The 67,295-nt window shown below is 41.0% G+C and overlaps 2 protein-coding genes and 1 long non-coding RNA gene across 3 annotated transcripts; all 3 read right to left on the minus strand.

The window, feature by feature from the left end:
• Positions 1–19,912: 19,912 nt before the first annotated feature.
• Positions 19,913–28,116, minus strand: LOC311001693 (uncharacterized protein). The gene is made up of 10 exons (XM_083992809.1): positions 27,930–28,116; positions 26,881–26,946; positions 26,044–26,231; positions 24,552–24,699; positions 23,339–23,380; positions 21,596–21,675; positions 21,396–21,492; positions 21,186–21,296; positions 20,779–20,952; positions 19,913–20,519 (listed from the first exon to the last, which is right to left on the minus strand). The coding sequence occupies exons 1-10, from the start codon at positions 27,958–27,960 to the stop codon at positions 20,380–20,382; spliced, it is 1,077 nt and encodes a 358-aa protein (XP_083848935.1). The 5' UTR covers positions 27,961–28,116; the 3' UTR covers positions 19,913–20,379.
• Positions 28,117–33,066: 4,950 nt separating this feature from the next.
• On the minus strand, positions 33,067–34,304 carry LOC311001425. Its single transcript, XR_014596181.1, has 3 exons — positions 34,147–34,304; positions 33,500–33,613; positions 33,067–33,296 (listed from the first exon to the last, which is right to left on the minus strand). It is a non-coding gene; the product is annotated as an uncharacterized lncRNA (long non-coding RNA).
• Positions 34,305–40,308: 6,004 nt separating this feature from the next.
• Positions 40,309–59,483, minus strand: LOC311002102 (FHF complex subunit HOOK-interacting protein 1A-like; the record flags this gene model as incomplete). Its single annotated transcript, XM_083993333.1, has 16 exons — positions 40,309–40,541; positions 41,442–41,562; positions 41,971–42,155; positions 43,212–44,605; positions 45,722–45,833; positions 47,142–47,323; positions 48,296–48,375; positions 48,487–48,654; positions 49,503–49,589; positions 49,696–49,752; positions 49,940–50,041; positions 54,014–54,125; positions 55,299–55,461; positions 56,609–56,830; positions 57,848–58,085; positions 59,379–59,483. 16 exons carry the CDS (start codon positions 59,481–59,483, stop codon positions 40,309–40,311), a joined length of 3,561 nt encoding a protein of 1,186 aa, XP_083849459.1.
• Between the last annotated feature and the right edge of the window lie 7,812 nt (positions 59,484–67,295).

The raw sequence follows: 67,295 nt of genomic DNA on the forward strand, positions 1-67,295 counted from the left end.
TATTTTTTGCTCCGGGGAAGAAGTTTGCATTGGCCTCGAGTCCAGACCCTTGTGTGAAGCTGAGCGTAGCGCCTCTGGTGGAGCTTTGCGGAACTACAAGGGTCTGGCGAGAGCCAGGCTAGGGTAAAGTGAGACACGAGACCACTTTTTTTAAAACAATCATATTTTCACTGTCCTTCGTCCTAAATACATTCTGATAATATCCATTGCTAGGAAACATCCTGAATTAATGGGAAATGTGTAAATTGTACTGATAAATCATTTTAGCTCGCTTAGAGGGGAGCAAATGTAAAAAGTGTCTCACTTTACCCCACTCTCCCCTACCTTTCTAATATGAGCACAGCTGGTTTCTTTGTGGACAAACACACGTTAAAGCTGTTAGACAAAAAAAGAAAGTCTTTATCAATAGGCAAAAACATATATTATTATTGATTGTGTTCATCAAGTTTATAAAGTTTCTCCTGAAAAGTTTAATTCTAAGAGAAGTAAGTAAGTAAGTACTTTATTTATATAGCACCCTTCTCAGTACAGATAGGAGTGCTTCACAGCGTAGATAAAAAACCATAATACAGTACATAACAATACGCAATAAAGAAGAAGAATGTGAGAAATCTGACATTAGTTCTATTAAACTCGTTGTGTTATTAATATATTCTACAGTATATAATATTGTACCAGATGTATCACATTGATCCACTGAGCTTCAGTCTGTTATTTACCAGTTTTGATCATTTTAGTGGCGCCACCTTGTGACATAAATATATTACTGGACCAAAACTCCTGAAGAGGAAGAAGTGAGTGCAGATGTTTTCATCTTTTCTTTACATAAATCCACACTTAGAGATATTCTCCATCTTCTCCAACAACCAAACATAACACATCTGCTCCACATGTTGGTCTCTGATGTTCTGGATCATTTCTGAACTGATGGTTTATAAAGTTTCTCCTGAAAAGTTTCAATCTAAGAGAGAATGTGATAAATATCTGTGTTATTAATATTATACAGTATAATATTGTACCAGATGTATCACATTGATCCACTGAGCTTCAGTCTGTTATTTCCCAGTCTGTGATCATTTTAGTGGCGCCACCTTGTGACATAAATATTTTACTGCACCAAAACTCCTGAAGAGGAAGAAGTGAGTGTAGATGTAGTTGTTGATGTGTTGTTGTCTCCTGTGACAGGGAGAAGATGATGTGCTGCTTCCTGCTGCTCCTCACACTGACCTCCTGTGTCTGTGGTGAGTTTACTCCTTCACTTTATTCTCTACAAACTGATACAAGTCCTCAGTTAGTCTGCTCCTCACTTTCCCTCTGTCTCCTCAGAACCAACATTTGTAGTGAAGGTGACACAGAGCTCCTATCAGGCAGAGGAGAACCACAACATCACACTGGAGTGGACCTTCACCACCACTCAGGGTTCAGCAGACTCACTCATCGTCTACTGTCAAATGTTCACTGATCTCAGAGTCTCAGTCCTGTATCATCTATATGATGGTGATGAACAGTCTCATGATAACCAGTTTTCAGGACGAGTCCAGTGTGACAGAGACGTCCTCAGAGAAGGACGAGTCAGACTTCATGTGTCCAGACTCAGGACTGAAGACTCAGGATGGTACCAGTGTAAAGTTCTCACTGGACTTGGGATGAGCTCTGATCAATGTCACCTGAACGTCACTGGTGAGTTAATTTGGTAAACACAAACAGTCCACATCTGAACTTTGGACCTGAAGGACCAACACGTGTTTTTATGTCTTTTACAGAAGCTGTTGCTGAACCAGAACCAGAGAGACCAGAGAGACCAGGACCAGAACCAGAACCAGGACCAGAGAGACCAGAACCAAGGAGTCGGGGAAGGATCGGTCTCTACCTTGGACTTGTTGTCACAGCAGCAGTCCTGGTCCTCATTCTGCACTACTCTGCTCGCCGCCCTCATTGTATCAAAGATGATGAAGAAATTGTCTATACAGCTATGGAGACTCAGTCAGAAGATCTAAGAGTCTGTCTGAACCAACATCTTCTACCAGAGAGTCCAGAAGGGATCGACCTTGCTGTTGCAGTGGCAGTAGTTTCACTGTTTTTCTGTGTGCTCTTCTTTTCTCTCAGACTCAGACCTTTATGCCAGAGGCTTTGGGGAGAAAATGTCAATGTTCAGCTGTAGAGGGCCGTATAGCTCAGTGGGTTGAGCAGGCATCCCATATCAAATGACTGTGGGTTTGTGTTTACATGAAGCGTTACAAAGTCCAGAACTGGACTAGAGGACAACTGCAATAGTTGCAGTGCCTCAACATCACACTGAACAAACCTCATCACTTTGGTTTTGAGTCCCGTTCCTGTTCAGTGTTTGGAATGTATTTGTTATTTTTCCTCAGTGTTTTCAATGTAGCATGATGGTTTCTAATTCTAATGTCATACAGCAACATAATACTTCATATTGATCATATGCCGATGACACACAGTTATACATTTCTGTTTCTACCAATACCAATGCATCACAGACATCAGACGCTGGATGGTCAAAATTATTTTACAACTTAAAGAGACAACGAGGAGTTTATATTTGGTTATAAAAAAGTCTTGCGTTAATGTGGATGAATCTCCGCTACCCGCACTTGTTAATGGGCCCATTTTAGATAGATATATCGTTTTGTCTCGTTATTTTGTTATTATTAGTGGTGGCGGAGATGCGATTCCTTACTTTCGGTTTCGTGGCGAGTCATGAGAATAACGCCGCCGAATCTCCGTTTATGGTCGGAACTATGACGGTATGTGATCGTCTTTGAACCTCTGACTTTAAAGCAGAACTATGCAGGATTTCGGCTGTAATTATTGTGGCTCAGAGTCACTGTGATGGTTGAGTGACCTATTATGAGGTGAATGGGGTCTTCACTTCACCCCCCCCCCCCCCCCCCCCCCCCACTGGCTGAAAACCGCACTTGCAAGATCAGTCGTCCGTCTCGGTGTTACAAATCTCGTCAATGGATAGAACTATCGCGAGAAACTGCCTTACGGCAGTACGAGATAAGAACGCAGATGACGTCATGCATGTCATGAATCGTGATTGGTTTGAGTTCGGAAAGTCGGAGGAAACCATGGAAACATGAAATGTTTAGAAGTTCGGCTTGTGGCTAACACGGAGCTAATGCTAACACAGACACACACACACCATGGATCTTTTATAAGATAATGTAATACATCATGACACACACACACCTTTGCGTTTTGGAACCTTTATTCATGTGTGTGTATATGTCTGTGTCTGTGTCTTTGTCTGTGTGTGGCCGTATTAGCGTTAGCTCCGTGTTAGCATTAGCTCCGTGTTAGCGTTAGCTCCGTGTTAGCATTAGCTCCGTGTTAGCAGGGCTTAGCAAACACCGCTCTCTACCTTCAGCAGTAAACACAAGCACGTGTAGGGAGGGGGTGGAGGAGGTGGTGGCGGCGAGTTTTTTTTTTTACGACAGTGACATGTGCCTCCTAGAACTGTGGGGGAGCCCCGGAGAGGGAAAAAAAGAGAAACCAACGAAGGAGCGAGCTATTTCCGGCCGAGTTGCATAGTTCTGCTTTAATTCTTGATGAATGAAAACATGAGTCTGTCTTGCGCCGGTCAAAGAATTTCACGGTGCGTGCAGAGGCTCATAAATGTAGTGTGAAAACGCTTCGCTTTTTCAAAACTCCTCGTTGTCCCTTTAATGAGGACAAAACAGAGATTCTTTTGGTAGGTCCTAAGGCTCTGAGGCAAAATATTCAATCCTTTATAACTCCTCTGTCTGTAAAACCATGTGAGCATGTCAAAAACTTGGGTGTGATTTTAGATGCTGATCTTACTTTCCAACGGCATATTTCTAATATTTCTAAAACTGCTTTTTATCATGTGAGAAACATATCAAAAGTTAGATGTTTCCTGTCTCAGTCAGACTCTGAAAAGCTGGTCCATGCTTTTATTTCCAGTAGACTGGACTACTGCAATGCCCTTTTTGCTGGACTGCATAAGCAGACATTAAATAAACTCCAGCTTATTCAAAATGCTGCAGCAGAGTACTAACAAAAACCAAAAGGTTTGAGCACATATTTTATCATCTCTTCATTGGCTCCCAGTAAAGCAAATAATTGATTTTAAAATACTTCTTATTGTTTTTGCTTTAAGAATGATGATGATGATGATTATTATTATTATTATTATTAATATTACTATCTCCATTTTTAAATGATGATAATAATACATTCTTGTGTAATTTTATAATGTCCTAAATGTTTTTTATATATGTAATATTTCTTATCCTATATGCTATTTTAGTTTACGTTGGCTGTATGAAATGTGCTATATAAATCAATTTGACTTGACTTGACTAATGTAAAACCATGTTCTGTCATTTAAAAGCTGTAAACTGTTTTCTTGTCTGTAACAACATCTATGCACGTCTGTCCGTCCTGGGTGAGGGATCGCTCCTCTGTTGCTCACCCTGAGGTTTCTCAGATTTTTCCCTGTTAAAAGGGTTTTCCATGGAGTTTTTCCTCAGTCGATGTGAGGGTCTAAGGACAGAGGATGTTGTTGTGATGCCATGTAAAGCCCTTTGAGACAAACTGTTGGTAAAAACGGGCTATACTGTATAAATAAAATTGCCTTGCCCTGCCTTGCCTTGCCTAAAGGTAGTGAATCTGACCTCATGAAGATTTTCATTTTCTACTCGTGTATTTATTGACAGAATTTTTTGTTTGTTTTTTTATTTCCATTGTGAAACAGCGTATAAGTAGAAGTCTTCTTCATGGTCCGTGGTTCTGTCAGGAATATGATCATTTAGAATTAACCCCAATACTTATTGATGCAGTACTGATCATTGAGTCTGGAATTAAGATACGGTATGTGTATATTTGTATTTATCAATTTATCTTGTTTAAATATGCACTGATGTTCTTCATAAATGCAGTTAATGGAAAAATAAAGTTATTTGAATTGAATTAAATTGAATATCTGTAAATAAATCTGTATTTGAGTGAAGTTTTTCTGTCTCTTCTGTGTGAGAGTCTGAAGTAGTGACAGAGACTAAAACAACAATAAACTTTATTGACACAACTTCAGCACCAGAGAATGAGAGAAGATGGAGCTCATGTTAGAAGACACCAACCAGAATAAAACCTGAAGCATCAACAGCTCAGTCAGACATGAACCAACAGTCACTGACATCAGAGTCACTGACGCTGGTTGATACTGATCTGTAGCTTCACCTACAGTCTGTGTAGAAATAGCTGAAGGGTCATTATCAAAATACGGTGAAAAACATGTCCCTGCACTTTCCAGACACACAAATTCTTGAAAATTAAAAAAAATAAATAATCCACATTAAACCAAAATTATGTAATTTAAAACCATTTTAAATGATGATGATAATTTCAGTTTATATATTTACTGTTTTATTTTTTTTTTTTCAGTTTCAATTTCCTTTGTATCTAAAAAAAAAAAACACTTGTCCCAGTGCCATGGTTCAACGCTATTGGACAGTGTAAAAATATTTCCTCTTTTTTCTTTAAAAAAAAAAAAAGTGGTCAATAATGGGCAAACACTGGGCTTAAAGCAGAAGTAAGCGATCCGGTCGTTTTGGCTAATGCTGCGTTCCAGGCAGGCTTTTGAAACCGTAAATTACAGCTTCAAGTCACAACTTACGACTTTGTAGCGTTCCAGGCAACCCACTCGTGTTTTTCCGACCTGTTTTACCGGTGAAAGTCACTATAACGGCCACTCGTAACTTCCGACCCGTGAACTCGTACCAGATCGAACTGGTGCAACTTCACAGGTCGGAAACATGAGTTACGAGTTTCCTTGAACGCACCATAACGTCTTGTCAGCCGATGGAGTTAGCAGCCCCCGCCCTCGTCATGGATCTATTGGTCCTTGTCCCTACGTCACCACATTCAGGCGCATCCCTTGGCTGCACACACAGAGAGGACCGCCCCTTTATGCCGTTCTCTCTCCTCATTGGATAAAACTTGTAGGATACAAGAAAAGTTTTCTCTTCGGCTCAGAGCAGAGCAGAGTGACTGACAGACCCGTGTTTCAGACCAAACACTCTATGTAAGTGATTGCGGTCGGAAGATATAACTATTTAAGACTTAGATTAACACAAAAATATTGCTTACTTCTGCTTTAATATATGAATAAAATTAAATCTAAATTGGCTATTTAATAATAAAAAAAATTTTTAAAGAATACCTGTCCTTTGATTTGGTGTCATGGGTGTTACTGGTATCACATACCATTATTTTGAAAGGTTAAGAATATGTAAGAGAACTCCCAAGGTCAGAAAGAAGAAGAAGAAAAAGAGCCATTTAAGACAATACATTGTGAGTGTCTCTTTCATGAGTAAAAAGTAAGATATTTCCAATTAAAATGTCATTTTTCAATGTGGTTCTTTTTTTGTGTCATTGGTGTTACTTTGATTTGCGCTATAATGAAAGATTTTTATGGGGGAAAAAAACAGTTTAATAAGTATAATTTATAGATTTTAAGGTGCTGACTCATGCCGACTTTGAGCTAGCTTGGACACTATTTTGTATAATTAGCCTTTTATAGATATTTGTCATTGGTGTTACTGTCATTGGTGTTACCATGTGGTAACACCAAGGGTTTAAGGGTTTAAGTCTATGTATGGTAAAACCTTGAAATGCATGTCTAGTGTTTTGACACTTTACGACCCCCCGTGGTTGGTTTTGTTACACTCGGCACGGTGCCAGACCATCTAGGGGGGCAGCTGTCAGGAAGTGACGTATACTGACAGGTGTTGAAGTGATGTGATGTGTATAAGTTCTGTGTCAGAGACAGTGCGCATCTTTCCAACTGGTGACTTAACTGTTGCTGTTCGGGAACGCCCACTTGCAAGTGAATAAACTGGCAAGACGTTCATCTTGTTTGCGATTACTCAGTTTTAGAAAGTTCCCACTACACCTTCATGAAACAGCTTCGGACTAATTGTGATGTTAGATAAATGACTTGTAACTTGTTACAGAGAGAGTGGAGCCTCCTTCCACATCGTGGCTGAAAGCCAAACCTGCATGATCAGGGCCTTGGACACGGTGTCACAGTGTTCGTCTAAAATCTCTTGTTGATGATAGATAAATAAATATTCCCATTGTGATGTATATGACAATCCATCAATCCCAGGGCTGTCCCTGACCAAAATGGGGCCCTAAGCGAAAAAATTTCGTCGGGCCCTCCTATAATCGATTGTAATGCAAACTACAACCACTAATACTGGCAGTTTAGCAGTTCTATACTTATACTAATATTAATTTAAAAAAAAAACATTTGCTATTGCTATCTATTAGTACTATTATTGTCATTATTATTATTATATAGGCTACAACTACAATCCTAATAAAACATACTAATTCAGTACCAAAGAGACTGATATTTCAAAATGTAGCTACATTCAAATTTAGTTCCTTCTGTCAACTGAAGTATCAAATACACTAATTTCTATCAATATTTATCTCTAATAGCCTACTCCTCCAAAGCTGGCTGTCATAGATTAAATTCATCAACAGATCCTTGTGTGGAGATAAAATAGATTATAAACTTTAGCCGAAAATACGACCAACAACTGATACATTTACCACTGCCTTTCAACAGAGGTGAATGCATATAGACATAAATGGTAAGGGCCGCTGGAAAATGACTTTCATCTCCAGACCACAGTCCACATCTACTGGAGGCTAGCAGCATCTCTCCTCCTACCTGCAGCAGCAGCTGAGCATGGAGGTTTAGTGCGTATGCCACAAAGTTTTACATTTTTACTAGTGCTGCCATTAGCACCGTTAACGGACATTAACAGCGGTAACGGCCCCGTTAATACGGCCCAGCAACTAACTTCAACAAATGCCCACCTTCGAGAGAAGCACGAGTTTCCTCCAAGGGGGCAGTTGTCGGTCTGAGAAGTGAAGCTCACTTCCGCGTTCAAAAAGCTGCAATCCCCTCGGCTGTCGCTGGGGGCTGGCTCCAGAAGGGAGCAACTCCAATTGAGCCCCATGTTAAAATAGCCGATTTTACAGCTTTAAAAAACATATTTACAGCCTGGTACATTTCATTTTTTTGGTCTCAACTGATAGTTTCTACCCCCGCACACACTCTGAGGGGGGTGAATTTTTTTTAAACTCTACCGTTTTACTGTTATTAGGTTTAAAGTTCTGGCCAATTAGGGCGCGGAAACGTTGAGTGACAGGTCCGGCGACCGCTGTTACGAGGCCAGTGGGCGGGTTCTCGGCCGGCCAACGGCCGCACCGCTCCAAATATGGCAAGTAGAATCCAACATGGCGCGGTTCAAACCCCCGTAGTAGCGGCACAAAACAGACTCCCCCAAACCAATGGGTGACGTCACGGACGCTACGTCCATTCTTTTTACAGTCTATGGTTTCCTCTTGTTTTGCTTTTTACCCTCTTGCTCGCGCTTGACTCGTTCTTTTCGAAGCCGTGATCACGTCTTGCCTGCAGCTGCTTGAGTGCCTGCAGCGCATCTGACCAGTGATTGGTCAGATCGACGCGTGACGGCGCGTGCGGTGTCAGATTACAAAAAAAAGGTCTCTTCTCTCTCTTCTCCTGCCTCGCGCTAACAGCTGATCTAGTAGCCCGCACCACGGCTGTGTATATGCGCATCCTTTGTGCAAAACGGGGCCCCTATTGGATCGCGGGGCCCTACGCACTGTGCGTGATCTGCGTGTAGGCAGGGGCGGCCCTGATCAATCCACTGATTGATTATCACAGGCTTCATCGAAAACAAATGCACGCGACAGGGAGGAGGGTGGGCAAAACAGCGAGAAGTGAGTCCCAATGCTAACGGCTGGTATGAGGTTCATGAAGTCGAACCCGCCAAAACTTCTTAAATTAGTTAATTCAGACTAAATAAAACTTTTTATGGAAAAGCAATACTTGTATTTTAAAGTATATTTTTTGGCTTTTTGACTTTATTTGATAGTCGTACACAGTAGAGATAGAGAGGAAAGGGGGAGGCAGAGAGAGGGGGAACGACATGCAGGAAAGGGCTGCTCGACGCGGGATTCGAACCGGGGCCGCCTGCGGTGAGGACTGTAGCCTCTACATGGGGCGGCTGCTCTACCCACTGCGCCACGCACCGCTCCAATACTTGTATTTCGAATCCATCTAAACACCTGGTGGTTGTATTATTTTTGAAAAAAATATAGCTTTTAATAAGCATTCTCCACAGCCAACCTTTAATTTGCTGGTTTACTAACGCTAACGCGTCGCAAGCTAAGAAAAGTTGTTGAAGTGGGTACGTTAAGTAGCTACGCTCTTTCCACACATCTGTGCATGTGCTAGAATGTGTGTGCAATATGTTAACTGATCTGAGAACATTGAGAGTTGAGCCATGGTATGTCCACAGGCAGTTACCCATCAGAAATCGCAGGGCTTTTTGGAAGGCGCATGCGCAAACCTCCAAAATACATTGCCCCAGTCAATGGCGACCATGTAAATGACAAATGCCTTGAGTAGCATGCGCTGCTGTTTGTCTGTGGTAATCCATGTTCATAAAGTTTCAGATTTTGATCTTTAAATCATTAACACTGTTTAATTAACACAGAGGTAAGTCTTGTTTTTATGATCCTGTCTGCAGTGTTATCACCCTCTGAAGAGCCCTCCTCTCTGCCTGGGTGGTATTACTGTAGCAGACAGTGATGCCGGTTCTGAGGATGCTCTCCACCAAACCCTTGGGATGGGGGGCTTAATACAGTACTACTATACTAATATATGTTTTTCAACATTCTCGTGTCATTTGTGTTTTGTCTACAATAACCTCTGGCATTGTGTATTTGCACTGTATATTTGTTTTTTGTGTTATTTCCCTTTCTAATGTCAGAGACTTACCAGAAGCAATGTCAGATCCTCATGAGATAGACGGCTGTACTGTCAGGAGTGATATCGCTTCCAGTAGCGCACTGCGGCCAGCAGAGGGCAGAGATTTACAAGAACCAAAAGATCCTTAATGAGATGAAACGGCTGTAAAGTAAGGAGTAAGGAGAGATACCTCTTCCTCCTAGATACATTTTGGTTCTTTCAACAAGAAATGCACTGACTTGTGCTTACCATGATCGCACACCACTGGTTTGTGACAAAACTGATTTGTAATATAAAATGTATATTCGTCTGTGTTAATCCATGTTCATAAAGTTTCAGATTTTTGTGTTTAAACTATTAACACTAAAGTAAATAAAATGTCAATTTGATGTAAAATTAAACTTGTACTAAAACCTCATTGGATTTGTAGCTGAGACGACCTCACACTGTTCAGTCTCTGAGTCTCTGTTTCTTTGTTGAAACTGTAACACAGCTTCTCTAAACTCTAGGGTGTAAACTGTATCAGAGCTATAACATTATGGCTTAATTACGTATTGTTATGTTGATATGTACAAACTTCTTGAAGACTGTGACCAATTTAGTCTTGGTTTGAGTTGTTTAAACCGCAGCTGTTAGTGTGTGTCAGTCAAAGTGAAAGTATAAAGTGTTTCCAAAACATCTTTGACTAAAGCTACCAAAGAGACAGGAAGAGAGCAGCTACAGCACTGACTCCTCCTACTCTCTACATCTGGTTGTTTGTTTCCTGTTAAGTTGGACAGACAACTTAAGTCAGACTGAGTTGTTCTCTCCACTGTGGGTCTTCAGGACATTGGACATCTATAATCCTCTCCTTCCTCCTCCTGGACAGGTGAGGAACCTGTCCAGTGATATTAACAGGTAAATTAATGTATTATTTCTCTATCTCTCTCTGCTTGTGTTCACTCCTGATACCTGAACTGGATACATGTAATTTAAATGGTTTTTATTTGATCTTATCTTTTAACAACAACAATTTTAAGATGTTGGCCGCTTTCTCTTCAGTCACTCTGTTTCTGTTGGATTTTCTTTTTCTAAATATTTGAATCAACAGTTTTTCTCATTAAGAGGTGGTAAACTGTTAAAAAAAAAAGTAAAGTAGCTACAAGTGCTGATATCAGAGATGTAAATAAACAAATTAGTTTAAAAGAAAATGATTTAAAAAAAGAGAATGGAGACTGGAGGTCAAAGTGAAGTGTAAAATGTGAACAATCTAACACTTCTTTTATTGTTCTTTGCTCACCACTTCTGCAATACTTCAAGTTTACAGCAAGCTGAAAGTATGTGGTTTGGGTTTGTTGCTTCACATCACGTAGTCTATAAGCTGACACTTAGACAATGCATTACCCGTACAAATGTCTGAAAGTCGCAGTACAGACCTTGTAGAAGCTACAGCCCATAAAGAAAGGATCAATCACTGAACTTTGATGAAAAGTCTCAGACTTGACTGGAAGAAGTGAGTGTAGATGTAGTTGTTGATGTGTTGTTGTCTCCTGTGACAGGGAGAAGATGATGTGCTGCTTCCTGCTGCTCCTCACACTGACCTCCTGTGTCTGTGGTGAGTTTACTCCTTCACTTTATTCTCTACAAACTGATACAAGTCCTCAGTTAGTCTGCTCCTCACTTTCCCTCTGTCTCCTCAGAACCAACATTTGTAGTGAAGGTGACACAGAGCTCCTATCAGGCAGAGGAGAACCACAACATCACACTGGAGTGGACCTTCACCAACACTCAGGGTTCAGCAGACTCACTCATCGTGACCTGTGAACTCTACACCGATGACCACAGTGACCCCAAAGTCCTGTATCATCTACGTGAAGGAGTTGAGGACACAAATGTTCAGGATAACCAGTTTTCAGGACGAGTCCAGTGTGACAGAGACGTCCTCAGAGAAGGACGAGTCAGACTTCATGTGCCCAGACTCAGGACTGAAGACTCAGGACTTTACTGGTGTCAGGTCCTCACTGAGTATGAGAGGAGCTCTGATGAATGTCGACTGAAGGTCACTGGTGAGTTACTTCAGTAGAGTCAGTAGAAGTCAGGTTAAGTTCGTAAAAGTCAGTAGAGCCAGTAGATCTCTGGTGATGGAGGTTACCACCAGTGTTGTTCAGACTCTGCTGCTGAACTAGACCTGATGGAGTTTGTCTGCTCAGCTCTAGATTATTTACTAAGACTGTCATTAATGAACACAACATAGAATAAACTGCACATGGAAACAAACATCAGGAGCTTCAAACACAAACAGTCCACATATGAACTTTGGACCTGAAGGACCAACAAGTGTTTTATGTCTTTTACAGAAGCTGTTGCTGAACCAGAACCAGGGAGACCAGAAGCAGAACCAGAACCAGGGAGATCGGGACCAGAGAGTTGGAGAGAAACTATTTTTATTGTAGGACTGACACTACTAATACTACACTGGCTATCATTTATTGCTATTGTCCTTTCCAGTATAAAAATGGCGTTGCGTTCTCACTTACGCAGTTAGAAAAGCGCTTTTTGGGGAAAATCTGTGTGCATACAGAACTTTGTGGAATTCGATGTTGTTATGCACGCCAGGCAAAGAACACCACAAAGAACCTTCCGTCTCTCCCTAATTAATGCTCCTTCTGCTAGGGCAACTCCATGTCTGTGATGTAAATACGTACACGACGCGAGCAGATCAGGGCAGGTTTTTGCATTTTTACAATTTAGATGGGAACGCAACGTTTCAGCGTTTTTAAGATTTCCTATCTAGAGGCTGGTTTCAATTCATTCATTTCAAGGCATAAATGCCGTCGCCACCTAAAAAAGGCATATCTGATCAAATATTTTGTCGTTTTCATCCGTGAGCATTGTCAAACGGGGCCTGAGAGAGAAGATGTAGCCTACAGCTGTAGACATTTTGAGTCTCTTTAAGATACAGTCCATCAGATCCAACTGGACTCAGGAATCTAAACTTGTAATAAAACCTCATTATATTTGTAGCAGAGACGTCCACACACTGTTCAGTCTCTGACGCCTTGTCCACACGAGCCCGGGTATTTTTGAAACCGTGAACATATGTTCCCGGTTGTATGTCCTGTCAGGGCCGGCCCGTGGCATAGGCCGTATAGGCAAATGCTAAGGGCGCCGTCCATCCAGGGGGCGCCAGCGCCACAAATGGGAAAGAAAAAAAAGTGTAACTTTCACTATTTTTAGGTACTATTATTTCTTAATACAAAAAATAACCCCACGTTAATTTAAATGCAAAGCAATACCTATTAAAAAGTAATAATATAATATGTTACAACATTACTTACTAAGTCGCCCCCCCCCCCCCCCCCCCCCTCTCTCCCCCACATGCCCATTGGTACTGCCCTCCGCTCTCCCCGCAGTCACACACACAGCAGAGGTACCTGTCTGCAGTGGGAATGCTTTCAAGCCGTTTTCTTGTTAGAAACGCCACATTTTTAATTAGATGTGTGGATACTTGGTTGCATTAATCCTCAAAGTCGGCACAAATGCTGGCTCGTTTGCGCGACCGTCTCGATATGTTTTTGTTTATATTTCGGTCATTTTACGCCGCCCTTGACGACCTGTCAATCAAAACAACAGCTGTGAAGCGCTTCGAACCCGCAGAATCGATAGGAGAGAGAGAGAAGCAGTGAGGAGGATGAAGGTGCTTCAGAGGCTGAAAGTTCTGACTCATTTGATGAGGAAGATATTGAAAAAAGAAGAGAGAGTTGAGACTTCAGCCTGCTCAGACAGCAGGGCCACAGCTCCAGCTCCAGACCTGCTGAGCTCTCAAACCATTTGTTTTTTTTTTTACCTCTTAAACAGCACCACAGTGACATATAGGGTACATTATATAGGTTAAATATTGTAAATGTTGTGTTTTTTGTCTGTTTAGTTGATATTTTGTTTGGAGAAAAAAAGCTAATTTCTATTTAGGGCTACACACATCTCATGAAGTTTGAAATGTAATGTTAAGTCAATATTTAGCTTCTTTTATTTTACATTTGAGACATTTGGTGAAAATAGAATGACAGATAACATTTATGCTCAAAAAGCAATTTCACAAAATTTCATTTTAACGTGTTTTCCACACGTATCTATTAGCTTTTATTCATACAGTATATTCCACTGTGAAGCTAAGACTTTCGTATACTCATTTCAAGCATCACAACAGGTTATTCTCATGACTGTAGACTAATTTTTTTCATGTCTTCACCCAGGATTTACTTAATGACATTTTACTGATTGTTGTGCAAGTTGTGTATCTCGGGGTCAGAGGGGACATACAGATACACTGCTACGTTATCATTATAATCATTATTGGGGGGGGCGCCTGGGAGTAATCTCGCCTAGGGCACCAAAATGGCTAGAGCCGGGCCTGTGTCCTGTCCACATGCAACCGCGCTTTTGGAACCCTGAAACCGTGGTTTTTTGAAACCGGAGTCCAGGGTGGGGTTTTCGGCCGGGGTTGGTTTCACCGGGTGCGTGTGGACACTGCAACCGTGATTGTTTTTCTCGTTTACGTCATAGCTGCACACGTGCTGATGTAAACACTGCCAGCCCGCAGAGGTTGTTTGCAGCGGTTTGCAGAAGTTGACGTGAGCTCGCAAAAATGGAGGTGACAAAGTGGATTTTATTATTTCACTTTTTTTTTCTTTTTTTTTTTTACATCATCTAAATGTACGGAGTGTTTTTATTACACCACTCGTGTGGACGCGGAGCAAAACTCCGGTTTCAAAAATACCCGGGCTCGTGTGGACAAGGCCTGAGCCTCTGTCTCTTTGGTCTCATCCAGTAGCTTTGTACATTACAGTATTGTTTTTGTTATTATTAAAGGTGTACAGAAAAGAAAATTGAATTTGAGCCCACTCTGGATCATAAAATGAATGTGATAACTCATCTTTCAGACAATGTAGGCCAAACTTTGTGCAAAATTCTATTTTTGAGTAAATCCGGGATGAAAGTGTGTATTTTTTTTCCGCATTGGATAATGCAGGCGCACGGATTATACGTCAGCCTGTACACGATTCACCAGCCACTGATATTGGATCCGTCATCCGTCATTCAAACGTCTGAGACACGCACACACACACGCACACACACACACACACACGCACACACACACACACACACGCACACACACACACACACACACACACACACACACACACACACACACACACACACACACACACACACACACACACACACACACGGAGCTCGGTCTCGCCCCAAACTTTGAATATCCCGCCCGCTCAATAACGACCAATCAAATTCGTTTTCCTTACTCGGGTAAACTCGTGTTGCAGCTCGTGACAACTCGGCGCGACAAACAGGACAAACGGCCATTTCTGTGCACCTTTAAATCCTTATCACATTATTTATAATTTGAATGCTGTAAAATTTAAATAAAAGCCTGTTTCTATCAGAGTGAAGTTGTTGTGACTCTTCTGTGTGTCAGAGTCTTAAGCCTCGTTTCCACTATGTGGTACCAGTTCGACTCGACTTGGTACTATTCTAGGAGAGTGTTTACAGGATAGTAGGCTACCACCTTCAGAGTAGCCAGTCATCATAGCGACGACGCTTAATAAAGCAAAGTGAAATTTAGACTTCTGTTCATTTTAAAACATTTATTTATTGAGCGTCCTTCACCTCTTCGCACCTAGGTGTGAAACCTCCACTACTGACCCCCATTGGTCAGGTATGGCCCCAGGACCTGTGAGGTCACAGGCCATATAAAAAGGAGAAGTTCGCTTCTCCTCTCTCTCTCTCTCTTCTCTTCTCAGTGGTTCTCAGAAGGAGCTGCCGCTCCTCTGAGTTCCCGCTCTCTTCGCCCTCTTCTCTTCTTCACCTCAGCAGGAGCTGCTGCTACCGCTCTCCATCCTCCATGAGGCCTGCACAAGGCAGGTGCCTACACTGGAGCAACCCTTGGCAGCGACGCGAGTGCCTACCAACGGATTAAAGAACAAAAATCCTCACTAGCACTGGGATCTTCTCACCCTCACGTGACTTGGTAACGTAACTGGGCCTAGTTAGTGAAGAGTTCTAAAACTTGAACTCGCGTGTTCGTTTGATGAAGTACGCAGGAGACGTTCAATTACAAAATTTTCCAAAATTTATTTATAAAAGAATCACCTAGGAAAAGAGATTGTGTACAGAGCTCCGGACCAGACTAAGTTTCCCTGACCAACATGCCGCAGCAGCATCAGTTCACGAAGTCTGATACTGTCTCCTGTCCCTGTCCGGTTTTATAGTTACTGATTACACAAATGCAAGATATGATGTAATTGATGTAATGTGCATTCTCATTGGCTGGAGTCCAACACGCCATCCTGCAGTGTTTAATTCCACTTTCACGCCTTGTCCCGGTCAACTGCTGATAGCTCCTATCAAGCAAAGAAACAGACAGAGAAAAGGACAGAGACACACAACCCCCCGCATTCGTCAGCTTTCCCCTGCGTCAGCTGACTATCACAGTTAGGTAGGAAGACCAGATATCCCAATTGTTTATCAAACAACCAGAACACTCAGTCCCTGTGTGTATCTGCTACTTCCCCTGTCATGTGTATGTCATTCTCTGGGCTGTAAGAGCAAAACACAGTAATTACACCAATTATAGAAAAGTTGATTACATGCTTCATTATTAATCTGATTGTCACGAGCTTATCGTATGTCTAAGGCAAATGTCAATATCCCAAACATTATAGCAATATACGATTATGGAGTAAATATCACAACATTAGCTTACCTTGCACCTTGACTAAGCATAGAGTACTTCAACCATGCCAATGTATTGATTGAAATCAGTTTAAATACTTGAGCTTTGTTTTTGTTGTTGTTGTCAGTTAGAGCCTAATCTTCACTTAACCTGTATGTTTAGTTTGTGACCTGATCGTTGAACAAAGGGACACCTTTGCTCACCTCCCCCACATCACATGCGGTTGGCCTTAGAAGTCTCAGGACAAAAGGCCACCCTCCATCTTTTCCATTGTCTGAGGTCACACTTCACACCTCACAGACACATGGTCACCGACACATAGCCATACACTCTCACTAACACACACACACACACACGTGTACATAGTGTATGTAGCTTGTCATAAGCCGGTGCATATTCTCATTTGTCCAGGTCATAGTATTTCAAAGGAGGTTAAATCGAAAGCAACTGGACTTAGTTATTTGTCTAGGAAGACGTTTCACCTCTCATCCAAGAGGCTTCATCAGTTCATGTAGCATCTGACCAGGCTGGGACTGGTCCAACTATCTGGTGTGGAGACTCACTATTTAACCTCTTGTGTGGGCGTTTCACAAGGGTGATGATGTCACTGGTTCCCTTTTGTGCTCCACGTGCCTTGTCATAGTTTCATGTTTTGTTATCCCATTTTCTAGATGTGTCCAATAAACTTCCTTGAAACTTTACTCGTCTGTTAATGTTGTACAATAGTGAGTATGCCAACCTCTACGCAGTAGAACTTCTAAATCCTTCAACTTTGCAGCTATTGATAATGTTATTTTGTTTATAATTATTAACTTAATCATTAGACAAGGTTCTATATTAATAGTTAGCACACCCTTATGAGACTGACTTTGGTACATTGGCTGTCTGGTGCCCCGAGGTGGATTTAATAAAATTAAATCCCATTAATAATTTTTATAGTAATTATTAATATTTTGGTATTGATATTTTACTAATTTGATAGCCAATAACCCTCTTAATAATAACTTACTTATAGTTGGGATAACCCTAACATAAATGGTGCTTCCGTTGTGAGGCATCATAATAAATCTTAATAACTTAAATTATAATTATGGTAATCACAACAAAACTAATGTGGCTTGTAGAAAACTAACATTTAGAAGGAATTATATGACACTCTTTGTATTTCAAGTATTAACCTTATCGGTGTAAATAAAGTTTCAATTTGATGTAACAGGCCCCCAGACAAAAATTTTTTTTTACTAGGAGCACTGTGAACCCTAATTTTAAAACTTTAGCACAAGCAGAACATTTAGGGGCGCACACTGTAAATCAACTTGAATTTCCTTCTCATTCATGATCCTCACACACATTGGCCTGCCACCTGTAATGACAGATTCCAGATTCCTATAGTCACCCATTTTATATTTCACCAGTGTTAAAAAAAAGGGGGGGGGGGGGAGTAAATTTGCTGGTTGCACATGCGCATGTAGATGAAAAATTTACTTGCACCGTCTCAAACTTAAGGGGCAAAATACGCCCATTTACAGCCCTGTGCTGTGTAAAAAATCTGAACGTCTACTATGATATAATTTGACATCTATGCTACTGAGACACTCACACTGTTCAGTCGCTGAGCCTCTGTTTCTTTGGTCTTGTCCTTTAAAAGAGACTTGGAGCGCCCCCTACTGACGATTGAAATAAGTGTTTAAAAAGTAGTTGGCCATTTTGAGATAAAGCAGTTATCAAGAGCCATTCATACATTTGTCATGCTAATTTCCCCTCAGGCTTATGTCACTTGTGAAATAAAAGTAAATAAACTGACTCAACATAACATTTTATTTTAAGATTTAAGTTAAAGCAGAAGTGAGTGATCCGGTCGTTTTAGCTAATGCTGCGTTCCAGGCAGGCTTTTGAAATCGTAAATTACAGCTTCAAGTCACAACTTACGACTTTGTAGCGTTCCAGGCAACCCACTCGTGTTTTTCCGACCTGTTTTACCGGTGAAAGTCACTATAACGGCCACTCGTAACTTCCGACCGGTGAACTCGTACCAGATCGAACTGGTACCACTTCACGGTCGGAAAAATACGAGTTTCCTTGAACGCACCATAACAGTCCTCGTCGCTACGTCACCACATTCACGGCGTTCCTTGGCTGCACACACAGCCCTGCATGCCGTTCTCTCTCCTCATTGGATAAAAACTGTAGGATACGATAAATGTTTTCTCTTCGGCTCAGAGCAGAGCAGAGGGACTGAGAGACCCGTGTTTCAGTCCAAACACTCTATGTAAGTGATTGCTGTCGGAAGATATAACTATTTAAGACTTATATTAACACAAATATATCACTCACTTCTGCTTTAAATGCTTGTAGAAGATAACTGAGGGCAGGGTGACAGGCCATTAGCCTCTTGCTGTCTTGCTAGCTAAGTGCTTGCTAGGCCTCACCTAGCTCCACCTGCTACTTAATTGAAATCATTGTAGCGTATTGGTAAAAGTTACATATAATTGAGGGATTGCCTGTTTAGACTGCTTACCGTAAACCGATATCCACTGAGTCTCAGCTGGACACTCAACCCTTTGCTCTGGGCCGTGTAGCCTACACCATACGCGCTTTTGGAGCGCTCTCTCTCTCTCTCATGCTGCCGTAATCAGGTTACAAAATGAGCCGTCTCACTTTCGAGCAGCTTGACGAGCGGCACACTGTTCCAAAAGTTGAACGTTACCCTTGTTGTTTGAACTGGGAGTTTCAGGTACGGACAAGATGGCAACACAGTGATAACCATAGGGTCATAACGGTCACTCGGAGCTCCAAAATTGTTTGTCAAAAATCTAAAGATTACATCACGGAGTGGAGGCTTCGTCCAACTTCAGGAATATGGCTTATGTGATTGGAGAGGACAATACTCCTGTTGTTTAAGAGGCGAATGACGCTCTGATATTGTTTTGTTTACGTGTTAGCAGCCGTGCAGAGCAGATTAGCATTGGTGTGTTAGCATTTGCATGTTAGCCAGTAGCTAGATGAATTGACATGATGAATGCACACTGTCTGGGAGGAAAGATAAATAAAAAAGATAAAACTAGCTTGCAGGGGAGACAATTAAGATGTGCCTTTTTCATTTATTAAACACTGAACAGTCAAGAACCCATTTCATGTACAAAACAATAAAGAAACATGTTTTTTGTCAGTTTGATAAAAAAAAACAGAGTGACAAACTTTCTTTTAAATCGGTCCTCTGTTAGAGAATACAAAAATAATAGAAATTAGAACAAAAGGTTCTAGTTATGTACAGTGAAATTAAAAACAAAAAATAACTAATTAACAAAAAAGAATATGTATTTTACAGCATTACTGACAAAAATATAATGTAGAAAACATATTTACAGTGGTACTTTAGTCAGGGTCACACCACAGAATATGATTAGCTTGCTAACAAGATATGCCTGTTTTTATAGTTTGAGAAACAGAGTTTAGACCTGTGTTAAGTTATGTATTGTGATAACTATGGATGTATAGTCATAAAGGTCAGTTAAAAGATGTACAATTAACACATACTATTTCAGTCTAGTACCTTTACCTGTGTCCTGTCCATTTGCTTAAAATCCATATCATAATTCTGGCTAGCTGATTTAGTTAGCTAACAGGACAAGATGGCTACTATGAAGTACCTCCCATTTAAAGGACAACTCAACTAGACAGCTGAGTTTGACATGGATAAGTCTTAATAAACACTACAGACTGCATACGAGAGAAAAATGCTGTTGATGTCTCGATGGCGTCTCAAAGACAAAGTCTCTGTCTCCATGTCGATCTTAGAGTCGTGGAGGGGCTAAGAAGAGGTGGACGAGGAGAAGGAGAAAGGAGAGAAGGGGAGGACAGAGGAGGTTGCTAGAGGAGGGGTGAGGAGCTGATCACTCCACGCTGGCTCGTCCAGGTTTATTTCAACAAATGGGTCCGTGGAGAAAATGGCTAACGAAAGGGGACAAATAAAGAGACACACAACGATCAGATTGGAGATCCAAAGACGAAAATCAATACACTTTCCTTTCTATTATTCCTTATTGATAATTGACTTCAAAGCTTCTTTGGCTTTTTTGGAAGCAACAGAGCTCCATCAAACAACTCAAGTTTCTTGATTGGCACTTATATATGTTTTACCTACAGTGTTGTCCAGGTTTTGCACATTCTCCTAAAAGACATGGTGATTGAGTTATAATTTGTGTCTTACATGGGTTGTTGTTGTTTTCGTTCTGCTGCGTCTCCCCAGTAGCGTCAAAGATCAAGTCAGCACTGCTCGGCGGCTCGGGCGTCTTGTCAGCTGGCTCGTCGTCGCCTGATGACGGGCTGGTGTTGCTGGGGGGTGAAGTCTCAACGCCGTTTGCTTCCGGCTGTGGATCTGGAGCTGAAGACCAAGTAAGGGAAGAGGTCAAGATCAAGAGGTTCAAGGACAGGAACGAAAGCTGAGGTGTTCCAAGTTCTCAGGATGGTAGAAATGATTGGAGAAGTCCCAGATTGAGAAGTCTTGCCAGGACTTTTTTGTTACTTCTTTCAGGAATGAGCAAATTTTACAATTTAATATCAAGTAATATACTTATTGTGGTCCTTTAGCACCAAAAGAAGTATTTAAATGTTTACCGTTTTCTCCATCAGAGTCTTTGTCCTCCAGCTGTGGACTCGTACCGTTGCTTACTGGTGGAGTTGAAAGATCACTGATGATCACGTCATCATCTTTAGGAGCTGGTCGATCTGAGATTCAATGCACACAAAAAGTCAGGATAGTCTTATAGTCTTACAGAGGCTTGTTAATTTGAATACAACTGCACGCACACAAACACAAACACACACCTAGGTCATCTAGGTAGACTTGTTCAAAGCCGGTGCCGGTGGGTTCATTGAAATGTCTCATGATGGGTTCTGGTCGCTGAAGATCAAACGAGTATGTCTGGACACACAGATGAGACAAGAGAGAAATAAAATATGGCACAAAGGAAAACTCAAATAACCAAAAATGATGTGTCCATCTCTACAACAACTTGTCCCCTTACCCTGGAGACTCTCCTGAGGAAGTAGAGGATGACACACAGGATGATGATCACCAGGATGATCAATACCAGAAGCACGTAACCTAGACGGAGATCGACACAGAGACAGAGATAATTGAAACAATCATAGTTCGTAAATAATGATAAAATAATAGAAAGTAACCCTGTGTTTACTGTCACAACACAATCAACTGTGGTTAATTCCCTTCAGACACAGTCTGCAGCCATGGAAAATGCGTATGAAGGTTTAGAAACATCTGCAGATAAACACTGAGGTCCTCCATGGTTTGGACTGTAGGTGTTAACCAGCCAATCAAGAAACACTGACCATATTTATAATGATAATGACGGCACAACCAGATTTAAAACATAGCATATAAAAATGCAGCTTTAGCACCCTCTGCTGGCTCACACTGATTACTGCAGCTGTTTTACCTTAACCACTGGTGCATTCTGGGACATCAAACTTACTGTAAATTCACACTGAGAGCCTGAGTGGTTCATTTGGATTTCCTTCTAGATCTGATCATGAAGATACATTATCTTTTAAAATGTGTTTTTTAATCAAAATGTAATTTCAATTTTCAAGTTAGAAAAAAGAACGAGTGAATAATACCAAGGCACAGGGTGTGTACATATAGACAATAAATAATACTCAAAGGGACACTGAAAGACAAGACACACACAGAAAAGAAAATAACTTTAAAGTTAATTAAAAAATGGTTAAAGTGTATGTATAAAAAAAATACTAGTACGGGCAAAGGCATTGGGTGGCAACTTGCCAACATTAAAGCCACCCAAAATACAAGAGGAGAAGAGGAAGAAAGAAAGAAAGAAAGAAAGAAAGAAAGAAAGAAAGAAAGAAAGAAAGAATGGAGTCAACTCATTCCAATTTTCATGCCGGTACCACCACAGCAATTTCATACAACCGTCAAAACGGTGGAATAATGTATGCAAATTTGCTCATGTTAACAAAGAATTTAAAAAAACTTGTAATACATTTTTTGTTTGTCTTAAAGGGACAACGAGGAGTTTTGGAAAAGCGAAGCGTTTTCACGCTACATTTATGAGCCTCCGCGCGCACCGTACATTTCTTTGACCGGGCGCAAGACGGACTCATGTTTTCATTCATCAATAATTAAAGTCAGAGGTTCAAAGAGGTTCACATACCACCGTAGTTCCGACCATAAACGGCGATGCGGCTGCGTTATTCTCATGATTCGCAACGAAGGAAACGCTGGTCGGCTCGACCAGCACTTCCGCCACCACTAATAATAACAAAATAACGATAGAGACAGAACGATATATTTATCGAAAATGGGCCCATTAACAAGTGTGGGTAGCGGAGATTCATCCACATTAACGTGAGACTTTTTTATAACCGAATAGAAACTCCTCGTTGTCCCTTTAATGTAAGTACAACTCAGTAATTTTCATGGAGATAACTAAAGGTTAAAAATGTTACCCTATCCACATGAAAAAAATCTTTTATATGCGTATAAATGGGATATGTTTGGGTCTGTTTCTAAACTTTCCCCTAATGGGATTCTTCGGGGCTTTTTTTCCCTCACTCAGGACATGTTGAGGATACAAAATCAGTTGAGTTTGCTTCTGTTGCAATTTGTTTAACATTGACCCATTTTTTGGCCTAAAATTACTGGACTAATTAGCACTACTGCACATAAGTTAAAAAAAAACAAAAAAAAACAAATGATGATAATAATAATAATAGAAAAACGTCCTTACCCCAGGATGAACCACCACCAGTATCACCGTCTTGAATTGTTCCTAAAACAGACAGTTCATACAGTATACGTCAACATTTCTCTGTTCACGCCCCCTGGTGGACATCAGGAGCAAAACATATTTACAAACAAAGGTGTTTTCATGTTTCTCAGAGTCTATCAAATCTCCCAAACCCTCTTCAGGTTATAGACTAAAGCTCTGACATGAAAACAGAGCAGACTGGATATTATTGATTAGGCTTGTCAGTGGGAAGGAACGAGGAAGTAACCGTTCCAGATTTGATTCCTGCAGAACAACATAATACAAATACACCTCCCTCTCCTTCCCTGGGTTTTTGTCAGGATTTACATTATTTCTTCACAGGGGTTTTATTCATCTGACCAGACAGTCAGTATGGAATAGGGCTGAAACTAACGATTATTTTCATGATTAATTAATCCGTTGATTAATTGATTAGTTGTTTGGTCAATAAAATATAAAAAAATGTTGAAAAATGTCAATCAGTGTTTCTCAAACCACAAGATGACGTCCTCAAATCCCTTGTTTTGTCCACAAACCAAAGAGATACTTAGTTTATCGTCATATAGGTACAAAGAAACCAGAAATATTCATATTTAAGAAGCTGAAATCAGAGAATTTTGACTTTTTTACTTTAAAAAAACTACTCAAACCGATTATTTGATTATCAAAATAATTGACGATTAATTTAATAATCGATTATTGTTCAATTAATCAATCAACTCTTGCAGCTCTAGTTTGGATAGCAATATCAATCAATATCCTAATCAGCTCAATATTAACACAACAGCTATTTACTTCATACAGAAACAATATTTATTTTCCTATGCGAGCACTGCAGTGTCCGTCTTTATGCAGACGATACCGTCATCTATGTCTCCAAGTTACAGTCGACTTTTGACAAACTTCCCTCCTATTTTGGGGGGTTCTTCATTTTAAATGTCATTGTTTGCTCTTGAAAAACTTTTTTTCCAACCACCTGGGTGTATACGTATGTGCAAAAGTGACCCCTCCGGCCGTTGGGCGTGCGTGTGTGTGAGAATGTGTTTGTTTGATGGTTTGTCAGTGCATGCGTTTGTGTATCCACCGGTACAATACGAGCACGTGGTGGTTGTGGTCTGACACACAGGAAGACGAGCTGAGGCACAAAGCTCCTCCAACTGCCTTCTGCATCTGTGACTGATCTGTCGGATACCTGGCGATGCTGCGCTGCCCGTTGTCGCCGTAGAAACCGCCTCACCGTCACCCCCGGTGGTCGTTCTGGCCGAGGTCGTAGCAGGAGTCTCTGCGCCGCTGCCACCTCCCACTGTTGTGTTGGACAAACTCTCATTGTCAACGCCCGTCTTGGTGTTTTCAACAGAGAGAGAGAGAGAGGTTACAGTTACTATACAGAAATATGTTGATTTTCTTTTTCTCTAACTAAATAAAACTCACTGACCTGTTGTTTCTTATTCATATAAACCTGACTGGAGTGGTGTTATTCAGTCAGGTCCAGCTGTAGTGCTCTAATTGTTTCAGATTAATTCTGTTTTTAACTTGGACTGCAACTAACGATTATTTTCATTATCAATTACTGATTGATTGATTGATTGATTGATTGATTGATTGATTGATTGATTGATTGATTGATTGATTGATTGATTGATTGATTGATTGATTGATTGATTGATTGATTGATTCAATTCATTGTCATTACACATGTTAAAAAACAAGGCAACGAAATGCAGTGCATGTGCAGTATAATAAAAACAAAAACATACATACAAAGTGCATGGGGATTATCAATATAATATTTTTTTTTTCCTATACAGATGTGCTATATGAATACAGTAGTGCATTGAGTATGAATACAGTAGTGCAGTGATTAATCTGACGATTATTTAAACGATTAATTAGTGTTTACCAAACCACAAGACTAAGCCCTCAAATGTCTTGTTTTGTCCACAAACCAAAGAGAAAGTCAGTTTATTGTTGTACCAGAACAAAGAAACCAGAAATATTCACATTTAAGAAGCTGAAATCGGAAAATTTTAACTTTTTTTTTCTAAAAGGTGTACAGAAATGGCCGTTCGTCCTGTTTGTCGCGCCGAGTTGTCACGAGCTGCAACACGAGTTTACCCGAGTAAGGAAAACAAATTTGATTGGTCGTTATCGAGCGGGCGGGATATTCAAAGCTTGGGGTGAGCCCGAGCTCCGTGTGTGTGTGCGTGTCTCAGACGTTTGAATGACGGATTAAGGATCCAATATCAGTGGCTGGTGAATCGTGTACAGGCTGACGTATAATCCGTGCGCCTGCATTATCCAATGCGGGAAAAAAAATACACACTTTCATCCCGGATTTACTCAAAAATAGAATTTTGCACAAAGTTTGGCCTACATCGTCTGAAAGATGAGTTATCACATTAATTTTGTGATCCAGAGTGGGCTCAAATTCAGTTTTCTTTTCCGTACACCTTTAAAAAACTACTCCAACTGATTATTCGATTAATTTATCAATTAATTATTGCAGCTCTATTTTTGACATTTTGTAATAATCTATGCAATAACTCATTTTATTTGCGGTTCCTGTTGATCCACGATGCTCAGCTTCATGTAAAGTTAAGATATTATTGTTACTGATGTGAGGTTTCAGGTTTCAGGTGCAGAGGTACGACTCTGTGAGGAAGTCGCCTCAGGTTGGTTCTTACCACATTGTCTGCTGTTGCATTCATTGAGTCGGGGCTGTCAAAGAGTCGGGGGGCCGGTGGTGCCGTGGTGGTGGTGGTGTTGTTATTTTCAGTTTGATTGAGTCTCGGCCCTGAGCCTCCAGGTGCAGCAGGGGCCTCGGGGGCCTCGGTGGCCACGGGGGCCGGGGGGGTAGGGGGGGTAGGGGTGACTGTGTCAGAAGTAGAGGAAACACACACTCAGTCAGCCAGAGGTTTTCTAAACGGCAGTACACGATACATGCAGGAAGTGGGCACTGTCGCTATGGCTACGACTCATGTGCTAGTGATGGATGGTGATGGGGTGGCAGTGGCACGGTATAGCACAGCTTTGCAACACAGTGCAGCACAAACACAACCCTGCAGTGGGCAGTGTGATTGGTCGTTGGGGTAGGACCAATCACAGCTCATTCAGAATCCCTGTCTGATCTCTGATTGGTCAACGGAACAAGCTGCTGCATTGTCCCGCCCACTGAACACATCAATCCAGATAAGAGTCCCATTAGAAGAAGAGAGAGTTATGTAGGCTATGTTTTCAAAAATCAGATTGTGAGGAAATCACTTCACATGTGTCCTCTTAAAGTTTACAGTCTCATGATCGTTAGTTGTTTAGTTATTTATCTAGGTCTTCATTGTTCTTTATGATGCTTATTTTGATTTTTTTTCTAATATGGATAAAGTTTTGTAGAGAGTAATATCACCAAAAGATTGGACTCTAGAGTTGACAGTGTTTCAGTTGTAGCAGTCAGAGGCAGAGGGCCAGTGAGGGATCAGAGCTGATCCACAGTGAGTATGTAGATGAGGTGTGTGCTGGTACCGTACCCTGGCTGTCATTGGTGGGGGGTGAATCATCAGCTCGTCCTCTGGAAATCGTAGAAACTGTCAGAACTGAAAACAGACGGAGAGAGAAACATTAAAACAATGACGTTTGTGCTGAAAACGCTGAACTTAACCTTTAACATAAAGTCCAGGGGCGAACGTTAACAATGAGAGGCGCCATGTAGCTGTTACTTTAACCACACAGAGCTGCTGCTGCTGCTGCTGCTGCAACACATCTTCATATGTGTGAAGACGTTGGTGTGAAAACAGCAGGACAGAAACAAGACCATACTGTAACAAAGTGCATTAATCATATACTTTAGATATTCATTATTGACCTCTGACCTTTCATAATAAATAATGTTTGTCACTGAACTGAAGCTCATTCATCCGTCTAAATACAGACAATAAACAAAGTCAACTTTACAGTTTCATATTTTTGTCACTGAATCAACCAGATTTCTTTTTTAAAGATTTGTGAATTAAACAACAGTTTTCTTAAATCATGACAAGGGAATATTCACTGTGTTCAGGAACATGTTCAGTATCATGTTCTTTTTAAGGTGGAATGATCAAGGCTGTGTTTATAAACTGTGCAGATAAAAAGAAAACAAGCATGTGGTTTTTCGTCATTTTCACTAAAACTGAGGCATCTGTGTGTTTCTATTACTTCCTGTACAAAGACGTCAGGTATCCCATGTCCTTGGATGAACCTTAACGTACACACAAGTGCAGATTTAAGACAAGAACATAATAATAATAATACAAATTCTAACACTGATAACACGGCTTTGTGAGTGTTGGGGACTGAATCATTTGCAGAAGTTTGATCAGAGGAGTGAAACCACCAACAACTCACCCAACTGACGAGAAAACAAACTGTGAGTAAAGGCGGGAGCTCTGATCTGAGGACAGATTTAATCTTCCTCTTCTGCTTTTTTTTTACTATAAATAAATCTCAACTCTTCAACTTTTTAGAAACACTCACCAGCACTGAAATCAAACAACGTGAGTTAGTAAAAGTTAGTTTTGAGCTGCTGAGCTGAACTCACCGAGGAAACAGAGTCGACTCCACTTCATCATGATTTACTTTCCTTTGTCAGATTTTACTTCCTTAAAGATGGAGCACGATCATCGGCTGCACTTTCTCTTGACTTTTCTATATTTTGTTCCTTTTTCTGCGGCGCCGTGGCTTCACCTCGTCTCTCTGAGCTCAGCTTTGTTCTCTCTCGCTTCCTCTCTCCACCTGCTCTCTATCTTTCAGTGTCTCGCAACCTTTCCTCCCCACTCGCTCTCGCTTGCTCTCTCTCTTCCTACCTCTGCAGCTCTCTTGCTTTATCTTTCTCACTGCTTAGTCTCAGTACATATGGCATAAGAGCCACAGACACGAGAACCACGTTGAAAATGTTACTTGTAGAACTTTAACCAACAAAATTAAACTCAACGGTAGAAAACTAAAAGCACTAAACACAGAAAAAGTCACCACCAACATCATTTGGGACAAATTTTGGGGAAAAATCACATTTGAAGAAAGACTGCCTCACACTGGTGTCTCTTGTCCTGGGAAACTGAGGCTCCAATGGACCGGTCCTTCAGATGTCAAAATATCCCAAGATTCATTGAAAATAACAAGGCAGCAATTAACACAACAAAGCTGAAGTTCGGCCTTGGTGGTCTCCAGAGGTCCAGACCTTCGTAGACGTGGTCCTCTACAGGATGCAGAGCCTGAGCCGTTGTTCTGTTTGTGTCTTCGCTTATTTTATTTCATGCACTTTGCAGCAAAAGCCTGATTTCTGACCATCAGGCTTTAGTTTCACCTCCTCAAATCAGTGACTCTTATAAACAGTTTGAATCATATATAATTACTTCTTTAAAAATGTATAAGTCTATAGCCAAAGTATTTAGACAGGAACAGACTAGGGGCTGAGAATGCTGCAGCTCGCCATGATATTTTCTGATCTTTAGACGTTGCAGCAGCAGTTTTGGGGGAAACCCCGACTTTGTTTCAATGCAGCTATAAAGGCCAGGCACCTGAAGGCATCGTTTTACTGTAACAGTGGAGAAACTCAGCTGGCCTGCAGAGAGCTGCAACCTGACCCCCATCCAACTTCCCAGGACTGAACCTCTGCAGCCTAACCTCTAAACCTCTAAAGCAAAAAAATCTGACCCCAGAAGATAATGAATGATGCCCATTGTTTTGGTTCAAAATCGGTCCACATTGGCCAATGAGATATATCTCTTTGTCTTCTTCACCAACCTGTCTCTCCGCCCACAAAATGCGATACATTATCTTTTTACATTTTCCTGTCTAGCCCCTGTGTTTCTCAACAACTCGCCCCCCCATGGCCTCTCTCTCTCTCTCTCTCTCTCTCTCTCTCTCTCTCTCTCTCTCTCTCTCTATGCTACACTCTCTATGTCTCTCTACCCTCTAAATGTCTCTCAGTATCAGTCAGTAACCAGGAACTGAGTCATCGACCGCAGCTCGAGCTCCGTATAACACAGGATGCTGCTTCAGTCTTTACCTCAGCAGCTGGAACCGGCCTCATGCTATAGTTCTCACATTGCCACGTTTGAAGCCACAGAACAGATAAAACTTCGCCAACAACATGGAGCTCTGTCAAATTAACTTTAAAACTACAAAATGACGGATGCACTTTAAAAGCTCTCCAGCTTTTGGTGCTCAAGTTGTCATTTTAGAGAATGTGCTTTTGGCTTTAGCGCTTGGTATTTTAGAAATGTGTCAGAAATGTGTCAACAAACCACAGACAATAGAAGTATTGGTTGGCTAATGCACCTACACACGCATCTTTTTTCTTTTAGGTCACAGCTGGTCAAAGTGCAGCTAAATATATTGCTGCATACATTGTGTAACAGTACATATTGACACACTTAACTAAGGTCAGATCACACATAAAACCGTAGAGACATTTTTTTAAATCAAAGACAGAGTTAGAGATAAAGAGTGACATCATCTGCAAACAGAAACACGACAATAACTTTAGAATTTAAACTTCACAATCCAATGAAACAGATTATGAAAGTTTACAGTGTATTTATGGTTACAGGCTTCAACATCAGGTCCTCATAAGGATCCAGTTGCATTTTAACATGCTACGATGCACAGGACAAGGAGAAAATGGATGAGGTCGGGGCAGTTGAGGTTGGCTCTGGACAAGGGTGTCGGGTCGCTGGCGGTGTTGACTGTAAGTAGAGAGAAGGAAAGAGATGTAACCCCACTATATGTAGTAGAGTATGCAGCTTATTGTGGGACAGAGTGGGGTTACCTGGGGGTGAGTCATCGTGATCTCCCCAAGGTGATGGAATTCGAAAATTTTCAGGTATGAGTACATATAAATCAGTGTCATTTGATGGATAATCGTAATAATCCGAGTATGTATCATCATCATCATCATCACCATCATCATCATCATCATCATCATATCCTCCTGATAAAACGAGTGCAGCAGCTTCAGGGACATAAAAACAGAAGAATTAAACGCACTGCGCAACATGTATTATAATGCCACATTACATAGTTAATCTCTTTAAAATGTTTGCACCAATCAGCATCATACAAGGGAAGGAGTCACCGGCAGCGACTGTTTTGATATCAATCAGGAATTTAAAGGTTTTTCAAATCTTCCCCAATTGTGGTTTGTTGTTGTATAGTTTCCTCTTTGACACTCTGCTACCACATCTTTGATGGTTCATTCACTCTGAATGAAGTTTTCATTTGAATTTCGAAAGCACCTACCAGTGTACTCACACCCCATCTGGTGCCTGATGATGAAAAAAAAAAAAATTGTCGAGAAACGAAGCAGGTAGTGAAAGACAGACTCACCGAGAGCCCACATCAGCAGATAAACCTTCATCCTTGTCGTCGTCTTCTTCTCCTTCTCCCCCAAATACCAGTTCGTAAACTCGCTAAAGTTTCTCCAATTGACTTAAACCTCTCCTCTCAAACTCACCGAGACAATCTGTCTACTGAAACAGGAACTAGCCGACCACATCAACAGACTTGTTCACTCACTGTACTGTCAATTTATTCCACTTAGACAATGTGGCCCCGCCAGCTTTCAGAACAGTGTGTACCACAGGAAAACAGGTAACAAGAGTAAGTAAGGGTTGACTTGGAGCTGTGATGACTACGAGAGTGAGCCGAGCCTGTCAATGTGTGTGTAGGGTAAGGCTTTGAATGTTGGCCAGTCCAGTTGTGGGGCGATGGACTGAAGCCATGAATCAGTTATTTGGAGGGGAGCGTGCCTATGTTCCCACAGCCCTATGTTCCCTCAATCCTATGTTCCCACTGGACTCTCTCTACCTATCTGGACTCTATCTCTCTCATTGCCTAAACCCAACCAATGGTGGGACCAAAGGGCTGTGGGAACATAGGAATGACCCCATTTGGAGGACCTAGCTAAGATGTTGATATGAATCTGGCCCACTTACAGTTTTTCTTTCAACTCTGTTGATTAGTGGTGCACTGTCCCTATGAAATAAACTAATAAATGAAATGAAAATGAAATGAATATGTTCACTATTCACTGTAAACCCACTTCTAATTGTAACCAAGTCAAGTTCACTGCCCAGGTTTGGAGCAAGTACCATGAAGTAGCTACCTCAGGGATGAGACATCTGGATCCACTTTCAAAGACTTTCACGCCATCTCAAGTTGGGATATGATAACACATGATTACATGTGCTGTGTCTCAAATCGCACACTTCTCTCAGTGCACTGCTTTACAGTGTACTGTTTTACAGTGTACTGTAAAGCAGTGCACTGCACTCACATTTCGACAGGTTAGTACCGTCTCAAATCAAACACTGCTGCTGCGCACTTACCGGAAATGACTCGACAGCTGCTTCTTCTATTTTTTAAATTCTGATTGCAACCATAGCAACCGGCCGTTAGAGCCCTATCGCCGACACTTGACAGCGCTTTTTGCCGATCAAAACGAGCTATTAAGTTGTGTTTTATTGTGTTAGTGTTGTTGTTGTGCTGTTATGAGTGTTTTTAAAGACGTTTACGCCGGTGTCAGCTCCGTCGCTGCTGAAAGCAACCGCCGCCGTTTGAAAAGTAGTGACGTGTTTCCGCTACGTCACCAAGATGGCGGCCGTTAAGTGTGGAAAGTATGCATCGATCCACACTCAATGGCCGTTTGAGTGCGCCAATTGAGTGCGCATAGCGCACTACATTTTCGCACACTGCTCAGTGTGAACGCACTTATGCACTCAAAATATTAAGTGTAAGTGCAGAAGTGCGCGATTTGGGACACACCAATGGTCATATTTTCAAATTTCCAGTCAATTTTTAACATTGATCTAATGCAAGGCCTTATGGCATTTTACCTTTTAAAATCTACTACTCCATTCATTAATCTGTTACCTGTAGGGCCCTGCCATTAGTCAGTAGTTAGGTTTAGGTACAGCACTGGAAAAGAGAGTAACAGCACCACCATTGACTCCCGTGTTAAGGGTTTTGCGCCCCGAGTGGCAGGATATGGGTATTGCAAAAGCGCCCAGAAAACTCATTCACTCCGATGTATGTGCGTTGCCCACTTGCTTGTAAATTAATGAAAACGGCCGTGTTTTTGTTTTTAGGTGTCTTGGTCATATCAAATTATACTTACAATTTGTTTATTACAAAATGTAGATTGAAACATTAATGTAGACAACTTTTTTTTTTTTTTTTTACTCGCCTATGTGTTAATGTTTATCTGTAAAGGATCCTCAATTATGCTATTAACGTGGGTGATCTATAAATGTCCTTTAATTATTGAAAATACCACACTTGCTCATTCACCAACAATGCAGAGATGTCAGTTCTTGGGCGCTTTTGCAATACCCATATTCCGCCATCAGGAGGCGCTTCCATTGGACCAATGCGTGTCATTACTCTCTTTTCCAGTGCTCTAGGTTTAGGCCCCCATTACAAAAAAAAAAACATACCCGTGTGCCACCATGCCACCGGCTCAACAAATCCTGAAAAGTACATATTTGGCATCCCTGACTGATGCATCAACACATAGCAGCTCATTTAGGTCACAGCTGGTTAGAGTGTTAATTTATATGCTTTATACACCTTAACACACTAACCAAGACCTATGATAGACGAAAGAGACTGTTTTTGAAGAGAGAGGCATACAGATTTGTGGATGCAGAATTTTAATCAGAGACAGAGTTAGAGATGTAAAGTGACTTCATCTGCAGACAGAAACAACACAATTTAAACTTTAGAATATAATGAAACAGATTATGGAAACTGACAGTGCATACATGATTACAGGGTTCAACTTCAGGTCCTCGCAACAAAGATGATGCAGTTGCATGTTAAAATGCTAACATGCACAGAACAAGGAGAACATAGCTGAGGTAGGGGAAGTTAACGTTGGCTCCGGACAGTATCCATTCATTGTAGTCTGTAAGTAGAGAGAGAGAGAGAGAGATGTAAATATGTTTTCCCTAATTATATGTAGTACATGTATTGTACAGTAGTTCACTGTAGGGCAGACTGCGGTTGTTGGAGTCACTGTTACCTCCCTAAAGTGATAAGAGGGATTTTTTCAGGTATGAATTGATAAAACTCACCATAAAATAAAAATAATAATAATAAAAAACTCACCATAATAATCTCCATATGAAGAAAAATTGAAGTAATCTGAATAATTGTAGTTCAAGATTTCCATGTCATGAGGATCATCATCATTGGATCCTCCTGATAACACGAGTGCAGCAGCTACAGGGATATAAAGACAGACGGATAAATAAAAATATATGTTTAGATAAGTTATGACTACATGTGAGTTAAAGGGATAGTTCAACCCAAATTCAAATTTCACTCATTATCTACTCACCCTCATGTCGACTAAGGGCTGGGAGAAGTTTCAGAGTCCTCCGTGCCTTCTCAGAGTTCACTATGGAGGTATTTGGATGTTTTTTGGTGTGTCTTTTTGGACGAAGAAAAGTGAGCTCCGTTCGCAACCGTCATATGGACATGCAGCTGCTGCGCCGAGCCCCGCTGTAACTCTGGGAAGGCACGGACTCAGAGGACTCTGAAACTTCTCCCAGCCCTTAGTCGACATGAGGGTGAGTAGAAATGAAATTTCAATTTTGGGTGAACTATCCCTTTAATCTTTTAAAAAGCTTTGCACCAAAAGTTTTCATTACATTTTTAAACCTTACTGTACCATCTAGTGTACCACACCCCGGCTGGTGCCTCAAGGTACAAGTTTTGGCTCAAAGGAAGCAGGGAGTGAAACACAGACTCACCGAGAACCCACATCAACAGATAAACCTTCATCCTCGCCGTCTTTTTCACCTCCTATCTTCTTCTTCTTCTTCTTCTTCTCCTTCAAATGCCAGTCGAAGGAGTTTGAGAAGGACTTTCTCTAACTGACCAACTTAAAATTCTCCTCTCACACTCACAGAGACGATCTGTCTACTGAAACAGGAACCAGCCGACCACACAGACTTCTTCACTCGTGACACGGTCAGTTTTCTTGGTTTAGGGAAATTTTCACTTCAAAAGACTTGAGACTTGTCATCACAATTTGGGATAAGAAGTTGAAATGAAACCTCCTTGATAATGTCAAAATATGCATTGCACTATGATGGTGATTATTGATCAACAACCGATTGTTTAAGACTTTCTCAAACTGGCAATCACAAATTCCCAAGACCATTTGATCACCTCTGTCATTGGTCGAATGGATTAATCCACCAATCGTCTCAGCGAGTTGGCATAATGACACCCACAACTAAGATCAGATCGAACATAAAACTTTTACTTAAGGTAGTGAAACAGAACAGTTCAAGTTGTGTGGCGACAGATTTAGAGATAAAGTGTAAGATCGTCTGCAAACAGGAACACCACAACAACTTTAGGATACAAACTTAAGAATGTAATGGAACAGATTTAGGGTTAAGGTTGTTATTATTATGATTACATCAACACCGGGTCCTCTCAAACAAACATGATACAGATGCACAGAGCGAGGAGAACGAAGATGAGGCAGAGGCTGGGCGTGTTGAGGTTGGCTCTGGAGGCGGGGCTGGAGGCGGGGCTTCCAGTGATGTTGACTGTAGGCAGAGAGAGAGAGAGAATGGGTCGGCCATTAAAACACAGTAACGTGGAGGTTAAGCAGGACGTTTCATCACGGTGTAACGGTACAGTCAGTGATCATACCCACTAAACACTAGGCCCAGGTTCAGGAAACACGGTTGTAGCAAAAATGCATGAACTTCCTAAACTCTACACACTTGCAGGTAACACTTTACAATAAGGGTCCCTTAATTAACGTGAGTTAGTACCTTATTAAGCATTAATTTATAAACTAATGTGTTAATTAATGCTGAGTAATGCATTCATAATAATAACTAATTACATTATTCAACTTTTAATTTATTAACTAACTTTGAGTAGTACACATTAAAGGGATAGTTCACCCAAAATTCAAATTTCACTCATTATATACTCACCCTCATGTTGACTAAGAGCTGTGAGAATTTTCATGTCAGGGCTTCAATACAAGAGGGACATTACAGACGAGCTGTGTGGAGGTACAGTATTTGGATGTTTTTTGGTGTGTCTTTTTGGACGAAGAAAGTTGGTATCCATTCACAACCATTATATGGACAAATACTGCTGCACGGACCCCCCCGTAACTCAGAGAAGGCACGGAGGACTCTGAAGATTCTCTCAGCTCTTAGTTGACATGAGGGTGAGTAGATAATGAGTGAAATTTGAATTTTGGGTGAACTATCCCTTTAACTAAGAGAGATTAAACTGCTTACTACTAGGCTACATTAATGAATGTGTTTCCTAACCCTAAGTAATACATAATAATGATCGTTAATATATCTGTAAACAGTTAATTAATGCTTGATAATGTACTAACTAACGTTAATTAAGGGACCGTTATTGTAAAGTGTTACCCACTTGCACAATCCACATCTCTACATTGGACACCGTCATTAGTTATCACGAGTTGTGTCATTTTTTAACAGTATTTTTTGGTTGTCATACTACCGGCCCTGCGTCCCTGTGTAAACTCTACTCAGATCTCAGAATCAGACGCTGAAAACACAGTTTGCTCTTTCCGTTTGTAGTTTTACAGGCCGAAGGTCCCGTGCACGTCGCATCAGGATGTGGAGACATTCAGTTCAGAGTTCGTCTCGCTAGCTACGGCAGCTGAGTTTCGACTGAGGAGGGTTCCAGGTAGATCAACGGTCGACCGACTGATTCATCGTTACAGACTCGGCTCTCCAATTTCTCACACAAAAAGATAAGACTTAAACCTGCTGGCTTTAATTAACATCCCTTGTTCTCTTTTAGTTTTTTTTTTTGTATGTTTTTTTTATTTGAACTTGTTTTATGAGTATTTTAAACTATTTATTGCACTCTCCGCACTTTCTCTTTTTTTTTTCTTCTTTTTTCTCTTTTCTCTCTTGGATATGTGTGCCAGTGTTGCTACTGTAATGTATGTATTGTGTATGTATGTTTTACAAGTACAAAGCAGCTGTATTATGCCCAAGACAAATTTCCCTCCCGGGACAAATAAAGTTGATTTGATTTGATTGAACTTGCATCAAGTGAAGAGCAGGCTTGTCTAAATCATAAAGACATAAAGAATAGAGAGGGTTGAAGGTTACCTTGAAGGTTGTTAAAGAGTTCCCTGTCATTTTCATCATAGTCGCCACTGACATCTTCATTGATTTCAGCATCATCATCCTCATCATCAACCTCTTTGTATTGTCCATTTGATCCTCTTGATAACATGAGTGTGGCAGCTGTGCAAAAAAAAAAAAAAAACAAGCAAACATGAGCATACGTAACAAAAATACAACAATAAAACACAAGAGTTGCAACAGTCTGAACGAACCCAACCGCCAACCTGTCATTGACGAGTCTTTGAAAGTTTAATGAAAGATTGTTATCTAAGATGCTTCCTGTATTTTCTCAAGATTTCAATCGCTAAAATATTCAAGAAACAAATCTTATGTTGCAACAAATGTTCCCTGATGCTTTGCACCCATTTGCATTAGTGTATAAAACACAGTTTGACCCTTGAGGCTCTGAATCGACGGCCAGCTACTTTCTGCAACACATTCTGCACAAGTTGGTTTTGTGACTTGTTAATTTTAACAAGCTGCTGCTGATGGAGCCACCGAACGTCTGAGGTTTCCTGTACGATAGCAAATCAGAAAATACTATTTACTGTGGCCGTGGTGTGCGCGATGTGAGGTGTGATATGGGAACTCAGTTGCATCGGACACGTCAGATAGCGTGCACTCTGAAGGGGAACTGCTGTCAACGAGTTTAAGATCAGATACATCAGATAGAAGACATGCGGCGAGGTCAGTGAGTGCACAAGTTAAGATAAATTAATTAATTGAAGTTGATTTGAAGTCGTGCTCAAGTTTCTGGAGTATTTCTGTCTCTGGTTAAAGATCGGTTAATGAGCAACAAACTGATGGCAAGTAACTCGACTGAAACCCACATGACAGTGCGGTACAAGAGAAGTCTTTCAGGTTGACATTTCAAACTAAACACAGTAAACCACAGCTTTTTCTCTCTCCACCGACTTACCAAGAGCCCAGATCAGCAGGTAAACCTTCATCGTAGCCATCACCATCAACTCTTCTTTTTCTTCTGCTTCTGTTCCCTCCAAATGACAGATGAGAGAAACGTCTGTCTCTCCAGCTGACAGTGTGACTCTGCCATCACCTCACATCTCTGTTTGCATATATATGTTCACAATACGCGACAGGAACTAGCTAACCACAGCAGAAGACATCACCAGACATGCTGTCTCAGCTAATAATATTACACTGCGAGACAGTAGCTACAGTGACAGCCACTGTCACCAAAGTAAGAAAACACTCAAAAAAGGATCACGCACATTTTAATTTTATCATTGAATCGCATGCAAAATGCATTAAACAGAAAATTAATATTTGTTGTGTTTGTTCTTATTGCTGCTTAAGATCGTTATTTATGACTCTGTGCTTGTTGCCCGGCAGCGGAATGGCTTTAATCTCACTGATGGTGATGATAATGAAGAATTAAGTGCTTAAAACAGTGTTTTACAAGTAACACATTTGCTCTAAAGCACAGAAATAACAGTGTGACTTCCAGCTCAGTATTTTTTCTCAGTAGCCTATAGGTCAAAGTTCACTTTTTCAATCAATGATAAAACTTGAAGCATCTTTAATAAAGACACGATTATACCAACCATAGACTCTGTAGTTAATGAACCATTCAACTCATCCTCCAACGGTCTCATTTTCATGTGTAATCAATCACGCACAACTTTCTCGGATGACTCGCAAGGCAGTCATGCTGAAACTGCTCCACATTGTTTCGTGTCACTCTCAGAACAATGTGTGTTTCCTCTCTGAAAATTTGTGTTGCTATGGTGAGGGTGACATGACATTTGGTTTGTTTTTTTGTCCTCGATCTGTCGAACTGGGCCAAAGATGTGGTTCAACTGAAAGTTTCACTGCTAAAAAGAAGTGTAATTGTTATAAAGAAGAATCCTGTTTGCATTCATTTGAGCTAAATGTGATGGTGAGATGAGATGGTATCACTTCCTTTGCTTTGTTGGTGCCTTAATGCACTATGTTGCCACTGATGCCTTCAAATACACAAATTAATGTAGGAGCAAATAAACACAAAAGGATAGTAAGAAAAAAAAAGAAAGAAACAAAGTATGTATTTTATGGCCGTCTGAAAATCATTTTAATTATTTGTCACATCATCTTGGCAATGATTTAATCTAAAAGGAAAGACAAGACTGCAAAATGAAGATGTCATAGCAGTGGTTGACCATCAGGTGGCAGCACTAACTCTCTACAGGCCGAGAGCAGCGCTGCTTGAAGTCACCACAACGATCTGGGAGCTCAGGTGGATGATATCTGACACAAGCAATAACTCGAATCACCCATCTTTTCCCCCTTGACCTGAACGTGCCACAGGTGAACACCAGAGGAGCTTAACAGCAAACAAATGTCACAATTCCTTTCAGGTGGAAATGGACAAAAAAAAAATACAGAAACATTTTCACACAAAATCCACACAATTTACATTAAAAACAATGAAATGCACAGACACAAGAGCAAATAAGATAAATCCAGATCTGATATTTGCATAAGATCATAATTTCACGTTTGTGTCTCAGTTTATTGCACTGAAATCTCTTTGTCGGTCGAAGTATAAGGCCTTGTAGTTACTCTGTAAGGGTGACTGTGTTTGTGCATGTAAAGACACATCAGGAAAACAAGTTCATTATCATAACGTTTCAGCTCTGACTATAGATGCAAAATAACACAACAGGAGGGACGAACATCAATCTGAAAATCTGTGTAAAATCAAGCTTTTGAATATTGATTGTTGTGAATTACTTAAAATTTCAAAACTCCCAAATTCTGCCAAAAAGCAGAAACAAAAAAGGGAATGGTTCGACAAAAACAAAACAGCTGAATTATGTTGAGCATGAATGTGTCTCCAAATGAAATTAAATTTCCATCATGGTGCTGGTATCAATGTAGGAAAGCACATTTGGGCCTCAGGGATTAAAATTATCTTGTTTTTTGAAAAAAATTTATATTTTACAAGACATCTAATAGCACTAGTAGCAGCTAGCTAGTAGTAGCTAGCTAGTAGCCTAGCTAGCGGTAGCCTACTATCTTCCCTAAAACCAATCAGCAGTTGTTTGTTGAAGTCTGATCTAATGTAAAATCACAATAAAGTGAGACTATGTAACTAAATCAATAATTATCAAAAATCAATCATTATCAACAAACATTACATAGTCTTACTTTAGTGTTTTTCAGTCAGGTTAGCTTAGTGTCATGCATCAAGTTTCTCTTCCAGAGTAGGAGCTTGAATTAAAAAGGCTGGAAATAAAGTCTTCTGCATTTTGAAGTAAGACGGTTCAATAACAATAATAGAGTTTTGATTTTTTTTTTTTCATATCAAGAAATAAGTGCAAATATTTCAGAAAAATGTAGAAAACTATTTGCATTGATCCCACAAATATATACAAATCTGAAAATGATTTATCTTCAAAATAATCTCCATCAAATTATTTTCATTGACATAAATATCATCCGTATTCACAAGGGGAAAACATCAAAATATTCAAGTGCTGCCAGGTACATACATATATATGTATACATAGCGTACAGATCTATGCATAAAGACAATATAACTTACTCACACCTGTCGAATTAACTCCTCAAGATGTGTTGCATGTGTTGTGCTTGTACATTAAGACTTCACAAGCCCTCAGTCTTCTGCTGGTGGCCAATTAGCAGCTCCTTTGATGAGTCTTCAGCAGTGCCTTCTTGCTCACAGGTACATCGGTGGTACTATATTGGTTTCCGTTTCTCGGACAGAAAGTTTTTAAAAACCACCAACCGACGCTCCCGTTACTCCTCGGCAGAGCAGTCCAGAGCGATGCTGTGCTCCTGGGCGATGGCGGCGAGCTCCTTGAGGAACTCGGCGTACAGGACGATGGCGAACACCCGGCTCTTGGCCTGAGGGGGGATCGGGGGGCAGGGGGGCAAGACGCCAAGAGGGGGTATAGCCAGAGCGTTCCTCACAGATCCGTTAGGAAGAGACGGGTCCAGGATGATGTCGTCATGTTGAGACTCGAGGCACTCTAAGAAACGTGAGGAAAAGATCAAACTCAAGGTAAATCAGTCTGCTGCCAAGTGTGTATTTCAGCATCTGCCATTTTCTAACAAAAGTCCACCTCTTGTAAGAATTCATATTATTCCCTACAGCAGGGGTTCTCAACTAGTCTCACTCTGGGACCCACATTTTCCCATGGTCATTAAGTCGCGACCCTCTTTTATAGAATTCAAACCAAGAATTTTTTTTAAAGCCTTTAAAAACTCATTTAGCTCTTTATTGAGCAAAGTGCATTTCAGAGCACATGAATGAAACTGAGGAGGACCATGACAACTGCATGTACGGAAGTGAATAAAAAAATATAAAACTGCACAAAATGGAGACCAACAAAATGATATATTTGACTTCTAATGCATCTCTGCATTCAGAGCATATTCACAAAAGTGAATAAATATCAAATTGCACAAAATAAAGACCCACAAAACAAAACAAGATTCACTGCATTCAGGCCACATTAATAAGAAACTGATATATTTGCATTCAGAGCAAATAATAAGAAACTGAGGAGGACCAGCATGTGTTCACGTGATGCATGCCTTTCAATATAAGTTATTTTTCAAAATAAAAGACATGTCCAACATCAGATGTGCATTAAATATTATTTACTTTTTTGACCGGCTGTCCGCGACCCATCCAGAACGGGTCCGCGACCCACTTTTGGGTCCCGACCCACCAGTTGAGAACCACTGCCCTACAACATCATATCAATACTGCTGCTGTAATAAACTGGAACTGTTGCCACCTCTGTGCACTGTTACTGGTGCATCGATTTCTGTGCTGTAGAGGAAATGCAGCTTCAGGCAGTGAAACCTGCAGCTGCTGGCTTTGATTTCCTGTTGATGATAAGGTAACGAGAGTGTTCATTAACCTCTAAACTTGCTGTCCTGGTCTTTAGCCAACAAGAACCTCCAGGCCTCCGTCACCAGGGTTGGATAGTCCGGTCTGACCGCCACGTAGCGCTCAATCTGAGCGTGAACCGACAACAACACCTGAAAACACATGCACAGCATTATAATTGAGACATGGAAAACAATAAAAATGGATTTAAAGTGTGTAATAATTGGCAACTACCCATTTGTTTAAGTGTATAATCTCTATAAAATAAAATTTGTTTGGTTTTCATAGCCTTATATTTATTCTTTATAGCAAGGGTCTTGCTTAAGAGTGTCGCCACTTGCGCCGCCATGTTTGTACGGCAGCCCGAATGGAAAATCTAGCCAACCAGAGAGCACGTTTGAAGAGTCTCGCGTTCATAAATAAACCAACGAAAGAAGAAGGAGGAGGAAACAGCAGACATGTGGTAAATGGTTTAGATCTTCACCTCGTCGCTCCATTGCTCCTGAAATACTCCCAAAGTTTTGCAAACAGGATGTGTGCGACTTGTGTGTAGATGTTACCTGATAGAGCGTGCGCACGTTGGGCTGGTTGTTTGTTGTTTGTTCAGTGCTGAGCAGGAAGGATCTCAGCAGAGGTTGTGGGTACGACGCCAGCTGGGCCAGGATGCCCGTCACCAACAGGTTCACGGCAATGGAGTTCTCCAGAAGGTTCTCGAGGCGGGACAACAGGACGCTAATGAACGGACCTAGGGCACGGTTAGGAAACAACAGGTTGGTTAGTAGGGGTGGGAGAAAAATGACATTCACATAAATATCGCAATATCTTTTTTGATGATTTTTGAATCGATTTCCTTTTCCAAAAATCGATTTTTTTGGGGGGATTTTTTTTTTTTTTTTTTTTGGGGGGGGGGGGGGGGGGGTTGAATATTGTGCAATGTGCATTTGTTAGCCTTTTTTACATACAGAGAGTACAGCTTTTGAAAAGGGTTTAAGTTCACTTTATAATGGAGTAGGCTATGTTAAAGCAGAAGTAAGCGATCCGGTCGTTTTGGCTAATGCTGCGTTCCAGGCAGGCTTTTGAAACCGTAAATTACAGCTTCAAGTCACAACTTACGACTTTGTAGCGTTCCAGGCAACCCACTCGTGTTTTTCCGACCAGTTTTACCTGTGAAAGTCACTATAACGGCCACTCGTAACTTCCGACCCGTGAACTCGTACCAGATCGAACTGGTACGACTTCACACGTGGGAAAAACACGAGTTACGAGTTGCCTTGAACGCACCATAACTTCTTGTCAGCCGACGGAGTTAGCAGCCCCCGCCCTCGTCATGGATCTATTGGTCCTTGTCCCTACGTCACCACATTCACGCGCATCCCTTGGCTGCACACACAGCCCTTCATGCCGTTCTCTCTCCTCATTGGATAAAACTTGTAGGATACGAGAAAAGTTTTCTCCTCGGCTCAGAGCAGAGCAGAGTGACTGACAGACCCGTGTTTCGGTCCAAACACTCTATGTAAGTGATTGCTGTCGGAAGATAGAACTATTTAAGACTTATATTAACACAAAATATCGCTTACTTCTGCTTTAATTTATAGGTTTCTACAGTATTTGTGTGCAGATAAATGTTAAAAATGCAGACTAAAAATCTAGAGAATCGGCAATATCGTAGAATCGCAATTTAAATCGAATCGCCATCCAAAAAATCGTAGAAGAATCAAATCGGGAGAAAAGCATATCGTCCCAGTCCTATTAGTTAGTATGTGACAGTCAATATATTTTAGTTTCAGGAGATGTGTTGTACCTGTGAAGGGAACTCCGTGTCCACTGCCGCCTTTCTTACTGCTGCCGCTCCTCAGCTCCTCTCCTTCCTCGTCCTCGTCCTCCTCTTCCATGGCCTCCTCCTCCTCCTCATCTCCTTCCTCCTCCTCTCCGTCGTCCCACGAGGAGATGAACTCAAATTCGTCGTAGAGCTTGTCCTCCTCTTCTTCCAGTTTTTGCCTCAGCGCTCGAACCCGCCTCCGAAACGAGCCGATGTTGTCCGTGATGTCGTCACAGTCCGGCTCGACCCCGAAAGAGAGCATGAGCTCTTGGTATTGGGACAGGAAGTCGTCCTTCTTCTTTGTCGCTTTTCCACCCGGCAGACTTGGAGGTTTGGAGGTATTGGACGCAGAAACCGAAGGGTCGGGTTCACGATGGCCGTTGGGTACGGTGTTTGTCTCTAAACATGGCGGTGGAGGTTGTGTGTTGTGGTGTACGACGTGCTGCTGGTGCTGTGTTGTTGTGTGATTGTGATTGTGATTGGTAATAACAGTCGTGAGGTCGCTCAGGTTGAAGCTCTTCTGAATAACTTGGTCGTCTTCCTCGACGTCATCGCATTCGTCGATGATGTGATTCTTTCCATTAAACCCGTTGGTGAACAGTTGATGTCCTTTCACCTCCGCTTGTACGTCCATCCAGTTCCTCTCACCTTCTTCTTCCTCCTCCTTCTTCCTCCCTGTCTCTTTTCCACAGAATTCACTCCTCCTCACCTCCTTTACGAACTCTTCGCTCCTTCTTTCATCCCTTCCCGCGTCCTCGCTCCTCCTCCTCGTCGACATGATGCTGTTAACCGTCTCCATGACCGTCCTCCCCGTCGATGTTAACATCGACGCTATCGACATTCCCGGCGACACTCGCTGACCGTTCGAGATGCTTCCGCGTGCCCTTCGGTTCGCCGCCATGAGTCGCTCCAAAATGGCCGCCTTTGTGTCCTTCTGTGCGACGAGATCGTAGACCAGAACGTCGTCCTGAAACTCCGATTCTTCCACGTACGAGCCGTGAACCAACTTGATCGCATTGCGTCGCATTTCCTGGATGTGTTGAGGAGGTAGAGGAGGAGGTGCCGGAACGCCGCCGTTTCCGTTGGTCAGCGCCAATGAGGAGAGATCTTCGTCTTCAAAAATGTCGTCCCACTCCAGCTCCAGGGCAGAACCGGCTCTTCCCGCCTGGTTGCCCGTGGAGATGGTGTCCGAGGAGGAGGGGGTCGGGGAGAGGGCCAGGGGGGGAGGAGTGATGACCAAAGAGCAGATGGAGTCGCTCTTGACCCGCTGTACGATTTCTTCCTCATCCTCTATGTCGTCCCCGGGTGTGTCGGACTGGTACTCTTCAGACGAGGGGTTGATCCCGTCATACGGAGCTGACCAGAACTGACACGCCCTGCAGGAAGACAACAAAACTCATCTTCATCAAGATGTCAGACAACTCGGTTATTCCTCAAAATTAGAGGTAAGGATCTGCTTCTCTAGTGCCATGACAAAGTCTCATATAAGTAATTTACAGGCCGCTAAAGAAATAGCCAAGAAATAGCGAGTAATTGCGTAATAATGTCTAGAAATACCCTAGAAAAAACGGTCAATTTCATAGTAATGTTGAGAAATATAGCCAAAAAAATAACGATTGATTGCGTAGAAATAGCCCAAAAATAACTGTCAATTGCAAAGACTTGGAGGAGAAAAATTCTGGCCTTTCCCCAAAAATCCAAAGCATGAAAAGCATGTGTAATCTTTTGCCTTTTTGAAAAAATTCCATTACCATGAAATTGACCATGATTTCTTGGCTGTTTCTTGACATTACTATGCAATTAATAGTTAGTTGTTGACCAGTTCTTGACATTATCACGTAATTAGAGGCTTGTAAATTAAAGGGTTACCAAAATATCTCAGCAACTTCTGGGTGGATTACACAACCTTAGTGATACTTTGTGTTTAGTGCTAATCAGCAAATGTTAGCATTCTACATACTTCTTAATGTCAATAATTGTCATTGTGATCAAGTTAGCACACTGATGAACTCAAAAAAACCCTAAGAAAAATGTGTTTATACTTCTTGTACAACTGTAATGTTGTGTTATGAACTTTACCCACATTAATGTTGTATGCTATGTTTCCTCACAGTCCTTGTTTCATCATCATATCATAGAAATATATCAAAGGTGTGGAGTCCAGGCCGTGCTAGTCAATTTAAGCGTTTACAAGCAGATCCAAAAACCGTCACAGAGGATGTAACACTTCAAGGCCTTGGAAGGAGGCCTCCCTTATAAATGTAGTATCAGAGTTTGTCCAGCAGGTGTCAGTATATCACAACAAAGCAATTCTCAACAGTGGCCCAGTGCTCCAGTGACTGGAGAGTTTATGAATGATCTCTTATTAACATGACCAACATACCCATACCACCTTTAAACTCCCAGACCATAATCTTTGACCAGTTTAAGCTGTAGCCCCAGTCCCAGCGTTCATCCAACAGGAAACCAGAAGTCAGACACAGTACACTAACCTTTGGGAGGTGGCGATGGCCTGACGGGCGTCCCAGAGGTAGTGGAGGTAGTTTACGTCCATCAGGAAGTCTGAACCTCGGCAGTAACCGACACTGTCCGATACCGCCAAGTCTGAGGACGACGGAGAGTTCAAGTTAATACACACACATGTGAAAGTTAGTTAGTTAGTTACCTTTATTTAAACTTGTTAGTACACTGAGGCAAGCCTCATTTACAGTGCAGACGAGAGTACAAAGCAAAACAAACAAAATACAGAACAGATATACACAATAAAATACAGTAAAGGACAGAACAGAATAGATCAGAGGAAACAATTACAAACGGAAGACAGGGAATTATTAATTAATGATTTGAAGTGATTGAATGGGACAAATGAGTTTAACTTAAAGCAGATATCAGTGGAATGTTTTTGTTAATATAAGTCCTAAATAGTCCTATTTTCCGTCAGCAATCACTTACATGAAGTATTTCAGCCTAAACACGAGTCTCTCCGTCACTCTGCTCTGCTGTAACCCGAGGAGAAAATTTTCCTTGTGGGATACAAGTGTTATCCAATGAGGAGAGAGAACGGCATGAAGGGCTGTGTGTGCAGCCAAGGGATGCGCGTGAATGTGGTGACGTAGCACGAGGACCAATTGATGCCTGACAAGGGCGGGGGCTGCTAACTCATGGTGCGTTCAAAGAAACTCGTACTTTGTGTTTTTCCTTCCTGTGAAGTCATACCAGTTCGATCTGGTACGAGTTCACGGGTCGGAAGTTACGAGTGGCCGTTATAGGGAACTTTCACAGACAACAGGATGGTAAAAACACGAGCTACGGGTTACCTGGAACGCTACCAAGTCGTAGTTGTGACTTGAAGCTGTAACTTACGGTTTCAAAAGCCTGCCTTGAACGCAGCATTAGCCGAAACGGCCGTGAAGCTGATATCTGCTTTAAGAGTTAGTTGTAGATGATTCCAGATGTGTGGGGAAGGCAGACCTCCCTAGCTCAGTCCGAACTTTGGGAATATGCAGTGGGCTCTATGCACAGCTCCACTACTTCCTGAATTTAAGGCAGGTCCTTCATTTCCTGTCTTACATTATTGGACAAACTGATTAATCCAGGTGTGTCTGAGTAGTCACAATGGTCAGACACACCTGGATTAATCAGTTTGTCCAATAATGTAAGACAGGAAATGAAGGACCTGCCTTAAATTCAGGAAGTAGTGGAGCTGTGCATAGAGCCCATTGCAACCAGTTGCTAGAGCGGGTGTTGTAAGTGATTGTGGGCCGAACAAGTAATGAAGAGATGTAGATGGGGAGTTTGCCAATGAGGGCTTTATAGATGAATAAAAGCATGTGTGAGTCACGTCTTTGAGCTAGGGAGGTCCACCCTAAAGTGTGTGTGTGGATGTACAGTAGATGTGTCAGTTGTACCGACCTGCTGCTCCTTTGGGCCAGTGGATGTGCTCCGAGTGCGACTGTGAGTTTGCGTTGTGGAGGTACACGGGGCACCAGGACGGCATGAGGAGCAGGAAGGAGGCGGCGCTGGAGGAGTAACAGTCTCTCTGCTTCAAGGAGCAACACTGCCTCCTGCTCAGGTGGCTGCAGGGGATCAGATACCTGAGGAGACACGAGATGTTCAATCCAACACTAATCGATTATTAAGGGGATAGTTCAACATTTTGGCAAATTGGCCCGTTGCCATAATCCCTATAGTCATAGCAGTAGGTTCGTTACCTTTAATTGTCGGTGCAAGCTGTTTTTAGAACGGCGGAGCAGAGCCGTGAGCTGCTCAGAGCTACGCTACGGAGGCTCATGGGATTTCTTGGTTTGACTCATCAAACTCATCAAATACACAATCCAACAACTCCAAAACGTTCTGGTGGACAAGTTGTGTTACCAGTTGATTTAGGGATTATGGCAATGGGTCAATTTGCCAAAATGTTGAACTATCCTTTTAAATGAATCATCAACTATTTTGGGTTGAGTTGAGTTGAGATTACTTTATTTATCCCATAGGGCAATTCTGTTTCTACAGTTGACCATCACCCACATACAATCATTTACACAAACATACAAGTGAGGAGGGAAGTGCGAGATCAAGGTAAGATAAAAAGTATAATAAGTAGAACAAATAATAAATAAGTAAATATGTCAGTATCCAAATAAAACACATTGTCTACAACTGTATTACTGTATTAACTACAGCTTCAGGCCAGCTCTGCATTTAACAGCTTGATGGCAGAAGGAACAATGATCGAATAATCAGTTTGAGTAGTTTTTTAAGAAAAAAAGTCAAAATTCTTTGATTTCAGCTTCTTAAATGTGAATATTTCTGGTTTCCTTGTTCCTTTACGACAATAAACTGAGTCTCTCTTTGGTTTGTGGACAAAACAAGACATTTGAAGACGTCATCTTGCGGTTTGAGAAACACTGATTGAGATTTTTCAACATTTTTTAACATTTTGTTGACCAAACAACTAATCGATTAATCGTTTAAAATAATCGACAGATGAATTGATAATGAAAATAATCGACAAAACAAACAAATTGAGGGGTTTTTTTTCAGTGCGGTATCTGCTTGGGACTGACCTGAAGACCAACTGCAGCATGACGTCCTCACAGAACAGACCAATCAGAGTCCTGAACAGAGCCAGCGACACGGTGCCCAGCTGCAGGACAAAACAACACACAACAAAAAGGTTCAAAGGTCTTTTTTTAAAATCTGTTCAGCTGCAGAATGTGTGAGAAGTGCGAGATAACGACTGACAGTTTTAGCTTACCTGAAAAGGCGTGTTGACCCGGCTGACCAGCGTGTCCAGGATGTGCACGTTGTCGTGGGTGTGCAGCAGGATGAAGGACAGGAAGGTCTGGAGGAGAGCCGGCTCCGAGATGGAGCGCAGGAACAGGTCCAGGTAGGCCGTGGTGGTCATCACCTCCTCCACCGTCAGCTGCACACACACACACACACACACACACACCGAACACACACACACACACACCGAACACACACACACACAGGAAGGTTTATACAAACCTGAATGTACCTGAATAACAAGGTGTTCAACCATCATCACTAAAGCTTTATCTACATCCTGACATGACACGGATGAACATCTTCATTTGTTATTTTCATTTGTCATTTGTGTTCATTTGTATCTTTACAAAAATCGTTTAAGATATTTTCTGAGGGAGCTCTAATTGAATTCAACTGGAAAACAGGATTTAACATCTGCCCTCTAGTGGTGATCCCATGTATGACAAGTGGGAATCTGTGTGTACAGTATTTACATTTTCAGCTACTTCATACTACTCAATACACATACAGTGTTTTCTTAATCCTATACATTTATTTAGCAGTTGAACTGTAGCTATTAGATATATTAACAAATGAATGTTTTAGTATGAACATCTTACAAAATCTGTCCCAGAAAAGCAGCTACAGAATAAAATGTTTGCAGGGGTCGTTCTGCTTTCTGTTGATAAAACTTCTCTAATTTAAAAAATCCAAATACAGGTCTTCTTTTGTAGGTTTTTTTTTTTCAATTTCTTTTTTTTCCCTGACACAAACAATGTAATAAAGGGCAATTAAGGAAGTGGGACAAGTGATTTGTTCATGATTTGTGGAAAAGGAGTGGGATTCAATAAGATTCACAGCTTCTTCTCGCTCCTTTTTGAATATGTATGATTACGCTTTTGTGTTTTTCTTTCCAATTTTTGTTCTTCAACATGGTCAAAATACATAAATAGACTTTAAGGTACTCATGATATTTCAACTTTATATCAGAGGTGTTGACACCTTGTGCAGAGCGGGAGCCAGGACAGGCACCAAGAAGCCGTTGTAGATGTAACTCAGCAGCTGGGCCCTGATGGAGGGATGAGCCACCTGAGCAGAGGAGATAAAGACAGACAGACAGACTGATGAATCCTTTTCTTCTTTAAAGAGCCTTTGTGTGAATGTGTGTATTTGTGTCTGTGTGTGTTTAAATCACCTTGGTAACGGCGCTACAGAAGTCCAGCGAGTGCAGGAAGTGGACGAGGGCTGGAACCTGTCGACCCGTCGAACATCATGAATCAATTATTCATTTTTTTGTGTAAAAATTCACATTTTACTCCCTAAAAAGTCCCTAAATCTCGGTTTAGATTCATTTTCAGACTCTTATTCATCCTTCCACTCCACTCATTCCTTCATCATGTCACCCTGTCACTCGTGCACTGTGCGGTCGTCGTGGTTACCTGCTGCCAGTCGGCCTGGTCCAGACAGTGCCAGTCCTCGCTGTAAACCTGCAGCCTGGCCGGTAGAGACGAGTAGAGACCGGACAGACCTGTGGCCAGCACCTGTACACACACACACACACACACACACACATGGGTAAGCGCTGCACAAATACACAAACACACATCTGCTTTTAAAGAAATGAAATCCCATAAAGAGCAGAGAATGAGAGCAGATGAGAGACAAGAAGAGATGAGATGTTTTTACTGATTAAATAACAAATGATGTAAGTTTGACATTTGTCTGGTGTTTTCGGCTCTTCTCATTTAAAGGTATAGTATGTAGGAATTCCCCCCATCTAGCGGTGCGGTTGCATATCTGAACGTATTCTTGATGTTGCATTCACGTGAAATCGGGCAGATGTCAGACAGACAACAGACGAGGCAAAACAGGCGTGACAATATGTTGTCATGGTGATGTGGTATTGTTTTACCGTCTTTCTCTCTGGGAGTAAAATGACATCCGGTTGGTTTGCCGACGGTCGTCTGCCTGACTGCACCTGAATGCAACACCAGTGCCTCCGTCCTTCCTCACACTACACAGTGGTGACAGTTTTAACAGGCCGAGCCCACAGCTCCGCTCAGTTTCCGTGGTTACCTACGGTCATGATGCAACATGGCCGCCTCGGTTCGGTGCGTCGCCCACTTATGTATTTGTAACGACTTGTAACAACTCATTCTAAGGTACCAGAAAGCTTTTATTTGTATGCGGGTGCAGGGCCGTTGCTAGGAATTCTGGGCCCCCTGACAGAATACCAAAGTGGGCCCCTGCCCCCTGACTTTTCCCCTTCTTTCTTAGACTACGTATGTATTATCATTTTTAATTTAGCCTACTTTGAATTATTCTGCATATGACCCTGATTAATACTCACAGTAATGCTGCATTAACATCAAAACAGTCATACGAAGATTAGACCACTGGGGTTTTTTGTGGGCCCTGCTGGGCTCTGGGCCCCTAGACTTATCATCACCTTTCTCCCCTATACAACGGCCCTGTGCAGGTGTGATTCGACTTCAGTGAAATACGGATTTATGAAAGACAGATTTGATTTTTGCTAATAAAAAGCCAAATAAGTTACATACTGGGACTTTAACTCAAAAAGATAATTATTTCTCAAGATGCAGAACAAGAAAGGAGAGAGACGACAGGAAAGAAAGAAAGAAAAAGGCAGAAATGCAAAGAGAAGAAGAAAGGGGAGAAAGAAGAGGAAACCAAAGGAAGCAACATCAAAGTAAACAACAACAACAACAACAACAACAACAACAACAGCAGCAGCAGCGGTGGTCAAACAGCTGCAGTCTCAAGTCTTGTTAACAATCAGGCCGCCGTCCAATCACGTGCAGACTTGCTAATCCCTCCCCTGAGCGCGAGCCAATCTCACACTGATTTACTAATCTGCTCTCTGCATAAAGATTGAGGTCAGAGTGTGGTCACATGGTCTTAAATCTGACACACACACACATAGACACACACACACACACACACACACACACACACACACACACACACACACACACACACACACACACACACACACACACAGGTGGCACATACTCAAGTGTCTTTGCTGGAACACACACTGACAGAAGCTGGCAGCGGTGGAGCCAACATGGCCGACACGGGAAGTAAACAAAAGGCGCATCGTCACCCCCAGTTACATTAAATATATAATATTTATTATTTCATTTAAATATTTTTGTCAAGCTCTGCTATATGTATTATGCACTCCCTGTACTTTAGTGTTGTTTCATGTTTGTATGATTTCATGTTTGTATAATGTCTCAAATATGATAATAAAGTTTGTAAAAATGAAATGAATGTCTTAATTTCTTTATTATGGACTCGAAAAAGTGGTCCACTCTCATACGCATACACACTTAACATACAAGGCAAAACCAAGTGGACAAACAACCAAACAAATAATATAAAATACAGTAATTTGTCACTGTTAGTTTAAAAGAAACAGTGCAAACTATTGTGCCAGTGCTTACAAAGCCTGGATGTGAACCGATATCCCATCATGGGGCAGGTTAAGGCCTTGATAATACAGTTATCAGACAGGTCCAAACGACACATTAAGTTGAACATCAGCTTGCGCAACAGTGCCGGACATGTTGGTACATTAGAAGATACAAATAACTGGCTGGCACTGTGCCACCTAGGAACACGTAGCAACAACCTCATGGCGTCATTATAAGCCACTTTTAGCCTCTGCATACTTTTCACTCTGTAGGAAGACCAGAGATGAGCTGTATATAGGGGGGTGACATAGGCCCTGAACAGAGCACATTTGACATCAACAGAACATACAGAAAATTTTCTTAACAGCATATTGGCCTGTGCATATATTTTACAGCACTGATATATATATTTGTTTTGTTTTGTTTTGATTCTTTATTGATCAAATTCACTTTATGCATCCTAATACATTGTATTTTATTTATTTATGTCAAACTCTGCTTTTTGAGCGATAGCCTATTTATGTATGCACACCCTGTAGGCCTACTTCACTATTGTTTTATGTTTGCATGATGTCTTGTTGTTTGTTTAATAATGTGATAATAAAGTTTGTTAAAAAAAACATTAAATATCTCTCCCATCTGTTTGCATTTAATGCTAATTAGCACATGCTAACACTCGTCTCCCTCGTGTTTACCCTGTCATTCATTCTCTCTCTCTGTCTGTCCGACCCAGAGGAGGCGGCGTGAGCTCATTAGTTTTATTACATAACGGTCATAATGAGATTACAATGCACAGAGGAGATGAATGAAGAGAAGAAAAGAAAAGCTCTCATCATCACGCTCTGCGCTCAAAAAACTTCACATCATCACGGTCGTTTCAACAAACAGCTGACTCACCAGAAACCACAACAGATTCAAGTTGCAGCTTTTTAAAGGGATAGTTCACCAAAAAATGAAAATCAACCTCATGCTGATAAATACTTCAGAGTAGTTTTTTATTCCTCTTCTGGAGACCCAGGAGGCCGGTTCGTAGTCCAATGAAATCCTTATATGAGAGTCAATAGCGCCCGATACAAAACGTCCATAAAACTACACAAAAAACATTTAATATTCCTCCAAATTGCTCGTCCACTGCAATCCAAGTGTCCTGAAGGGACATAGTCCAGAGTTTACTCGAAATTACGCCATTTAGGACATTTTTACAGCCTAAACAGTCCTGTATTGAATTTGCCTGGGGCACAAACGCAATACAGGACTGTCAGGCTGTAAAAATGTCCTAAATGCTGTTGTTTCCAGTAAACTCTGGACTATCTCCCTTCAGGACACTTGGATTGCAGTGGACGAGCAGTGTGGAGGAATATTAAATGGTTTTTGTGTATATATACATAATGTCGGGTGCTATTGACTATCATATAAGAATTTCGTTGGACTACGAACCAGCCTCCCGGGTCTCCAGATGCACTTTGAGGAATAAAAAACTACTCAAGAGTATTAATCAGCATGAGGGTGAGTCACTAATGACTGAATTTCATTTTTTGGTGAACTATTCCTTTAAAAAGCTTGTTTTAAAAATATATATATATATTTAAAGTGATTTAATATGTAAAATTCAACAGTTTTCCTTCTCCCATGCTCTCAGTAAAGTGTGTTTTTCCTACTCCTCTGTCTGCAGTTAGAAGGAATGTGGAGATTAACCCAGTTCGGCTCAGATAACGGGGGGTCTGTGAGGGATAAACCAGCTCAGATCAGGAAACAAACCTGTACAAACTGAATCCACTGTGTGTGTGATAGAGAAATAACGACGTCACATGTTTGTAACGACAGGGTCAAAGGAGAGAGAAGTTAAAAAATGTCTTGTTTTCTGATCTTGAACACAATCTAAGAAACGAGACGACCGTGAAGCTCCTCTCTGTTATCGAAGAGACGAGACGTCAAGGATAATCTGTCTATATGTGTGTGTGTGTGTGTGTGTGTGTGTGTGTGTGTGTGTGTGTGTGTGTGTGTGTGTGTGTGTGTGTGTGTGTGTGTGTGTGTGTGTGTGTGTGTGTGTGTGTGTGTGTGTGTGTCACTCACAGGACAGAAGTACGTGTTCTCTCCGATGTGGTGAGCGACTCGCGGCTCGGAGGCCGACAGAGACATGATGAGCAGCAGAGCGTCTCTGGCCTGTTGACCCACCGAACCCTGTCTGAGAGACGGAGAACAATAAAGTTTGGTTTGTACGTTCACACACTTTAATGTGTCGGTGTGTGTGTGTATATATGTATATATACCCCATGTGTGTTCCTACCTTTGTGTGTCTAAACCAGCGTGTGTACCAACTTGTATGTGTGTACCTGTGTGTGTGTTTACCTGTGTGTATCTACTAATATGTGTACCTGTGTGTGTTTACCTGTGTGTATCCACCAATGTGTACCTTTTGTAACTTTGGGCCGGATTTACTAAAGGTTTGCGTGTATTAAAACGTGTGCAAACGTGATTGCACGCGCAAACACATGTGGAACCTGATCTACTAACCGGACGCACCGAGGATTGCGTCCCTCACACGGGCAGAATAGCACGTGTGATCCATTTAGCGTGTTTGCCTTGATGAATATGTAAATATGGGCGTTTCAGCCAGTACGTGCAACATACTGGGAGCAGTAGATGCAAATCGATTTATTTAGCGAGGGCAATGTGATTTACCAAACCAGGAAGAGATTGCGGTGGCTGTTTTTGCGTCTTTATTTACCACGGTCCTGGACTGAGACACGTCACTGCTGCCTTCACCCGTCTTTGATCCCTCTGGTCAGTGGTCAGAGCGTTTAGATCCGTGTGTCCCACCTGAGCTCTCTATTAATCCACTGGATCATGGGCGGCACAAACATATTATAGGTGTGTGATTGTCGCTGCAGCTGCTGCCTGTTCGTCACTATATGACGAGTTGGGCCTTGTAGCGATTTGTGTTTATTTATCTAAACAGAGCGCGAGAGAGATGAACACACATGCTGTCATTGTAGCCTATGCATCGGATCAAATGTCATTCTGTCCCTTCGTCCGTCCAGCTCTCTGTCCACTCTCTCCATGGCGGAAACGATTACGACGCGCAAAACCCTCATTTACATATTGCGGTTTGCACGTGTTTTCATTTAGCGGGTTACTCTTAGTAGATCACCTGTTTTGCGTGCACTAACCAAACTCGCAATATTATAGCGGGCGCAAACAATATAGCGCCCGCTATCTGAGATCTTAGTAAATCCGGCCCTATGTGTATACCTGTGTGTATACCTGTGTGTACTATCCACCAATGTGTACCTTTTGTAACTTTGTGTATACCTGTGTGTGTACCTGTGTGTATACCTGTGTGTACCTGTGTGTGTACCTGTGTGTGTAGGGAATGAGCAGCGAGAACAGCAGGAAGTTCGCCGCTCCCTGATCTTCACTGGTGTGGAAGAAAAGCTCCAGCACCGACGGGTCTTTGACCAGCGCCACACACAGCTGGTTCAGCAGCAGGACTAGCTCCGCCTCCACCACGCCGCCGCTCTCTGCCGCCGCGGCAACAGGAAACAACAACACATTACACATCTTTACTACACACTCACACACACCTACACCTGCGACATGTGAAAACACTTCTGATTTAACTCCTTAAGCCAATTACATGTAGCTGCTCGGTTAAACCTCCTGAGTCCTGACCACTGTTGGGCGCTTTACTTTTAAAAAGTAATTGGTTATAGTTACTCATTACTTTCCCAAAAAAGCAACTGAGTTAGTTACTACACCAGGAAAAGTAACTATTGTGCAACTTTTTAAAATAAAATGCTCAAATATGTCAAATTACTTGGACTAATCTCCTGTTTATCTGGAACGAAATGTAAACAATGAAATGAACTAACCAACCTGCATGTGTGGAGGGATAACAGCTTTTTTCCGACTAGTTTATGGACTGAAAAAAATTGTTAATTAACTCGTGACCTGTGAAGTCATACCAGTTCAATCTGGTACGAGTTCACGGGTCAGAAGCTACGAGTGGCCGTTATAGTGACTTTCACAGGTAAAACAGGTCGGAAAAACACGAGTGGGTTGCCTGGAACGCTACAAAGTCGTAAGTTGTGACTTGAAGCTGTAATTTACGGTTTCAAAAGCCTACCTGGAACGCAGCATTAGCCAAAACGACCGGATCGCTTACTTCTGCTTTAAATTACATGTTACTGAAAAAAGTAGTGCCGTTAGTAACGCCCTTTTGTTTTATAAGGCTGTTATTCTGCTTTAAAAAGTAAATTAGTTACAGTTACTTGTTACCTTCCCCCAAAACGAACTGAATTAGTAGCTGAATTACTACATTATAAAAGTAATTGATTAACAGGAAAAGTAACTATTACAATATTTTTTTAAATAAAACACTCAAATACATCAAATTACTTGGACTAACCCCCTTGTTTATCTGGAACTAACCAACTCACGTGGTATTCCTCCACACAGGCTGGTTAGTTCTAGATAAACGTATTTTTTTCCAAGTAGTTGATGGACTGATAATAATGTGTACATAACGGATTTGGGGGACGGGGACTTCTTGAGTTAAGTATTGACGTTATAAAGGGGGAAACAGTAACTTTTTTGATAACTCGTTCCTGAAAAAGTAGCGCCGTTATTCCCATCATCACTGGTCCCTGATGCCGCAGTCGGACTCACCGGTTCCCGGTCCGGCGCAGGAGGCCAGCAGCATCATGAGCGGCCTCAGGACGGGTTTGTGGTGCAGCAGCGGCTGTTTGGCCTGACACAGCAGCATCTGGTACATGCGGAGCTGCTCCAGCTTCATGTCCTCGGTGAACTGCCGCCTCAGGCTCCACAGGAACAGACGCTCCATCACACCCTCCAGAACCACGAACTCCAGGATGGGACCCATCGCTCCCCCTGGACCCGGGACATCAAACAACAATCAACCGCTGCAGAACCGTGAAGCTGCTTCTTATTCTTATTCTTCCTAGGAAATCCTACTTCCCATACAGTACATGCAAAATCACCAAACTTTGCACAAAGGTCCAGTCCTGTGCCAGATTTACTCAGATGCAAGGACATGTCAATATTCTTCTTGGGGGAATATTGCTAGTGTTTAAATCTAAATATTTGACAATTCACTAACCGTACATGCTACAGTTTTGCAACTTTAACCAAAATGTAGCCCCAATACTACAGAAACCTTTCTAAAAATTAAATTCAGTCCAAATTATGAAGTCCATCACAAAAGAAGTCCATTTCAAAAACGTATAAAACCTTTCTTCTCTCAGAATTTTTGCTTAATTGTCACCAAATTTGCTGCACTGCATCTTCAGACCATCCTCCACAAAGTTACCATCTGGCTTTTTGATATTTAAAAAAATGAGCCTACTGATTATGAAAACGTTTGGAAACACATACCAGCCAATTCTTGCTAAATACATTTTCAATTTTATTGTTTTTTTTTTCTTTAAATTTAGAGTCATAGTGAATGAAGTCTGGTGGATTTTACCTCAAAAACTGAATTTTTGAAAACATTTTGAATTATGCTCTCATGGGGAACAATTGTTGTCAATGTAAGAGTGGCATTTTTAAAGATTAGTTTTGAAGCAAATCACTGTTAAAAACAAGTGACCAATGTTTCTATGCTGTGTCAAGATGCAATTTATCAGTTTTTGACATTTTGACAGCTGTTTGTATCATAATTTGGCCCCATGGTGACTGGCTTAGTTCATCTATGAAGCCACACACCAGATTTCTCCTTTTAGCCAGTTGGTCTCATGAGCTGATTCTTGGTGTAAGAGGTTGTGAGTTCAAGCCTCAGCTAACGCAAAATGGACATTGTGATACCGATGTTGTCCTTTTTTGTCTCTTTTTGCTCAGAATTGCCTAAATTTGTCTAAAAAACATTCAATCTTCTCTCTGTTCTCTGACCTTGTCCGGCCTCCTCCTCCATCAGCAGGAACAACATGTGCTCCACGTAGTTCTGGACGGCGCTGGCTTCGTCCGCCGGGATCGGACCGAGGCGTAACGCCCCAGAGCCGCTGCCACTGCCGCCGCCGCCGCCACCACCGGCACTGCTGCTGCTACTGCTGCTGCCGTGACCGGAGAGGAAGCTCAGAGCACCGGTACCGCTGCGACCCGGCTCGTGTTTCTCCAGGATCTTCACCACCTGCAGAGAGCGAAGGTGAACACGATATTTACTATTTTTCCATTTTGACTTTAATTAATTTGAGGTTTGAGCTGAATAAGGAACTTCGAAAGGTTACTGATCAATAATGGTAGAAGATATGAAAAAGTTGAATGCACCGTGATCACTATCAAGTGTTGTGAAAGTTTTAGAAGTGGAATTAAGTCTGTAGGTAAAAGTATGTTGAAGTAGATGAAGTTCAAAGAAGCAGAAGATTTGAAGAGTTTGAAGACCGTTTCAATGCATTTTCAATTAGAAAAAAATTCAATAAAGTTTGAATATTTTGAGAAGCATGAATGATATGAAAAAGTTGAATGGATGCCGGAATCAAGTTGCACGTTTTTCTTCTGGAAAATATCTTAAAATGTCCATGAATGACAAACTTTTTTAGGATTTTACGCTGCAGTTCCTCTCATGGCCACTAGGAGCTCATCCCAGAAAAAACTCTTGAAAAACCCTTTTCAAGAAGTAGTGGTAGGATTTGTTTTTTTGTTTTGTTTTAACCTGAAATCTGCTCTATTTTTTATTCAATCACTCAGAAAACCAGTCAGCCAATCAGACGAGAGACTCAGAGCCTCTTCTCTTCTGATTGGCTGACACGGACCTGTTGCTCCAGAGAGAAACAAACTTTCAAAATAAAACAAGATATTCCTGAACATTTAATTAAATGAAATGATGATATTAATTATTATTCTATTTCATCTTTAATGTAAATATTGATCATCCATAACAAACAGCGAAGACTTCACTGTTGTGAGGAATAAAACAACGAGCGATGAATGAAAGAGAAGAATGTAATTCACTGTGTCTGGACTTGTGTTAACCTTTGACCTCTGCTGCTACACGCGAGGTACACACACTACACACACACACACACAGACACACACACACTACACTTGCACACAGAGAGAAAGTGACAGTGTGGGGTTTTCTTGGCGGGTGCAGAGAGAGGTTTGTTCTAAATGGACTCTGTGTTTAAGGGCCAAAGTCTGGTTCACACACACACACACACACACACACACACAAAGAGTCTCTGCCAACCATTATGAGGAAAATAGGACAGACTGAAGAGACTGGAGAGACAGAAGAAGTAAAGAAGAGCAACAATAAAACAACTGTAACATCAGTTCTCAGTTACCAATCAGCAGTTCAATAATGATCAATCAATCAATTGATTGATTGATTGATTGATTGATTGATTGATTGATTGATTGATTGATTGATTGATTGATTGATTGATTGATTGATCAGCTGATTGGTAACTGAGTCCTCTACCTGTGCCCAGTGGTTCTTGAACACGATCATGCACGTCTCCGGGTCCACCCCTCTCAGCGAGAGGGACTTCTTCCGGTTGCCCCCGACAACCACCGAGGCCATCATTTTGATTGGCTGTCAGGAGGCTATAGCATGTTCCAGGGGGGCTGGGTGGGCAGCGGCAGCAGCGGCGGCGGCTGTGGCCGACGTCGGGGCCGGGGGCATCAGACTCCCTCGCTGGGCAATGAAGGCAGCGTCCGGCCTGGAAGGAGACAGATTCAGCTCCAGTCATTATTGACGATTTTTGTAGAGCTATAACATATTCTATATTATAGCTATGGACGCATACTATGGCTCGTTTGAAAGGTGAAACTTTCTGCTTCCAATAGGGACAAACCGTTTATTTATACATGCCTTCATTCCTGAGCAATCCCAAGCTAAACAGTGGCTAGTTTTCATCAAAATCATCAAAGTCTTTTATGAAAGGTGCTCTGTTTGTGCCCGTCGCTCTTTTGACACTTACATTTCTGGGTTAAAAGGCTCGTGTAAGATAAATATTGTTGTTCTATTCACAAAACCACATTGGGGGGCGCTACAAAACAACAATAACACAACTACTGCTAGACCGGGCGGGACTGAGACACCCCTTCCTGTTCGGCTACGAGCTATGGGAGCCTCGCGGGTGAAAGCGGGGCGGTTGAGCTCCAGTCAAACTCAGATATTTTGCATAAAAACACACACATAAATTATGTCAGGATTGAAGCTGAACGTGTTCGCTAACTAGCGGTACCAAGCCATAACAGTAGATTTAAAGATATGGGCCGTTTTATTCAGCAATGTTTGGCGCAGAGAGTTGCATGTGCCGCTGATTCGACCCAATGCAGCAACCATCAAAAGCCAAATTATGTTATAAATGTCCAGATCATGACTTTTCAATGAGTTTTTGATCGTCATCTATTTCAGTTCTGTTCATCATAGAGTTCCCAAATTCACACATAAGGTGTGTTAGAGTGTCTATTTTCGTAATTAAAAAAATAATAATGAAAAAACGTAAATTACGTTTTTGGTACTCCATGAATTAAACTAAGTTTTTGGCAAGTCAAAGGACGGCATGCAGGCAGCTTTCCTTTTCCTAATCCTCGCAATATGACATTTTATATGAGATACTTTAATTTAATTCTAGACATTTCAACATTATTCTGTGGCTGTTGCTGTTTTCTTGTTATATTATGTGGATTAAATACAAAAATAAAAAACAATCTGGTGGATTAAAATCAGATGTTGTAGCGACCATTCGAACACTCAACATATGATCCAACTTTATCTTATTTTATTCATTTATTTTTCATTTATTCATCATTAAACTGAGGGACCAATGATCAGTATTGATCAGCCTCCTGCTGCGGCCTGATGCGTTCAAAGGTTTATTTCTGACGTACAACTTTCAAGTGAACAACATATTAATCCGCAGCAGGAGGCACTTATCTCTCTCTCTCTCTGTCTCTACTGTATCTCTGTGTCCAAAATCTAAAAACAGCCGAGGCCGGAACAGGAAGTGAGGGTCGTCGACGGCAACAACCAAACAGGAAAAGGGAGACTGCATGCGAACACATCCGAGCCTCCACCCTGCAGCATGGGCGTTTTCCAGGACATTCCTCAGATTCCCAGTGAGCTCTCCAAGAAACAGACATACACAGATACACACCTCGGTACTGCTGCCGCTGCTGGGGAGGCATGGGCGAGCGAGCCTGAAGCCTGTTGTCCTGAGAGAGAGAGAGAGAGAGAGAGAGAGAGAGAGAGAGAGAGAGAGAGAGAGAGAGAGAGAGAGAGAGAGAGAGAGAGAGAGAGAGAGAGAAACATGTGATGAGCTGTTACTGTAAAAGTCTGTCTGGGAGAAGATCCACAATTTGTAAAGTTAGCTGCACAATATGTAACAATTCAGCCATGAGACTAGAGAAACACACGGATGCTGATCACAACCATTATTGATATGATATAATATTGTTGTTGTTTTTCATTTCTTTATTATATGTATTATTATTATCATAATCATCATCATTTAATATGAACTGTATATATGTGTTTCTTCAGCTAATTTAGCATTGATTCAACAATTTCTTCAGCTCATTCAGCTTTGCTTCAGTGTTCAGCTGCTTTCAGCATTCACACGCATTTTCTGCTGGAAATGCTATCTTTTTCTAGTTTTATGTATTATTATTATTATCATCATTTAATATGAACTATATTTTTTTTTCCTTAGCCTTTTTCAACATTGCTTTAGCAGTTTCTTCAGCTAATTTAGCATTGATTCAATAATTTCTTCAGCTCATTCAGCATTGCTTCAACAATTTCTTCAGCTCATTCAGCTTTGCTTCAGTGTTCAGCTGCTTTCAGCATTCACATGCATTTCCTGCTGGAAATGCTATCTTTTTCTAGTTTTATGTATTATTATTATTATTATCATGATTTAATATGAACTGTATATTTTTTTTTCATTATATATAACTTGCAACAGCACACACACACATGGGGTATACAGTATAATACTTTTTTATTCTTATTTTATTTGTTGTTTTATTAGTTGTATTTGTTTTGTTTTATTGATTCTTGATGCTTTGGCAACATAGTTCTGGTAACATTCATGCCAATAAAGAGAATTTCAATGGAATTGAATTGAATTGAATTGAGAGAAAGAAGGAGAAAGAGTGTAAACTGTATGGTTCACACTCACTCCCTTTAAAAAAAATCCATCTTTAACCATCTGGGCCTCTAATCTGACTGTGTGTGTGTGTGTGTGTGTGTGTGTGTGTGTGTGTGTGTGTGTGTGTGTGTGTGTGTGTGTGTGTGTGTGTGTGTGTGTGTGTGTGTGTGTGTGTGTGTGTGTTTGTGTGCGTGTTTGTGTGTGTGTGCGCAGGTCAAACACTTGGACTTTGGTTCAATTTCCTGTTTGGATCAAAAAAAGAGAGAGAGAGATATAATCTGAGATGAGACAGTGATGTTTAATCCCAGTGTGTACGTGTGTGTGTGTGTGTCTGTGTGTCCGTCCGTCCTTCAAAGTCAGACAGTCACATGCCATCACACAAACCAGGGATTAAACACACACACACACACACACACACACACACACACACACACACACACACACACACACACACACACACACACACACAAACACACTCACACGGATTGAGTGGAGGTGTTTGGTTCATTTCTGGCCTGTTTTATAATTCTCTTCACATTTAGCTGATTGAGATTTAAACTAAATGATGATGATGATGATGAAACACCTTGCTCAAGGACACATCAACACACACACAAACACATGCACACACACACACACACACTGAACTGTCGGTGTTTGCACAGTTGTTTCGGTTCTGACCACAGCTGCACTGTTTCTCACCGTGAACTGTTGAATTATGGGAAAAAACATCAAATTTTCATCAGTTTTCTATGTGAAAAAACTTGTCTGCACGTGTTTAAGTGGTGGTCAAGTATTTTTATGTTCAGAAACCTGAGGTCAGAGTCGGAGTGAACGCCACCGAGACAGGAAACAGAGTCACTGATAAAGAATCATGGAGGAAACACTCTGAACAATAAGGTCCCGACCAGTACAGTACGTTACATCCTCACTGGGTTTTTTTTCCATCTTATACTGGTTTAGATAAATATAGGCTCAAATATAGAAGTATGCTATGCTCAGAAAACATGAATGGAGGCACTTTAGTTTCATAATTACTCATTTCTTCACTTATTTTTTGAAATATCACGACAAAACAAAGATAATTAGTCCACTGTGATGCGTTCAAATGTCAGAATTTGTCCAATGGAAGGTCTTAAACAGGATTTCCACTTTTTTTCTGAGCCTCATTTGATGAGTTGAGGATTTTCCTCTAAAAAAAACAACTTTATTTTTGTAATTTCTTCTTGCTGGTGCGTTCACTGACGCTCTGACATCTGTGAATTGGCAGAGAAATGAGAGGAGCAGAGTGGATTCATTCCTCAGTGTCATCCTCCGACAGTTTATGAACAGAACAGCGTTTTTGCACATGAATGCACCACTGTTCAAATAAATAAATAAAAGCCAGCTCTGAACACGCACTTGAACGCACCACAGGTCAGTGAGGGTCACTGAGCTGAGAGAGTGAGCACATGGATGTAACACCTTCTTAGCACTTCTTACATCACACACACCTCACAGATGAACCAGCATTACTCAGCACAACACACACACACACACACACACACACACACACACACACACACACACACACACACCTGATAGAGAAAATACCAAATCAATAGAATAAAGTAGAAACCAGTGCTTTGTTTGTGTCTAAAAACTCCGTTTTTCCTCTTTTTTCCAGTTTTTACTTTGTATTTATTTCCTCTTTATTCTGTATAATACACATTTAATCAATATATGATCTATTTTACTTTCCTAATCTATTCTATTATGTCTTATTCTAGTTATTTACTTCAGTGCAGCCATCTTTGACCTGCTTCACTTTAATCTGAAAGCTTATTTGCTGTTTATTCTAGATGTAAGGGCCTATATATTAACTTTATTACTGTTATTAACTGATCAATAGGCAGTTGTTATATATTATTAGTAATGGTTTCTCACAGTGTTTTCCACCTGTGCCGGGTCTTACCTCCGTCTCTCTAATTGTTGCTCCTCCTTCCTCCTGAAAACAGAAACAAAATCAAAGTGGCTCCAAACTTCGACAGGAAACTGAGTTTAAAAGATTAAAAAAATAAAAAAAATAAATTAAAATCCCGTCGTTTCTCGTCGTGAGGACTCGTTGTTGTCGTCTGAGTCCAGACCACAGACACAGTTTTTCTCAGCGCGGCTCCGTCTCTGAGGCTCTAAGCCGCTCAGATGTCAATCACTGCGGCTGGCTGCTAGGCAACCGCGGGGCCACGCCCACAAAGCCGCTAAGCCCCGCCCCCAACCGAGAGAGAGGGAGAGGGAGAACAAGGAAGCTTTATTTACACAGCACGTTTCATACAGTAGGACTATTCAAAGTCTAGGCTACTGTACAGAGACTTCACATAGAAAACATGACGATGGATAAAGATTCACAGTAAAATGGAAAATATATAAAATATAAAATTAAAAAACTAAAACAAGTTCAAGTTTATTCATTTACATTATTTTCACAACTGTCAATGCAATTAAATGTAGGCTACTTTACCCCTGCTCCCTCAAAACCCTTAAAATACAGTACATTAATGGAAATAAGTGACTGAAATAACTAATTTAAATGGTTTAAAATAATAAAAAGTCATCCTTAAACAATCTATAAGAATATATTCATAAATAATCTTCATTAAAACAGAGTGATAAGTGATATAATATTCCTAATAGGCTACTGAATTTAACAGTTGAAAATGAGATGATAGAAACTACAAAATTACAATATAAATTACTTAAAATGATCATTAATATCATATACAATATACTTAGATAGAACAAAATTGCATAGGTTGTGTGTTAAATTGGTTAAATTACTACACACGTTAAATCTATAATGCGTAGGACTGTGACTGTGAACAGATTTGTGCCCCACAATCTGATAGATAGCAGCACACACACACACACACATACACAGTGTATAGCCCCCTCCTGCTGTGAGGTGCTGTTAACGAGGCTTTGTTAATCACCGTGGAAACGCAGGTTAACGGCTGGCGGTAAAGGACAGAAGGAGCTGTTAATCTGCTGTTAGAACAATACACACAGGTCATGTGGGTCAACACACACACACACACACACACACACACAGATCAGTTTTAAATAAAATGACCCAATTTGATGTTAAATACACTTTTGATAAATGACCAGTCATTGAGCAGGTGAATATTGACTTTTTGATAATATATGTAATGTTTCTTTGTATAATAATGTGGTATTTATTTGCTCCAATTTGATATTTGGGGGTTTTACACTGTGTGTGAGGTACAGTAAAGGGCCAAACAATGAATCAGTTTACTGAGAAAATAATCTATATATCAATCAATGATGGACAAAACAAACCAAAAAATGGACAAATCATCCAAACCATCATCAAATATTATGTCAACAACAGATGTTTTTAGTGTTAATTCAGGATTTATAGACTTGTGTAGCTTACATTATAACATCAGACCTTTCTATCCAGAGGTCAGTGCTGCCGCCCTGTGGATAAAACACTGCAACTACAAGTAAAGTCTAAACATCTTAGCACAGTTCAATGTAAATACATGTCAAAAACAAAAAATAACACAATAATAATGCAGACTACTGAATCGTTTTTCATTGGGAGCCAATTGTTATAATGAAAAAACATTATCCTCAGTGCCATGAGTGTATATGTACTTGTCTAAACCTGCTGATCACTGTTTACATTCATGATCTGCCTTGTAATGTTTTCAACACCATCGTTCTGAGTCACTCCCTGCTTCTGTTATTACTCTGTGTTGTGTTTGTCATAATAATATGAGCGGCTTTATTCTAGTTTTATGTCATTTTCAATATATTGCATGTGAAATCTTCTTCCCTTTGTTGGTATTAGTGTGTTATTGTGCATATGGTTTGCTCAATTCATTCATGTAGAATAAAATCACTGAGGTTTTGACTGTTAGTGGTCATTTTATGTCCCTTAGTATCAGTTAGTGTGTCTATGTGACGAGTTTTGTGTCCATTTAAGCATTTTTTCTTTGTCGTTTTGTGTCCCTTGTGATCAATTTACGTCTTCAAGAAGTTATTATTTCTTCACGAGGTTATTATTATGCATTTTTTGTGGTAATTTTCCATCCGTGGTCATTTTCTGTCCTTCAAGATCAACTGGTTTCTCTTTGTTGTCATTTCTGAGAATTAGTAATTGTTTTGTACGGTACATTTGTGTCTCTTTGCGGTCATTTTCCATCTTTCTTTGACCGTTTTGTGTCTGTCTGTGGTTGTCTCGTGTCCACTGTGATTTATTTGTGTCTTTGAGTCGTCAGTTTTTCTCTCTCAGTGGTTATTTTCCATCTTTCGCCGGCTGTATTTTCTCTCTCTTAAAATCTGTTTGTGTCCCTTTGTCGTCATCTTCTGTCTTTGTTGTCACTTTGTAGTAGTTATTTTGCAGATTTTGTGTCACTTTTAGATAATTTGTTGTGTCTTTGAATCAGTTTGAGTTCCTTAAAATCAGTTTGTGTCTTTTTTATCATCGTCTTCTGTCCCTTTGTTGTCATTTTGTTCTGTTATTAGTTGTTTTTGCAGATTCCGTGGTTGTTTTGCAACACTTTGAGGTCATTTGTTGTCTCTTATAGTCAGTTTGTGTCTTTTTGTCGCCATTTCTTGATGGTTGTTGTTTGTTGCCAAGAAAATAACGTTGCCAACTACCTGTCACCCTACTCTCTTTGGCGGGAAAACACTTTAAAGGGATAGTTCAACATTTTGGCAAATTTGCCTATTGCCATAATAAGAAGTTGTGACTTACACAATCACCACGCTATGAAATAATCATGTATAATAAAGCAAATACTGGGAACTACTACTCCGTCTCGTAATGTTACATGATTATTTCATAGCGTGGTGAATGCGCAGGTCACAACTTCTTCACAAGAGTGTTTTGGAGTTGTTGGGTTGTGTATTTCCTCCTATGACTTTATGAACTATCCCTTTAAGTTTGTGTCTTTTTGTCATCTTTTTTTTTTTTTTTTTTTTTACATTTCTTTGTCGTCTTTAATTGTTGCCAGGCAACGTAAACAACGTCTGTCACCAAAAACTTTACTTAGCTAAATTGTTGTTTTTTTCCTCCATATATTTAAAAAAAAAAGTGTAAAATTTGATTTGCTGTCAGTCCGTTCCTTTTTGTGGATATGAAATGTAGGCCTACCTAAAAAATAAAACAAGTTGTACAAAAAAAAAAAAAAAAAAAATCCATTTGGTGGTTTTCAAAGTAAAGAAAAATG

Source organism: Trachurus trachurus (assembly GCF_905171665.1).
Source record: "Trachurus trachurus genome assembly, chromosome: 18".
Classification (NCBI taxonomy): Eukaryota; Metazoa; Chordata; class Actinopteri; order Carangiformes; family Carangidae; genus Trachurus; species Trachurus trachurus.

Excerpts from the sequence above, each read along its gene's own strand:
- LOC311001693 (XM_083992809.1), bottom strand. The coding sequence starts at position 27,960 with ATGATGAAGTGGAGTCGACTCTGTTTCCTCG. Across the intron at positions 26,232-26,880 it reads CCCCACCAATGACAGCCAGG|TCACCCCTACCCCCCCTACC; the intron begins GTACGGTACCAG and ends CTTCTGACACAG. Across the intron at positions 21,493-21,595 it reads TCCTCAGGAGAGTCTCCAGG|ACATACTCGTTTGATCTTCA; the intron begins GTAAGGGGACAA and ends CTGTGTGTCCAG.